General features: G+C 30.4%; 5 protein-coding genes across 5 annotated transcripts in view; 3 read left to right on the plus strand and 2 right to left on the minus strand.

Annotated features, from left to right (window-relative positions):
- Positions 1-15,447: 15,447 nt before the first annotated feature.
- On the minus strand, positions 15,448-16,819 carry LOC137820548 (F-box/LRR-repeat protein At1g67190-like). Its single transcript, XM_068624691.1, has one exon. It carries the CDS (start codon positions 16,817-16,819, stop codon positions 15,560-15,562), a length of 1,260 nt encoding a protein of 419 aa, XP_068480792.1. The 3' UTR covers positions 15,448-15,559.
- A 9,011-nt stretch (positions 16,820-25,830) lies between these two features.
- On the plus strand, positions 25,831-29,908 carry LOC137820556 (transmembrane 9 superfamily member 5-like). Its single transcript, XM_068624701.1, has 7 exons — positions 25,831-26,226; positions 26,302-26,342; positions 26,456-27,044; positions 27,141-27,269; positions 27,624-27,780; positions 27,884-28,368; positions 29,165-29,908. Exons 1-7 carry the CDS (start codon positions 26,072-26,074, stop codon positions 29,379-29,381), a joined length of 1,773 nt encoding a protein of 590 aa, XP_068480802.1. The 5' UTR covers positions 25,831-26,071; the 3' UTR covers positions 29,382-29,908.
- Positions 29,909-31,564: 1,656 nt separating this feature from the next.
- On the minus strand, positions 31,565-34,831 carry LOC137829074 (uncharacterized). The gene is made up of 6 exons (XM_068635868.1): positions 34,575-34,831; positions 34,440-34,490; positions 34,211-34,262; positions 33,536-33,594; positions 32,216-32,261; positions 31,565-31,866 (listed from the first exon to the last, which is right to left on the minus strand). The coding sequence occupies exons 1-6, from the start codon at positions 34,653-34,655 to the stop codon at positions 31,751-31,753; spliced, it is 405 nt and encodes a 134-aa protein (XP_068491969.1). The 5' UTR covers positions 34,656-34,831; the 3' UTR covers positions 31,565-31,750.
- Positions 34,832-57,456: 22,625 nt separating this feature from the next.
- LOC137826991 (myb-related protein 2-like) lies at positions 57,457-60,460 on the plus strand. The gene is made up of 7 exons (XM_068633164.1): positions 57,457-57,685; positions 57,771-57,986; positions 58,091-58,167; positions 58,844-58,901; positions 58,985-59,078; positions 59,163-59,232; positions 59,526-60,460. The coding sequence occupies exons 2-7, from the start codon at positions 57,776-57,778 to the stop codon at positions 60,198-60,200; spliced, it is 1,185 nt and encodes a 394-aa protein (XP_068489265.1). The 5' UTR covers positions 57,457-57,685; positions 57,771-57,775; the 3' UTR covers positions 60,201-60,460.
- A 10,303-nt stretch (positions 60,461-70,763) lies between these two features.
- Positions 70,764-72,089, plus strand: part of LOC137823022 (uncharacterized) — a 2,463-nt gene continuing 1,137 nt past the window's right edge. The window contains exon 1 of the mRNA XM_068628094.1: positions 70,764-70,901. The gene's annotated coding sequence lies outside the window, so the exon portion shown is untranslated. The remainder of the gene's footprint in view (positions 70,902-72,089) is intronic.

Below are 72,089 nucleotides of genomic sequence, written 5' to 3' on the forward strand. Positions count from 1 at the left end.
TTCTTAGGGGAAGAATCTAAAAAAGTTCTCTAATGTCACATATATGTATGTGTATATGGAATCATCATTCTAATTGGAATATATAGAAGTTATAAAACTCATAACAAATTGTTTCTCATTAAAATATAAAAAAGCCTAGTTATTGCTTATTGGAAAAGACAATATTTTAGATCCAACTAGGTTTTATTTTTATTGTCTAAACTTATTATTAAAAGTTCAATCCGTCTTTGACTTGTACTTAACTTCTCAGTCTTCTATTATGTGATAATGAACTCTCGTGAAAGGTAACTTTTCTTTCTTTTTCTTTTGTTGCAACATAATTGTTAAGATTAGAAAACATAAACTTAAATTATTTAATTATATGTTTTCATTTAAAGCAACGAGTATTTGGTTTGGTGTAAATTAAAATGTGCAAATTGCATAAAGGTAAAAGATTTGTGAGAATATGAGTCTGGGTCCTTTTTTGTGATATGTGGTGAGTGATGGGAACCCACCCCATTAAATACTTAGCAAATGGATATTTGAATCCATAACATTAAGCTAGAAGCTATGCTTATTCACAACCAATCAATGTTGCTTGCAAAATCAACCAATTACAAGACTAACTTTCACCTATTTGTGCATATATAGAAGTTATGAAACACATAACAAACTCTGACAACAAATAGAATAATAATAGTCAAACAAATTATAGTATATTTGAAGTCAAATCCTACTTTAGAGATCCATAGAACAATTTTTTTACCTATCATTCTTTGACACCAACTTGCAATGTATTAGATTTACGGGATATGTTCAAATTGAGAATAGTTTTTTATCTTGATCATTTGTTTCTTTGTTAGGAACACTTCCTTTATCGGATCCTAATATATAAAAAATACTCATAATTAGTAGCATTTCAATTATAATATATATTAATTTAATACAGATTTAAATATTACTGGTGATGCGTGAAACATAGCAAAATCACGAGACAATTCTCCTGGATAGTTTTGCACAAAAAAAAGTCATTATTACCTTCATTTAATTGACTTGACATGACTTGACATGTCAATGTAGAAACCTAGTTTAGAACACAAAATCAATGAAATTGAATAATATTAAAACTAAATGGTAGTTTGAGTAAATGATTTTTCAAAGCTAAATGAAGAGGAAAGAGCCAAAACTATGGTTCATATTGCTAATGGGAAACTGTTAACTACAAGTCTCAGTTTTAAATTAAAAGAAGTATGCTCAAAGCTAGAAGTTTATGAACCTCGAGGCACTGAAACCCCTAAATGCATTGTAGTTCATAGAACAAAAACGCACCACAATTTGGAACGCAAATGCACCACCCGAGAATAATTTATTCACAAAAACAAACAACACACTAAGAGTTAGCCACAAAAATGATATAGGTAGTGCGAAATGGGAATATTGAAAATCAATTTTGGAAAACCAATTAGGGCACAAGTAGAGAGAATATCACACTACAAGACAATCATGAAATAAAAACTAATTTTTAGAGACCAAAATAATTAGTTGCAATAGTAACTAAATTAAAGACCATTTTATAAACTAAAAAAAAATTGGTTTCTAAATTAGTTTATATTATTGTTAAATAGTTTCTAAATTGGTATCTAATTAGCAACCAAGATTTTAGAGACCAAATTTAGAAACTAAATAATTGGTAGTTAAAACCTTGGTTGCTAATTAGATACCAATTTAGAAACTATTTAACAATAATAGAAACTAATTTAGAAACCAAATTTTTGTTTAGTTTCTAAAATGGTCTCTAATTTAATTACTATTGCAACTAATTATTTTGGTGTCTAAAAATTGGTTTCTATTTCATGTTTTGTTTGTAGTGTCAATTCAAAGATTAAGAAATCAGGAGAGTTGGAGATGATATACGGTGGTAAGTTCATGCATGAGTTGAAACGCGATTTTCTCTAAAATGAAATTTGTGTTGTGTGAACGTTTTATTCTGAAATGAAGTTGCGCCCTTGTGAATGTTTTGTAAAAAAAAAAACTATGTAAGTGTGATACTGTGTAAAAAATAATTGAAGGTATTTATTAAGGAAATAATAATTATAAAATTATATGCAATTATTGTATGCAATATTGTACCCAATTATATGCAATTAATTTAATAATTATAGAATCTCAACAATAACGGTAAAATGGTCTCTAATTTAATTACTATTGCAACTAATTATTTTGGTGTCTAAAAATTGGTTTCTATTTCATGTTTTGTTTGTAGTGTCAATTCAAAGATTAAGAAATCAGGAGAGTTGGAGATGATATACGGTGGTAAGTTCAAGTTGCGCCCTTGTGAATGTTTTGTAAAAAAAAAACTATGTAAGTGTGATACCGTGTAAAAAATAATTAATTTACCACTAGACCAGACAAGTTCTTTGGTCATATTATCATTTTTATTATACTTATACATATTAATATAATTTATACATATTAATATAATTTATACATATTAATATAATTAATAATAATAATAATAAAATAAATTATATTTATATTATTAATATTATTAATATTATTCATATTATTAATATTTATTAATGTTATAATTAATATTATTATTAACATTATATTCATATTATTAATATTTATTAATATTATTATTAATATTATTCATATTATTAATATTCATTAATGTTATAATTAATATTATTATTAACATTATATTCATATTATTAATATTTATTAATATTATTATTAACATTATTATTAATATTATTATTAACATTATTATTAATATTATTAATATTATTATTAATATTATTAGTATTAATATTCAAATTATTATTAATATTTATTAATATTATTATTAATATTATTAGTATTAATATTCATATTATTAATATTCATATTATTAATATTATATTCATATTATCAATATTATATTCATATTATTAATATTAATTTTGATATAAATATACATTTAGATATTTATTGTGTGTGTATAGTAGTTTTATTTGACTTGAGTAATATTACTTTTATCCGGATATAGATAGATAGAGAGAAAAAGAGAGAAATTATATAATATTAATATAACTTTAATACTATAAATACATATATATTGATTAACATATTTCTTTATTTAATCATTAATTTTTTAAAACTCATGGTTAAATTTAAATTTACTTTCATATTATATATATATATATATATATATATTAATATAAAATTATTTGATATCTTATTTTCAAATATAGGTTATTATAGGTAGTTGTGAAGTTTTTGTTAGATGGCTATATAGGTGCTTGTATCTTACACTTCTTTTCTGATTTGAGATTCTTGTATAAGGATTGAAATATCCTTAAAATGTTTTGTTTAATTTTTTTTATTCTTTGTCGATAAAAAAAATCTTATTTTCAAATATTTACTTACATAGATTAAAATTGATATAATGTATAATTTTTAAAATATTTTAAATTATAAATTATTTAATCACTTTGTGATTATGATTTATATTATATATTAGTAGAAAGGGTTATTTAGTAACAACCTTTTACATAGATTTATGGAATAATTAATATAGTTTAAACTATAATGATATGCTAACTAGTAATTTGTATTAGAGATTTAATTAATAGTTAATGTAAAAGTCATCATTTTATGTTAAAAGATAATATTGTTTGTTGACAATATTCTTTACTATAACACACAAGTAAAACCAACTACTTATAATGAACTTAATTAAGTCAATATGATCGTAAAATAATAATTAATATGATAGTTGATTTTAATGTAATAGGTAATATGATGACTATGAGTATGACATATATTAAATTTGATTCATACTAATAGATAATATAATAAATTATGTTTAGATTCAAGTAGATTATAGATAAATTAAATGTGATTCATATGTTAATATTGTTAGTATCATTAATATTGTTAGTATTATTAATATTATTAATATTGTTAGTATTATTAATATTATTAATATTGTTAGTATTATTAATATTATTAGTATTATTAATAATAATAAGTATAATAAAAATCATAATAAAACTAAAGAATTTGCTTGGTGTAGTGGTTAAATTTTACATACGGATTTTGATCCGTATGTAATAATCTGTATGTAATTCGCGTTTTTCTTGTAGTGTATCGACCGATCCTGATTTATGGCATAAGCGCCTTGGACATCCTTCTCCAGCGTGTCTACAACTTGTATCTTCCCTACTACCTATCCCTAACACTAAAAAGACAAGGCTACCCTCCATTTAATCTATTGCATTGTGACATTTGGGGTCCTCATAAAAATCACAAATCTGAAACCCAACATCTCTTAGAGTCATTCATTACATTTGCACAAAATCAATTTCAGGCAAACATAGACATGTTTTAAACACAGCACGAGCCCTCCTATTTCAGTCCAATTTACCATTAGAATTTTGGGGAGAATGCGTTTTAACCGCCACATATATCATTAATCGCTTGCCATCACCTTTACTAAAAAATAAATCACCTTTTGAGCTACTATATAATCAACCACCTTCACTTTCTCACCTAAAAACTTTTGGTTGCCTTTGTTACGCAACTGTTGTTTCACCTAAGCAAAAATTTGATCCGCGTGCCCGACAATGCATCTTCATTGGTTATCCTCACAGTCAAAAAGCATACAAATTATTTGATATAGATGCAGGCACTTTTTTTACAAGTCGGGATGTCATCTTCCATGAAAGTGTTTTCCCATTCTGCCAACAGTCACAGACACAATACTCACCTCCATTACAAGGTATTTTTAAATCTGTAGGATTTCAACAGTCCAAGACAGATTACTCTCTATTCACAAGACAGAATAACTCATCATTTACTGCCCTTTTGATTTATGTGGATGATATTCTTCTGACAGGAAATGATTTGACAGAAATTCAGCGTGTTAAAGATTGTTTATTACAACAATTTCGCATTAAAGATCTTGGAGACCTAAAATATTTTCTAGGGATTGAATTTTCCCGTTCCAAAGCTGGTATTTACATGTCCCAAAGAAAATATGCGCTTGATATTTTGCAGGATACGGGACTCACAGGTGCTCGTCCAGACAAATTTCCAATGGAACAATACCTAAAACTCACACCAGACGATGGAAAGTTATTAAAGGATCCAGTCAAATACAGGCGACTCGTGGGACGACTGATATACCTCACGGTTACTCGGTCTGACATAGCATTTTCGGTTCGGACCCTAAGTCAATATATACAGGATCCACGGAAACCTCATTGGGATGCCGCAATTCGAGTCCTAAAGTACATCAAAGGATCACCAGGACAAGGATTGTTATTGCCATCCGAAAACAATCTGACATTAACAGCTTATTGCGACTCAGACTGGGGAGGTTGTCAGACAACTCGGAGATCAGTATCTGGATATTGCATTTTTCTTGGTTCATCTATTATCTCATGGAAGTCAAAAAAACAGACAAACGTATCAAGATCATCAGCGGAAGCAGAATACCGCGCAATGGCCAATACTTGTTTGGAGATAGTTTGGTTGCGATATCTGTTGCAGGATTTAAAGGTGCCATGTAACTTGCCAGCTCAACTTTTGTGTGACAATCAAGCGGCATTACATATAGCAGTAAACCCAGTATTTCATGAACGCACAAAACACATTAAGATAGACTGCCACATTGTGCGAGAAAAATTACAAGCTGGGATAATCAGTCCTTCATATGTACCGACACAGTATCAGCTCGCAGATATTTTTACGAAGGCATTGGGCAAGGAACGATTTTTGACGCTACGACACAAGTTGGGGGTTCTTGATCTTCACCTACCAACTTGAGGGGAGTATTAAGGAAATAATAATTATAAAATTATATGCAATTATTGTATGCAATATTTGACGATATTGTACCCAATTATATGCAATTAATTTAATAATTATAGAATCTCATGATTAGTATCCTGTTGATTTTGGCTTAATCCCAAGTCCCACATCGGTGGGTTCATTGTTTGGGAAGGAGGTTTGAGGGTTATAAATTAAACTCTTCTCCTTCACTGTTATATATCCCAATTTGTAATATCTTCTCTCATAGTAATAAAAGTGAGCTGTTTTTGCTATGCTCGGAGATTAGGCTAAACAGGCCGAACTCCGTTAACAATTTTCGGGTGTGTTCTTTCCTCTTTATCTCTTTTATTATTCCGCTTTATTTATTCAATATTATTTGTCGGGTAGCTCTGTTAGGATTTTGTTTTAGTGGGAAAATTACCCGTTTTTCCCAACAAGTGGTATCAAGAGCCGAAGGTTCGCCCTTGGGTTGTTTGAAATTATTTGTAATATTGAATATTATATTTTGAGTTTGTAATGGCAAATCAAGAAGAAGAAGCCAAGGATGTATCCAGAGTGTCGGGCTCCTCTTCATCATGGTCGAGGTTCCCGGTGTCCACCTTGAAATTGGCGGTGGAAATATTTGATGGCACTGGACATTTTGGCATGTGGCAAGGAGAGGTCTTGGACTCTCTTTTTCAGCAGGGTCTTGATATTGCTATTGAAGGAGAGAAACCAAAAGAGGTAGAGGAGAAAGATTGGAGCATCATCAACCGGTTGGCATGCGGAACTATTCGATCCTGCCTGTCCAGAGAGCAGAAGTACGCTGTAAAAAACGAGACTTCTGCACACAAACTGTGGAAGGCATTGGAGGACAAGTTTCTGAAGAAGAGTGGTCAGAACAAGCTCCTGATGAAGAAAAGGTTGTTCCGATTTGACTACCAACAAGGTACTACTATGAATGCACACATCACTATGTTTAATCAATTAGTAGCAGACCTGTTGAATTTAGATGTGAAGTTTGAGGATGAGGATTTGGCTTTGATGTTGTTATCATCTCTTCCTGATGAATTTGAACATTTGGAGACTACGCTCCTTCACGGGAAGGAGAATGTGTCGTTAGATGCTGTTTGTTCTGCTTTATATAGTCATGAATTAAGAAAGCAGGATAAGATGAGAACCAAATCAACGACATCAGAAGAAGCATTGGTGGCAAGAGGTCATCAGCAAAGCCAAACAAAGGAAAGAAGAGGGATGTCTAAGTCTAAAGGTCGAGTCGTTGCCAAAGATGAGTGTGCTTTCTGTCATGAGAAAGGACACTGGAAGAAAGACTGTCCAAAACTGCAGAAGAAAGGGAAGACTCCACAAGATGCAAATGTTGCAGAATGCAAAAGTGACGTGGAATCAGATATCTCTTTAATTGTCTCGCTTTCAGCATCATCGTATCCAGATGAGTGGATATTGGATTCAGGTTGTACTTATCATATGTGTCCCATTTGGGAATGGTTCTTTGATTTTCAAGAACTCGATGGCGGGGTTGTTTACATGGGTAATGATAATCCATGTAAGACAGCTGGGATAGGTTCAATCAAGCTGCGGAATCATGATGGATCCACCAGAATTTTGCGGGATGTACGGTACGTGCCAAAGTTGAAGAAGAATCTCATCTCATTGGGGGCTTTAGAATCTAAAGGCCTAGTTGTGACGATGCGAGATGGAATTCTTAAAGCAACTTCAGGAGCACTGGTGATGTTGAAAGGCGTGATGAAGAACAATTTGTATTACTATCAAGGTAGTACAGTGGTGGGGACAGTAGCGGCAGCAACTTCTAGCTCTAAGAAGGATGCTGAGGCAACGAAGTTGTGGCATATGAGGTTGGGACATGCTGGAGAGAAATCCTTGCAAATTCTTACCAAGCAAGGATTGTTGAAAGGTACGAAGGCTTGCAAACTTGAATTTTGTGAGCATTGTGTTCTGGGAAAACAACGAAGAGTGAAGTTTGGCACTGCAATTCACAATACCAAGGGTATTCTGGATTATGTGCATTCAGATGTGTGGGGACCTGCCAAGACTCCGTCAATCGGAGGTAGGCATTATTTTGTCACTTTTGTTGATGATTTTTCCAGAAGAGTTTGGGTGTTTACTATGAAGAACAAAAATGATGTGCTTGGAATTTTCCTTAAGTGGAAAGCTCAAGTTGAAAACCAGACAGGAAGGAAGATTAAGGTTCTCCGAACAGATAATGGAGGAGAATACAAGAGTGATCCGTTCCTGAAGGTATGCCAAGATTGTGGCATAGTTCGGCACTTCACTGTTAGAAAAACACCACAACAGAATGGGGTTTCGGAGCGTATGAACAAGACACTTGTGGAGAAAGTTCGTTGTATGTTGTCTAATGCTGAGTTAGGCAGAGAGTTTTGGGCTGAGGCTGTGACATACGTTCAACATCTCGTCAATCGTTTGCCATCATCTGCTATAGATGGCAAAACCCCGTTAGAGGTATGGTCTGGAAAACCTGCAACTGATTATGATTCTTTGCATGTTTTTGGTTCTATTGCATATTATCATGTGATTGAATCAAAGTTGGATCCACGGGCAAAGAAAGCTCTTTTCATGGGCTTTAGTCCTGGAGTGAAGGGATACCGTTTGTGGTGTCTAGAGGCAAAGAAGACGATTATCAGCAGGGATGTTACCTTTGATGAATCTGCCATGTTAAAGAAGGTAAATCCAGAAGGAGCTGATAGTACTCCGCAACAGGTGGAGTGTGCCCGGAAGCAGGTGGAGTTTGAGCCGATAGTGGTGATCCCAACACGAAATACCACAAGTGACTCTCCTATGGCAGAAGAAGAGTCAGATGAGGAAGAGGTTCCTACCCAAGAATCTCAACAGCAATCAGTGCCAATTGCAGTTAGAAGACAGAGACGAGATATTCAGAAGCCTGCTCGTTTCATGGATATGGTTGCCTATGCACTTCCAGTTGTTGATGACATTCCATCCACTTACCCAGAAGCCATTTTGAGTTCAGAGAGTGGTAATTGGGCAGGTGCGATGAAAGAGGAGATGCAATCTTTGAATAAGAACAAGACGTGGAAGCTGGCACAATTACCAAAAGGTAAAAAGGCAATTGGGTGCAAATGGGTATTTGCAAAGAAAGAAGAATTTTCTAATAAAGAAGATGTTTGCTACAAGGCAAGGTGGTTACAAGGGCCAAGTTTGAATATTGTTTAGACTTGGTTAATATTTTGCACATTTGAAGTTGGCGCCCGGAGGCGCAAATTTGAAGCACTATAAAGTTTGTTTTTTGTTATGTTGTGAGAAGATTTGTTTTAGGTGGGACTTGAAATTAAGCCAAGGTGGAGATTTGTTGATTTTGGCTTAATCCCAAGTCCCACATCGGTGGGTTCATTGTTTGGGAAGGAGGTTTGAGGGTTATAAATTAAACTCTTCTCCTTCACTGTTATATATCCCAATTTGTAATATCTTCTCTCATAGTAATAAAAGTGAGCTGTTTTTGCTATGCTCGGAGATTAGGCTAAACAGGCCGAACTCCGTTAACAATTTTCGGGTGTGTTCTTTCCTCTTTATCTCTTTTATTATTCCGCTTTATTTATTCAATATTATTTGTCGGGTAGCTCTGTTAGGATTTTGTTTTAGTGGGAAAATTACCCGTTTTTCCCAACATATCCTACCTAATTAAATTGTAATTTGGGAGAGAGAAACTCCCTATATATTTCCTATACATGACTGATGTAATATACACATAAGAGAATAAGAAACATCTTTTCTTCTTACCATTTTTTATCATTTTCTTATAGTATTCTCATGCTATCTTAAAATATAAAAAATGTTAAAATAATATAAGTTTTCCTACTTTTTACTTAAAAACCATCAATACTTAACGGAAGTTCGAAAAACTCCAAGTATGGGTGTGTTTCACTAGAGGTTATTGTACCCTCCGTTATACATACCCCTTAAAAAGTTAAGAATTTTTATAGTGGGTGTGGAATTTTAATTTTAAAATTTAAATTCAATTATGATATATTTTTCAATAAGTAGTGACGAGGGTGGGATGATATCAATGATTATAATTATAAGTAGATACCAAGCTAGAATAATGTAATGATAATGATTGTTGGACAAAAGAATTTACGAACTTTTATAAAGAAAATAAAAGAAATTAATTTTTCATAAATTAAAATTAATTTATGGGAGATTTAATAAGTATAAATTTTTTTATATAATTTTTAATTTATGTATAATTTAATTTTAATTTTTATAGAAAAATTAATGTCCGATTAAAACAACATGAAATATTGATGAATGGAAAAAATTTCATATATATACAAAATCAAGTATTTGGTTTATTTACCAAATCGGACCAATATTACCCCATTTTTATAAAAAAAAATGGTTGATTTTTAAAAAAAAAATACATATTAGAATTAATCGTGTCAATTTGATACGACTTTAACCTAAAGAAGTTTTGTAATAGTTGTACTATTTTTGTCATGTCAAAATGAAGTCATGTCAATATGACATGATTTTAGTGCTATGAACAAGGTGACTTTTTTTTAATGGATAAACTAATTATATATATATATATATTATTATACGTATGTAATATAACGTAAACAAAATTTACTTATAAAGAACTTGTGCCAATGTGATACGACTTCAGTTAAAATCTAATTACACAGAAATCGTACAAGGGTTACACGACTTCAATGTAATATGGTTTGAATTGTCGCATCACCTAGGACAACTTTACTTTAAAAAACTTATTAATCAAAGTCGTGCTAAATTGACACGAATTCATCCTCAACACTAAAGTCGTGTCATCTTGACACAACTTCACTTTCACATAACAAAAGTTGTGTAATTTCTTCATATTTGTGTTAGGTTGACACGACTAACCATAATTTGTAATTTTCTTAAAACCAATCTCAGTAAAGATAAGGTAAAATTGTCTTAGTTTAGTATAAAAAGCGAATTTGATATGCTTATAGGTTAAATACATTCTAGTCAACAACTGTAATTTAAATACAAAACCATAAACGAATTTTGGTAAGTATTATTGACTTTGCACGTGCAACAAATTGTCTTTAATATTTTCACGATATCTAAATTCCTTTATTAATAAATAAAAGTTTCATTTATAATAATAGATCACCATCCAATAAGAAGACATCAATATTTTAGTGACTATGGCGAAGTTGAAAAGAAGGTACACCCGTGAGGGATCTTTTTCTGACTACAATAATTAATATATATATATATAAAAGTAAAACAGTAAAATATATTTATTTAGGCAGAAAGACTTACATGCAAATAGTAACATGAAGCCATAATAATAAAATAAAATTGTTTCAATAGACAATGAATATATATTTTATTATACGATTGTCATTGAAGGTAATTAATGGTAAATAGTCTTTCCTAATAAATTTATATAGTTGTTAGATAAGTCGAGAAGGAGTCGTCTTTTTTTTATCAGTTGGGTTAGATTCTATCATTGACTTCGGTCTTCTATCTCGGTTTGAGGTGGATACCAATAAAAGACACTATGACGTTTAAGTCAAAATTTAGGATTCAGAGGTGTGAGTATTAATTACTGAAATAAATGTGTATATTTGTCTTGGGTGGAATGCATATTTATAATATCATAGTGGACATTCGATTCTGGACCTGAATTAGGTCGAATCGTTGGGTTAATCTTGACTTTTAGAGTAGCATTATGTACCATGGTTATGTTAATCATGTTGCTTGTGTTGCTTTCCAAACACAAAGTTCACAAAATACAAATTTTTTCACCTTCTACTTAAAAAATGTGGGAGGTTGTTGAGTTTTTTTTTTAATCACCATCTTTTTTATAACATAGAAAAAGTAAAAAGAACACTGACTCTAAGCTAAATATGTGATAAGTGTCATATTTCAGTAATATTTCATATTAAAATACAAACACTTATAGATATTTATTGATAAAATAATTATAATATGATCCATAATTTATGAATTTAAACTTTTTTACATATATTGTGATTATAATAAGAATAAGAACTATTAATTCCCAAATTTGTGTTAATTTCAGGATTTTAGGAAAAAATGAAGATGAAAGGATAAATGGAGAATATAAAAGATAAAAAGGGAAAGTTGAAACGCTCCAACACTCGCCCGAACTCGCCTAAGCCAGAAGCCTCCTAAAGGTTCTCGTCCAAACGAGCCCAATCTCGCCCAGGCGAGATCACTCCAAAGATGTTGGGCTTGTTTTCGTCCAACTCGTCAGACAAGAAATCACTTAGCCCAAGCCTAACTAGGTTAAATATGAGACGTGAGGCACAACCCTATACATCATTGGGAGAATAGAAGGTGATAAAAAAAACCCTAGAGGAGACAGTCGTCAAAGAGAAACATCATGGATCTTGTTTTCTTGTTTTCCATGCTTGTAATGACCAACATGAGTGACTAATTCTACCCTTTGAAATTGAGAGTAATATGTTCAAACTCTTATGTATTGAGGTGATATTTGAATATAATATTTTGTTCTTGATTGATGATTGGTATTGTCATTTTATTCATAAGGCTTGTGTTATCATGATTTTGATCCTTAGATTTGACTGAAAAATACTTCTAAGTTTATGACCTAAATGATAATGCTTAACATATTTGAATGCTAGGAATAAATTTGAAATGTTAATTGCTATCAACATATAATCATAAGGATAAAGAGTTCTTATAAATATGTGAGGAATCAGTATTTAGGAGACTCTCTTAATAATTTTATATGTGAGAAATCGATATAAATGAATTTTATATGGGCATCAGCATCAATCAAAGGATAAAATATTATGATGCTTTTCAAAATACAAAAGTGTGAGAAGGATGAACCTCAATCCCAATTTTTCCAATTGAACCAACAAACTCTTTACTTTGCTTTTTTTTTTTACAATTCTTGCAATCATACACAACAAACTTCCAAGAAACTTTATTATTTTGTTTTCTATTTAATGAATCTTATACTTGATGATTCAACTATTCCTTGTGGGTTCGATATTCATTCTTAGGAACAAATTATTATTGTTTACGCAGTACACTTGCTGTAAAATAGTCATCAACATGTGAATGTACAAAAAGGGCACTTAAGGAATTTAGCCTTGCCATGTCTTTTTGTTCACTTTGTTTGAAACACATAGTTGACGGATGCATGACATGTTTAACCCAGAGCAATCATAATATTTTAAATATGATTTAATACCACTTTTGATCCTAATATTTGTTGTAATCACTCAATGTGGCCCTCAATTTTTGTTGTCTCAATGTAGTTTCCAATTTTGTTAAAATGATTTAATTTGGCCTCTTTTGTTAATGTTGTTACTCCGACTAACAAAAAAAGTGAGACATATGTTGCATTTTAAGCTTAGGTGGATATGCTCGACTCCATGTTCTTCGACATTGTCTCTTTTGAACAACTAATATGTCACTACAATGAAATAACAACCATTTTGATGTTCTTAACTTTCAAGAGCATCTTCAAAGTTGTAGTTGTACTCTTGATAACTCCAAAACAAAGAACCTCTAATTAACCTCTTTATGCGATTATCCTTATCTTCCAACTCATTTACTTTCTACTACAAATAGGTTCAATCAATGGTAAAGGGCACCAATTTCAAGGAGTTCATGTTGTTTTTAGGGTTCAAACTAATATGAAGAGGGAGTTTGTGTTTGCAATGAAGGCTCAATCTTATATCTGTGATGCTTCTCTAAGCCGAACACAAGCTAGCAAGAATTGGCCCGAGACTCCTGTTTATACCATATTGACCTAAAAACAGTCTAAGAATACTGTGGAGTCGAAAACGTGAAAAGACGTCTTAAGCGAAGAAGAGACTATGAGTAACATGATGTCAATGTATAACTTTTTAAATCATTTTGTCATGTGTTCATGTGCTTCTTTCAAATCATCACCCTTTCAAAAATATTAATATCAATCTAATAAAAGAATCAAATTTAAGAAAAACAAAACTCAGATCCCAGACCAATTATAACAAATATTACAATAAAAAATTATATTAGACCTTTAAATATTTTAAATTATTTGAAGGTCAAATATTTTAAAAGAAGAAATAATTTTTTATGAGAAATTAATATTAATAAATTGAATTTTGTTGAAATACTAAACAAAACTTTACTAATTTTACCGTAAATAATTCTTTAAATGTTAGATAGTGTTTGGCCAAATATTATTTAGGTCATAGTTCTTAAAAAGAATTGACTTATTGTTAGGAAGAATCGTCCTATCTAATTCAATCGAGGCCTAAAATTGGTCATATATAAACCACCTAAATCAGTGACAAATTGGTTAAACTTGATCAAACCGGTTCAACAAAGAAAAATAATAAATCATAATTATAATTTTTTATTAAGAAATAAAAATAAATTAAAATCGTAATTATTTTATTTTTTATTCTACATATAATTAATAACAATAAATAGTGGTATATTATTAAAATTTCAATTTAAGTACCATATACAAATTCTATGTATTTTAAACTATAAGAACATTTAAAATTTATTTCAATTTTTAACACCATAAAATCATAACACTACATATTTTTAATATTCTTTTGTGTATTTTAATTATTAAAATTAATATTACTAATACGATTCAGTTTATTCAACTACTTAACCTCAAAGATGTACTTTGGGGTTTAATGACCAATCCCATTTTAAAAACATTGGTCAGTATAGTTACTAAGAATAACTTCAATTAATTATATTAATTGGTTATAATATATATGTATATATATATATTTCATTTTATACGTAACAAATTTATAAATATCTAAATATTTTTTTTACTAGAATTAATTATTTTAAAGTACAGAATGGATACGATTCTCGTTTAAGAAAAAAATTAGTAGGATTAAAAATTGAAAATAAATAAAATGTCCGGGTTGAAACGAAAACATTTTAAAATGTACGAAATTCATATTAATCACATTTTAAAGAAATTATTTTAGTTTCCAATATTAAATTAGAATACATTATTTTAACAGATAAAATATTTGTATGAACATCCTTATTAAGAAGAGACAGTAAAACATATTTAAAAGCCCACCATCTCCAGCTTCTTCACCACCTGCATCTATGGCAAAAGCCCACCATCTCATTCTCCTTCTTCTTCTTCTTCTCTCCGCCACTCTATAATTCTGTTCAGCTTCACCCTCCGATCACCTTTACAATGTTGAAGAACTCGTCCCATTGTTTGTCAACAAAGTGGGACCCTTCAACAATCCCAGGTTTCATTCTTTAATTGCTTTTTCATGTTTCTGTTCATTGAATTTCTGTTTACACAATTCTTCTGTGGCAGTGAGACCTATGAATACTATGATTTGCCATTCTGCGCCCCAGGTTAGTCACTCTTGGTCTTAGGTTTCACGTTTAATTTTTAATCTCGTGGTGTTGAAAAATGGGATCAAATAATTTATCCCACTTGGATTGTAAAAAGGTTGTGTTTTTCACGGTCCCAATTGTAAAAAAGAATGAGTCCATGGGGGGAGTTCTCAATGGTGACCGTTTGAGCAATGCTTTGTATGAGTTCAAGTTCCGAGAGGACAAGATTGATGAGATCTTGTGCCCAAAGAAGCTTACAATTGAAAAGATTCCAAACAAAAAGTTAAAAAGTTGTGCATAAACTTTTTTGAATTCAATGAGTTACCAGCAAATGTGGCAAAACAACCAAACGTAATAGCAAGCATGAGCTACAGGAAGGTATTCAACAAAAATCCTAATCATGCTTAAAATGTGTATCTACATGTATGTATCTCCTCATCATCTCAACCATGGATGTGGTGAAACTGGCTAACATCTGGCATTCTTCACGAGACTTTGTGTCAGAAACAATTCCATGAATGACCAACTTCTGGAGATTGGGACATCGCTTAAGCAGCCCCTCAACCCAATGGGAGAAAAGATCATTGATCACAGTCCAACCAAGCTCCAGGACAACAACATTCTCAAGATAGGAAGAGCCTTGTAAACCGTAGTGAAGAACTCCATCTCTCACATCATAGCTTAGAGATAAATGGTTCAGGTAAGGAAAGCAAGTTGCAATTGTTTCCAAATCCACAACCTCTTCCTCGTCATCAAACATCACATCCCAAAGCCGAAGCCTCTTTAAATTCGACGATCTTGAAATCATCTGGTAAAACTTTGGCCATATAATTGTGAAGTTGCTGATATCCACAGTCTCAAGATCCTCAACTGTCTCGCCAATATCAAGATGTATAACACTAACATCATCAATCTTAAAATGCTTCAAGTTCCCCTTGCCAATGAGTTCAAAAAACTCAAGTGCGCAATCTTTCAAGTGCAAGGTCTCAAGTCCATCAGCCTCCAATATAAACTTGTCCAAACTGATTGCTTCTACATACACACTCTTCAGCGTTGAACTACTCAATTCAACAGTCACCTGTGACTCAGACATTGCAATCTCAGGATTGACAAGCTCCAAAGCTTCAATCTTTGGACACGCATATACCAAAAGATTCAAATCCAATGCAGATATACTGACATGACTCAGGGAAAGAGACTTCAAGCAAGGGAATCGCTGATAATTAGGCTCAACCCCCACAATGGAATTATGAGCTAGATCTAGTATTTCCAGCTTGTGTCTGCCACATATTTCAAGAATGTTAACATTGGGCATAGTCTTGACATTATAATGCAATTGCCTCAAAGTTTCCCTGGTGTACATGAGCCATGCAGTAACCGTTGAAGCAGAGAATTCATCCACATCTTCCATCAAAATGGAGAGAGCCTGCAACCCTGAGGTCTGCAAAATGGTTTGTGTGATCAAAATCTCGAGGCGAGTAGTCGTCAAATCTCGATAAATGGGCCAATCTTTGGTGCTGAAAGAGAGGGTATGAAGGTGCTTGCAGCACGCTAGTCGCCATTTCTTGCATGTTGCAGAGGCTATCACCACATCTCGTGCAGCCCTCAAGTGAGACAGAATGGTTCCTATTACTTCAACAGGAAGCTGGTCCATGACGCTTCAATTCCCAACTTGCAAACCCTCCCAACGCTATATCTATCAAACAGCCTTTGTCTTGTGTATTGTGTTGACAACAACCAACCAGCATCAAGAAAAAGAAACCAAAACCAAAAGAAAACTTGTTCAAAAATCCTTCAATTCAATTCAATAGCAATTTTGGAAGAAACCTCAGAAATCACTCCAGAATCTTGAATGCATTTCATCAGATGCAAAATGCTCAACATCTCTCATCAATTTCTCTTCTTGCTAGATCAATTTGCAAAAAATCACGAAATTAGGGGAAGTAATAAAGATTTAGTCAATCAGGTAAAATGGGATTCGGGGAATTGAATTAAGGATCAGAATTTAAATTAAATAAAGCATAATCAGCAAGAACAATAATTGATTGGAAAAGAACAGAAAAGTGTAAGTATAGGATAGAGAAAATGGTTGTTTACCTTCAAAATAAGGAATTACGAAAGAGGATTATCGTTGATTGCTATTGGGTTAGCCATCGAACCACACAGAACGAGTTGTGAAATCTCAAAGTGGTTTCTTTGAGTTTGAATTAGGATTTCCCAAGATTTTACTACGCCTTTCAGTTACACGTAATACAATTCTGAAAATTTGTATTAATGTCTACAGTACTAATAAACTCCAAAATTTTATTTATATTTATTATTTAAAATATTTCTCATTATTACTATATATTTACTCATGTCTACAGTAATTACAACGTTGAAAAATTAAACACTGCTAATACAGCTTTTTAATGTTTTCTTCTACCTTTTTATTGTTTAATTATTTGTGTGTGATCTGACTCATGCTAAAAAATTATTTCTAATTATTTTATTATTTGTAATGGATGTTTTTCACTTTATCTTTAATTTTTATCAATAAATTAGTGTAGTATATATTTATTGTTTGAATTCAACGTACCTCCAATGCATAATGCCCCGTTAGTTTCATTCTCTCTTGAGTTCTTATTTATAATTTTTTTTAAAATATAAACCTACTTTAACTACTTCTACTTTATTTAATCAATTTTTTAGAAAAATAATTGTACTTAATGCCCTATCTTTTATTGCGTATTATTATTTTTATTTTACAAAAAGACATTTCAGAAATGATATTTAGAAATGATATTTAGGAATGGATAAAATCTATGCAGTGAAACAGAGGAGAGAAAAATAAAAGAGTAGAACTGCAATGAACCTTGCAACCAATAAAAAATGGAGGTTATGTCAAAAGTGTGGAATTACAATTTTAAAATTTAAATTCAGTTATGATATATTTCCAACAAGTAGTGATGAGGAAGGGATGATATTAATAATTATAATTAGAAGTAGATACGAAGTTGATGTAATGATAATACGATTGTTGGACAATTTTTTTTACGAACTTTAAAAAAAATTATTTTTTTCATAAATTAAAATTAATTTATGCGAGATTTAATTAGTATAAATCATTTTATATAATTTTTAATTTATGTATAATTTAATTTTAGATTTTAGAAAAATTAATGTCGGATTAGAGGATGAAAGATTGATGAATGGAAAAAAATATTATATATATATGAATTATTTGGTTTATTTATTAAATTGGGTCATTTTACCTTAGTTTTATTATAATGAGATTGATTTTTCAAAAGATACGGATTAAAATTAATTGTGTCAATTTGACACGATTTTATTCTAAAGAAGTTGTTTAACGGTGATATCAATTTTATATGTAATAAGGTTTAAATATTGAACTGGTGTCACGAAAATATAACTTTTTTTAAGTTATTTTTTTAATTTATATCGTATACGTTTAATAAAAATTATTAGTATATATAGGAAAACCATGATTGTGAATATACATAATAGTATTATAATGTTTCATAGGTATTACTAATTTTATATAGGAAAACTATGATTATGAAAAAAGAATTATTATTGTTCATTTGAAAAATAATAGAAGTAGTAGCTAATGTTTTAGAAATTCATTACATAAACTAATATTATATATATATTAATATTTTTTATTATAAGTACGTAATATAACCTAAAAAATTGACTTTCAAAGAAATCATGTCTACATTACACGATTTCAGCTCAAATCTAATTACACATAAGTCGTGTTAAGATTGCACGACTTTATTGTAACATGGATTGTATTATGGTAAGTGGTTGGTTATAATGACTTCACCTCTTCCATTATCATCAACACATAGTTCAAGCTACCATCATACTCAAATATCTTTAGTTGTCATTGATGCCTTTCAGACCTTCAAATAAAGGTTTGAGAGTCAAATATTTGTCATTGCTTTAAATAGACGAGTGAATTATCTATAGCGCCTCAAGTCTACTAATGGTTCCTTAAAAAAAACTCAAAGTGTATGTATTTTCTTCAACACACCAGATGTTCCTCCTAGTGTCTCCTTAGAATTCATATGTAACATATGGACTACGTCAAACAGAATGTCTCTACTCATAATCACCCATCTTTTCTATGGTAATTAGACTCTCAAATCTTTCACTCCATTCTCATAGACCACACACATTTCTTTCTTGAATTGAATTTAAGATTATCTTCATTAACATGATAATAAGAAAGACACCCAAACACCTTCAACATTGAGCAACCAATCAATTTCCCAAACCACATCTCAATTGGAATCTTGAAATGAATGGTAATAGACGAGGAGCAATTCACCAAGAAACATGTTATACTAACCACTTCACCTTAATGTCATCTATCAAAACCATAATGCAACAAGATACTCCTTACTCTTTCTAACAATATTATGCTTATTCTTTCGGTAACTAAATTTTGTTATGGATATGACAAACAATTAAATGTCTTATTTCCAATGTTTTTATCTATACAAAAGTTGTTAAACTTATAAGAATATAATTCCAACTTGTTGCTTATTCTTATATGCTTCACCATCTTCTTCATCTAGTTGTTGAGTGCTAGAACTTTTCAAAGGCTTATGATTTTTATTTCCTCACAAGCATTCGAGTAAATATTAAATAATCAATGATATCTAAAAGAAATACTTGGCACCTCTCAACAATAAAACTTTCAACAACACCAATAATCAACATGTTGTAGTCCAACATGACCTTTGTCTTGTGTAACTGATGGAGGACCATCCTTGCTAAAGTCACCATTCTTCTCAACTAAGAGCAGGTTCAACTTAGAAGAATTTAGAAATAATATATGTCTTAGTTTTTGTATAAAATGTAAATAGTAGAATAATATTTTCTAGCTTAGTATTTCTAAGCCAACTTTAGAATAGGAATATCTTTCTCTCCAAACAATACTACCTGGGAGCGCTTATTCTTAGGCATGTTGACTCTTCAAGTTCCTTAAAGAGTGAAGCTAGGCGCCTCCTTCCTTGTCTCTCCAAATCACTCAAAGACACATGACAAGCTATGAATGTAGAGCTTCTTGTAAATAGGATTGTCAAATGACAAGCTAGGAATGAAGATTTTTCTATACATAGGATTGCCACATGGCATGCTAGGAATGGAGAGTATTTTGAGAACTCATTAGTCATTTTTAGGAGTCTCTTTAGATTATAAATAAGAGACTCCCTTCTTTTAATTTCTAGACTTGATTGATATATGAAATTGTGTTTTTGAAATTCTCAGCACACTGATCCAAGTCTCTTTTCTATGATGCTTCTTGCATTCTTAGAAACTAACTCAAGGAAGTTGGCCTAACCTCTTCCTTGGTCCTTGCACCTTGTAAAACTCACACCCAAACCAAGAACTTCCATGACCATTTGGTGCTCCCTCCAAAAATCTATAAGTCTTTCATTACCTTCCATCAATCTCCATTGAACACTCAAGACAAATTGCATCAGGTGGACCAGAGCAAGGCCACAATCCTGATATGCCTTTATCTCAAAAACAAATTTGGTTGTTTCACTACGCCACACCATATCCTTGTTGTTTTCCATATGTTCTTCAATTTTTTGTAAGGTGTCACTGTTTATTTATAGCTTCCATCGATTGTTTTCATTTTCCACTGATTATTTTCTTTGGTTTTGATGTTTTTTGAACTTCCATGGGTTGTTCTTCATGTTCATGTGTTAGGTTCAGTTCATCTCTCTTTAAATGTCGTAGAGTTATCTGTTTTAATTTTTTTTCTTTGTTATGTGTGATGAATCCGCACCAATACCCCTAAAAAATTGTGTTCAAATTCATTTTGGTTCAAATTTGGGTATTTTTCTTGAGTAGTTTTGTGTTTTTGATTGAGTTTTCACTAGTGCAAAATGTATAAACAAGTGTGGTTTATTTAGTGCGGTTTTGCGCTCAAACGCTTTCATAAAAAACGCGGTGACATTTTTGTAATTAAGTTCATTTACAAGGGTGGCTATTTGTACAACCGCCTTTGTAAATCAAAACGCTTTGATATACGAGGGTGGTTATACAAATAGCCGCACTCGTAAATCAAAACGCTTGATTTACGAGTGCGGCTTTACAAATAGTCGCCTTCTTAAAACCTTTTTAACCCTAATTTAGAAATGCACCACTTATGTTTTGATACTCTCATTTCTCTCGCGCTTTGTTTCTCTTATGTGTTTCCTCCATTAATTGTGCTTCCTCTTTTCTTCCTCTCTTCTTTGCATTGTCTTTGTGCCATCGGTAAGCATTGTCTTCCTCTCTTCTTCTTCACCATTGATTTTTGTATGTTTTGTGTTTCTCTTATGTTTTGTCTTATGTCATTGCTAAGGTCATGCTTGGGAAGGTTTTTGTTTACGCTTTCTGTTGTGCCTTCCTTGTCATTGTTGTCGCCTTGCTCCGTCATATATTTGCGTTTCTTTGGAGAATTTTTATTTGCGTTTTTGGACTTCCATTGGGATGAAATACGAAGATGTATAATATGGATGCACCAAGAGATCAAAAGAAATGCTAAAATAATGACTATGTTCTTTGAAAAAGATCAAAGTTGAAAACATTGATTAGAAACCCAATCAACGGCGAAAAAGAAAAGAAACCCTGAACGTCTCTCGTAAATGTGATTTATAAATGCAGCTATGTAAATAGCCGCATTTATAATCAAATTTACGAATGAGACTATATATGTAGCCGCCTTCTTATCTCTTCCATTTAAAAATGTGTGCTCATCAAATGTGGTTATATAGCCGCCCTTATAAATGTAAAATAGTCGCACTCGTTTTTCTTTTATGCACCAGTGTTTTTCTTTTCAATTAGGTGAGAGCTATGTTTCTAATTTTGTTTTTCCATGAATCTTGGATAGTTTTTGTTTTAATTGTCACATAATTATAGTTTTCCACCTATTACATATGTGTTAAAAGACCTCTTAGACGTGCACACCAAGTATTTGTGTTTTTTTCATAAAATTTGTAGAAGCTTTTAAGTCTTTTTCTTTTGTAGTCTATGAGTTCTTGAGTGATATTTACTCATTAGTGCTTTCTATTACATAATTTTCCATTATGTCTTTTAGTTTGTTCTTATTTCAATTGGATTCCTAGGTTTTTCTTCCTGTTTAGATTTTTCAAGTTTCTCTTTTGGTTTTGAAAATTTATTCTGAGTTTGGTTTTTAGTAAACAAATCTGAGAAACAATTACAAAAGTTCATTGAGATGTTTTTTAAATCCATTTAAAAATACATGTCCAAAAAAAATGTAGCAAAAAAGATATAAATAGTAATGCCAAGAAAAACAAGTTTTTTTGTGTTGATCGTTCTCGGTTTGAAATTTATTAAGCCTTATTCTTTTAGTGTTTTGACTTGGAATTTTTATCAGACATTACTTATGATGTTTTTCATTTGTCATTAAAATTTGAGGCTCATATTTGTGGTATATTTTTTGCAATAAAATTTTGAGTCTTCCCTACCAGTGTTGAAAAAACAGTGTCAAGTTCTGAACCCTAGTGTTGCGGTATTTGATTTATTTCTCATAGAATATACATCCTTTTGACCCAAAATTTGTTGCATTTGATCAAATTTTGTGTTGAAGTTCTCATGTAAAATATTTATACAAAAATAGTTTATGAAAAAATTGGTATAAATTTTGGACTATTTAGTGTTTGTCCACACTAGATTTTTCTTTTGTGATCCACTCTAGAGCCATTCTTAGATTCATTTTTTTGTTTTGTGCTAGCCTTTATTCTTACCTTTAATTGTGGTTTGTATTTTCTTTGGTTTTCCATTAAAATTTGTCACATTAATCTCATTTTGGTTTAGCTTTCCAAATTGTGTTTTTCTTGCTTTATTTTCTTGGATTCCTTGGTTGGTGAAGACTTTGGAGCTTGCAAGTTGTTGGTGTTTAAGGAAAGAGGATTCTTGGGTTTCTTAGTTGAGGTTCTATTTTTGCAAAGATATTTCCAAAGGAGAGAAAATATGATACAAGAGAATTCAGTGCACAAAGTTGGATTCTTGCATTCTTAGAAACTCAAGGAAGTTGGTCTAACCTATTCCTTGGCCCTTGCACCTTGTAAAACTCACGCCTAAACCAAGAACTTTCATGACCATTTGGTGCTTCCTTAAAAAATCTACAAATCTTTCGTTGCCTTCCTTTAATCTCCGTTGAACACTCAAGACAAATTGCATCAATAACTATGTCAGAAAATTTTGCTTATGTTGTTTCCCAAAGACACAATGTTCACAAAACAGAAAAACTTTCACCTTGTGCTTACTCAATATCTCTTGTTTGAACAATATATTCAAACCATGTACACTTATTTGACCTAGATACATGTGTTACAAAAAATTACATGACTACATACGACCCTTACCCTTGAATGATATACAAATTTCTTTTTCAATTTATTTGTATCACCACAAAACTAAATAATCAATTATTTGGTTGTTTGAGAAGAATTGATTATGTCAACCACATAATTAAATATTATAGATAAATATGGCTTCCTAGGTTGGTTGAAACATGCCCATTCATCTAATTATAATATCTTAAACATTAAATAAACTCTTACAATGAAGTTTATAATAAAGAGTTGAAACGTGTAGGAATTATTTACCTCAAGTCTAGATGGTTTTAGTGAAAATGGGTGAAGAGATAAACCAATTGTGTTGTGGCTTATTGTTAATTCCTCTTAGTTACAACTTCAACCATACAAAAAAGTTAAAGAGAAATGGCTTCAATTTCTTACTTAAAAATTTGGCAGGTTGTTGAGTTTTTTTTAATCACCACCTCTTTATAGCATGAGCAAGTGACTCTAAACTAAACATGTGAATGTACAAAAAAGGAACTTAAGGAATATTAGTCATGCCATGTCTTTCTGTCCACTTTGTTTGAAACACATAGTTGATGGATGCATGACACATTTAACCCAAAGCAACTATAATATTTTTAATATGATTTAAAATCACTTTTGGTCCCAATATTTGTTGTAATTACTCAATGTGATCCTTCAATTTTCTTGGACTCAATGTAGTTTTCAATTTTGTTAAAATGATTCAATTTGGTCCCTTTTGTTAATATCGTTACTCTGACTAACAACAGAGTGAGACATGAGACATATGTTGCATTTTAAACTTAGGTGGATATTGTGTGGCCTTTGTGACACATATGTGGCATTTTAAATTTAGATGGATAGGCTCAACTATGTGTGTCCTTTGACACAGTCTCTTTTGAAGAGCTCATTGGTCACTACAACAAACTGTATAAGAACAACCACTTTGATATGCTTCAATTTCAAGAGTGTTTCTAGAGTTGTAGTTACACTCTTGTTACTTCCAAAACAAAGAACCTCTAATATAACCTCTTTATGCGGTTATCTTTATCTTATAACTCATTTACTTTCTACTACAAATAGGTTCAATCAATGACGAAGATCGATTTCGACGAGTTAGTATTGCGTTTTTAGGGTTCGAACTAGTATGAATAGGGAGTTTGCATTTGCAATGAAGAACCCAATCTTAGATCTACAACACTTCTCTAGACCGAACACATGCTAGCAAGAATTGGCCTGAGGCTCCTGTTAATACCATATCGACTTAGTCCAAGAAGTCTTGGAGTTGAAAACATTAAAGGACGTCTTAACCGAAAAAGAGACTATAAATTATATGATGTCAATGTACAACATTTTAAATCAACTCTAAAGTGTTTATGTGCATTTGTCAAATCATCACCCTCTTAACAACATCAACATTCATATAATGAAAATGACCAAAATGAGTCATTTTAATAAAATTGAAGACCACCTTAAAAAAAAAAAAAAACTAAGGAGTCACATCAAACATTGTGACAAATATTGGAAGCAAAAGTGATATTAAAAACTTTACATATTTGAAAGTCAAATATTTTAATAAAAAACATAATCTGTCTTTTTATGAGAAATTAATATTAATAATTGAATTTTTTCGATTCTTGAAATAATAAACAAAACTTAACTAATTTTACCGTAAATAATTATTTAAATATTAGATAGTGTTAGGCCAAATATTCTTTAGTCATAGTTCTTAAAAAGAATTGACTTTTTGTTAGGAAGAATCGTCCCTATCTAATTCAATTAAGGAGTAAAATTGGTCATATATAAAACCACTTAAATCAGTGTTAAATTGGTCAAACTTGATCAAACCGGTTCAGCAAAGAAAAATAAGAAATCATAATTATAATTTTTTTCTTAAGAAATAAAAATAAATTAAAATCGTAATCATTTTATTTTTTATTCTTCATATAATTAATAACAATAAATAGTGATATATTGTTAAATTTTCAATTTAAGTATCATATAAAAATTCTATGTATTTTAAATTATAAGAACATTTAAAATTTATTTTAATTTTTAACATCACAAAATTATAACACTATATATTTTTAATATTCTTTTATGCATTTTAATTATTAATACGATTCAATTTATTCAACTACTTAACCTTAAAGATGTACTTTGACGAGTTGAATGACCAATCCCATTTTAAAAACATTGGTCAGTATAGTTACTAAGAATTACTTAAATTAATTATATTAATTGGTTATAATATATATATATATATATATATAAAATATCTAAAATATATTTTTTACTAGACTTAATTTATTTTAAAGTACATAATGGATACTGAATTGGTCTACCGAGAGATCGAGGTTGAAAGAACGAAAGTGAATCAGCAAAAAATTTAAATTAAGTTTGTAGTTCTTAGAACCATTTTCATTTTTTTTTCATTAATTTTGATTTGGTCTTACAATAGATGCTTGTTTGTGTTCAGAACTTGTGTGTCATGTGTCTGTATAATGTAAGCATTTGACTCTGCATCTAGCTCAGTTTCTTCACCACCTGCATCTATGGCAAAAGCCCACCATCTCATTCTCCTTCTTCTTCTTCTTCTTCTCTCCGCTACTCTACAATTCTCTTCATCTTCACCCTCCGATCACCTCTACAATGTTGGAGAACTCGTCCCAATGTTTGTCAACAAAGTGGGACCCTTCAACAACCCCAGGTTTCATTCTTTCTCTCATTGCTTTTTCATGTTTCTGTTCATTGAATTTCTGTTTACACAATTCTTCTGTGGCAGTGAGACCTATGAATACTATGATTTGCCATTCTGCGCCCCAGGTTAGTCACTCTTGGTCTTAGGTTTAAGGTTTACTTTTTAATCTCGTGGTGTTGAAAAATGGGATCAAATAATTTGCCCCACTTGGATTGTAAAAAGGTTGTGTTTTTCACAGTCCCAATTGTAAAAAAGAAAGAGTCCCTGGGGGAAGTTCTCAATGGTGACCGTTTGAGCAATGCTTTGTATGAGTTCAAGTTCCGAGAGGACAAGACTGATGAGATCTTGTGCCCAAAGAAGCTTACAATTGATCAAATTGCGTTCTTTAAGCGAGCTATAAACCGTGAATTTTACTTCCAATTTTACCTGGATGATCTTCCATTCTGGGGGTTCATTGGGAAACTTGAAGAAGATAGGTGGACTCCTGGTGGAGGAGGACCAAACTATTACATTTTTCCACATGTACAATTTCATGTTCTTTACAATGGGAATCAAGTCATACAAGTAAATGCATTTGGCGATCCAAATCGTGCTGTAGATATTACTAAAGATCAAAGTATTGATGTTAAGTTCACTTATTCTGTTACCTGGAATGCCACTAAAATACGTTTTGAGAACAGAATGGATAGATACTCAAGGGCTTCGTTGATGTCTGCGCATCAGCAAGTTCATTGGTTCTCGTTCATCAACTCAATTGTCATCATTTTGCTTTTGACTGGTTTGCTTGCCCTGCTTTATATGCGACATCTGAGGATTGATTTGAAAAAGTAACTTTCTTCTTTAGTCATAATTCTACAACAGCATAATATGAGAAGGCTGTCTTTTTCTTAGCCTAACCTAATAGTTTTTCATTTACAATTTAGGTACTCTAATGCAAATGAAGAAGATAAAGAGGTTGGTTGGAAGTCCATCCACGGCGATGTATTCAGACCTCCTCCTAACTCATCCTTACTTTTTGCTGTTGTTGGAACTGGTACCCATTTGCTAATCTTGTAAGCTACTCTTGTTGTCAAAAATACATATTCCTTGATCCTCTCCCCAAAAGCCATGCATTCAGCCTCTAGTCTTTACATGGCAATGTTATGACTATAATATATTAAGGTGTGTGATGTATAGTTTCATTTATGCATCAACCATCCAAGGATTTTTTTCAAATCCTTTTGCAATCTGATCTGAATATAGAATATCAAGTGATAGCAAAGACCAAAAACATTCTCCTTATATTTAATGTCGTTATGAATCGTTATTTTTGTCCATGTGTTTAATGGTGGAAAATAGTAATTACCACCAGTTCTCTTTTAACTTTGTTCCTCTTTTTATATAAATAACGCCCCCTTTTCCTTCAGGATTTGTGTCTTGCTGTTTCTAGCACTTATTGGCACCCTCTATCCCTACAATCGTGGTGGACTGTTAAATTGGCTTGTCTTGCTGTATGCTCTTTTTTCTGTATTTGCTGGCTACACTGCAGCATCCTTCCATGGCCAGTTTGCTGAGAATGGATGGGTAATTGTATATGCAATTTCACAAGAAAGGAAAACAATAAATGTTTCTCTTTTGATGTTACTTTTGTCTCACTAAAACAATTATGATTTGGCTGTAATTCCAGGAAAGGACTGTTGGTCTTGCAGGGGTTCTTTACACTGGACCAGTGTTTGTTGCAGCCTCTATCCTCAACATAGTTGCAATCTCTTACAGGGCTACAGTTGGACTCCCATTTGGTTCCATTATTGTGATTCTTGTTTTATTCACATTTCTCGCCATCCCATTGCTTGCATTTGGTGGAGTGATTGGATACCGTTTTAGATCTAAATTTCAAAGCCCCTCTGCTACAAAGAGACACCCAAGAGAAATTCAACAGCTTGCTTGGTACAGGAGAACACCATTTCTAATGTTTATTGGGGGTCTTGTGCCTTTTAGTGCAATTGTCCTGCAACTACATCAGGTGTATGCTAGTATGTGGGGCTACAAAATATACACTCTTCCTAGCATTTTGTTTGTCACATTCATTCCAACCATTGTGATCATTGCACTTGTCAGTATTGGCTTGACATACATTCAACTATCTGTGGAAGACCATGAATGGTGGTGGAGGTATGTTGTGTTGCTGATATCAATGCTTGCAGCTTGCTTCCATTTAATTTTTTTCTCCTTACACTCCCTCTCTTGTGTGCCTCTGGAGAAATATTTTATCCTTGATAACCATGAAATCCTAAGAGAAATCAATGTGGTGATGATTGACTAGGGATGTAACTAATTTTAAAAACCTGTAATTAAGTACCTATCAATAAATAATAAATAACGCATACAAAATAGATCCTGATTGTCTAAGATTAACCCTGATATCACAACTATTATCCCTTTCTCAAAACATGAAAGATAGAGATATGTAGCAAAAATTATTTTTAATATCAAAGATTGTACATGAGGGATGATATGATTAGCTGAAATGGTCTATTACACAGCCATTTCTACTAGGAAAAAGACTATCAGGAAATGTTTATGTTATAAATTCAATTCAAATGCATTAATTGTTTCAAAGGCTTTAAAAGAAAAAGGAATAAAGCTGGCTGCCTTTTTGCATTCCTAGTTTCCTTATGTACTGCTGTGTTGATATGGTTTTTCCTTTCAATTCAAATCTTAACAGTACCCTGTCCTCACCCCTACTGTACTTTCTTATCTCCTTTTCAAGAACACTTATTTTGAAAAAAAAAATGAAATGTTTCATTCATATTTAGATTTTATCAATGGAGGTTGAAAAAGTTAAAATGTTTGCATTCTAGTTCTAGATGATGTTTTCATAAGAAATTTGGGAGGGCAAAAAATATGTGGGCATTGGGCACCATTTAGTGGAGCCTTTATCACTAATGTTGTTTTTCTGTGGGTGCAGGTCAGTGCTGTGTGGTGGCTCAACATCCATTTTCATGTTTGTGTATTGTATCTACTTCTATGTGAGATCAAATATGAGTGGATTCTTGCAGCTATCCTTCTTTATTGGTTATAATGCATGCCTATGCTATGCTTTCTTCCTAATATTTGGTGCCATCAGTTTCAGAGTTTCATTTCTCTTTGTTCGCTTTATATACCACAATGTTAAAAGAGAGTAAGTCACCACATCAGAAGGACAAAACCAAATTGGTTGCAATTTAAGGTATCCCTTCCTTGAATTGATGAATTACCCTTCAGAAAGTTAAGTCTACACAGTATGATGTAAGGGTATCCCTTGAATTCTTTTACAAGAACATTTCTGCAGACAATGTATCCTTTATTTAACTTTTCTCAACTCCATGAGCCTGCACATTTTGAAAGAGACTTCCTGGTGGCACATTCTACCCTGGGAAAAGATGAGTGAAATAACATTTCTAAGGAGGATCAAGTGTCTACTTTTGTTTTGAAGTTTATTATAGAATTGAGTTTGAATCCTTTAATATAATTAAGATGTGCAAAATTAATTCCAGCTATCAACTCTTCTTAAAAGTGTGTGTACAATGAGAAGAAAAAGATTTCTAATGTAACAGGTCACAAGTCCATGTTGTTTTTTAGTAACTTTCTTTTTTTGGGTGGTACTTTTGTACTGAACTCTGTCAACAAGGAATTGACATTAATATTAAGAAGAGTCCTTACTCTTTCCTCATTTTGTTATTATTGCTAAAGGAGTGCTTCATATTAGCTTTAAATAGTATACTGTGTAAATTCATTAAACAAGTCAAATACCTTATTATAAACTAATGAGTGAAATTGGATCCTTTCATGCTCCTGCAGCAACCAACAAAATAAAGGAAAGAGAAGAGAAAATAAGGAGAGCCACTGACCCCTGATGAGTCTCACATTGATAAGATCAATAAATTTGGCAGACAAAGCAATAAGCTTTGTGTGGATTGATAGACTAATGACCCTAGAAATGGTTAAAACTACCAAAATTAATTGTATTTTACAAATGTTAAAACTAATTATAATGATTTAGTTACGAAAATAAAATAATTCACTTTTTTTGCTTATGTTTTCTTTTTTAAGTATTAATCCATATACGATAAACTTATAAATCAGTCTTTTAAGCTCATAAAAGTTAAGTTTAGGTCCCTATCAACAAAATCAGAATAAACTTTTCCATAATATAAAATACCGTTGCAGAATATCTATAGTTGTATAAAAGTCTTTTAAAAATTGGTGGGGGTACAAGAAGAAAGAAACACCCCTAAACTTTTTAAAGTAAAGCATTAGATAAGGTAACCCATATACCTTTAATGGGAGGCAATTACTTCCTGCACCCGACAAACTTTTTAAAATCCCATTATGCCCTTATCTTCTTTATTTTGAAAAATAGTGTAGGGTGCAGAGAAAAACACTCTAAATATAAACATCCGTAAGCAATTTGCAATTGAAACCCTAGATGCCCTATGTTCGTAATAGAGAAATGTGTTATGGATATCATTATCTGGAATTGGGTTTTGTATTCTGAATGTACATATCCAGAATTGGGTTTTGAATTCCAGATGTACATATTCAGAATAGTTAACTGTGTTTCGGATGTGGGCATGCGGAAGTATATTTTTTGACTTATGAATCTCTATATCCAAAAGCTAAGATGATATTTTTTTTTTAACATTCTAAATGGATACAACTGCCTCAAAGGAAAAATGTGAACGAAAGAATGACAAGACGAAGTTGCTCGCTGCATTCAGTGCGAAAACGAAGGTGGTGGTGGCAGTGACGACTGCTGCATGAGCACAAAGGTGGAAGTGGCAGTTGTTGCGCGAAAACGAAGGGAAACTGTGATTGGGTGTAAATCTCTCCCTTAACCTAATTTCAATTTTCTTAAGGACATTTTCATATTTTTACAAATTTCATTAAGGGTATTTTGATATTTTTGCAAACATGATTGGGTGCCAATTCAAATTGATTGGGTGCAAAGCCTTCATGGGATACCTAAATTATTTTCACCTCTAGATGTTTTGTATAGGATATACAAGTATGGATTAAACGATGGAAAGTTAGGTGTAAAAAAAAGTAAGAAAAGGATAAAATTAAATGAAAAGTAAAATTATTTAAATAAGAACATAAAATAAACATACATACTTATAGTAGTAAGTTTTAATAAAATATTAATATATGTTTGAAAAAATTGAATATCAGGTACCTATACTATTATTACATGCAAGTACTTTCCACTTTTTAGTGGTAACTTTTGTTTAATCAAATGATAAAAAACCATGAGAAGATTGCACAGGGAACCTAACTAGTAAAACGAACGCCATTGATTAACAAAATTAAGACATAATAAACCAAACGATAAAACAAAAATCACGGTTAATGTATATCTGTAAGAACCAGTTTATGAGAGCGGAATTTACATAGTGAACTATAAATCTGAAAAAGCATCATTTACAGGATAAAAAAACAAAACTCTAAGCACACATGTAGCACGAATGCTGATTGTAGTGGAAGAAAACCATTATATCATGTATGAGTGTAAATTTTAAAGGGTAGAGGAAGTTCTTGACTTCTGAATCTTGTCATCTTCTGAAGGAGGAGATGATACTGCTGCATGGTAAGATGAGGAAACAAGTTGTGCAAGAGCAGGAACAGCCCCACCTACAGTTATTACAATCACATTGTTATCAACTCAGATACACACTAAATATTCATCACAAGGATAAAACCAATGGAAAGGTTGGCACTTTTCAAGCATAGAAAACATCATTAGGACAAGAACACTTCTTGACCATGAAAATTTAACTTTTGAACATACCAGATTCTTGTAAACGAGAAATTTTAGAAAAAACTCAACATTGTAAAACACTTGTACATGTATGGAACTTATTACCCTACTAAATAAGTCAGTTAAGCATTGCTAAAGCTGAAATTAAAGACCATATACAATATTACAGCCATACATGTAGTATATAAGACAGGCAAAGTAATAACACAATCAGAAATTCACCTGCCAGTCCTGCACAGGCTGAAGAGAATACTATCACCGGCGGTGTCTGAAAATCAGAGAACAGCTTCAGTCAGTATGCTGTTAACAAAACTAACAAGTTTTCACTTAAATAAGAAGGCAGAAAGTTTAGCCCTAAGTGTTTCTGTTGGCATAATATGAGAGGATGCTCTATAATGCTTGAATGGCTATGAACTCAATTTTAGATACTCCAACATGAACGTGTTCATATAAAATAATCTAGAAAATAAATGCATAAAAGAAACTGCATTTCAAAGTCCAATCTATAGTACAAAATATAAAAGGACTGCAACGACATGTCTGTATTACACAAGTAAACCAAGTTGAGCGGAAATAGAAGAATAGATATAAGAAGGGAGAGCACAGCAATGATTTATGCATCAAAACAGGACTGATCCAAGAGGAAACAAACATGGTGGTTGAAGGTGGAGACAGCATCTTTAGTGTTTCAAAAAATGCACTAAAGTTTTTTCAAGGAAATTTTTTCACAGACATTGACAAATGCAGATGATAGACTAACAGCTTCAGGAATGTGACAACAGCCAACGCCGTTTCCCAGTCCAAAAAATAAAGGGATGATACATCGTCTTTTGTCAAGTGACAATCAAAATATCTAGGACTATACGTGATTACCATCATAGAAGAAGTTTTTCTATGATAGCAATCAAGGTGGAAATAAATTGATATGAACAAGAAGTTTTTCTATTTGAAGTTCTATTATAGCATCATGATTCTCTTAACAGATTATAGAAGGATACATTAGTCAGGTTACTTCAATTCATAGGTTAAAGAAACTAACTGACTTTATACATAAATGGAAGCAAAGATGTCAGGTTATGGGGGCTGTTCTCTTGAATTCACAGGAATGATTTTAGTGTCCCTTTAACAGTGAAAAGGATGTCACAGACAAGCAAAAATAAATTCACCACAGGACACACTCAAAGAGTTGCATTTAATTTGCAAATAAAATTATGGGATCAATTTTTTCTATTGATTTAATGAACAACAAGAAAGAAGTTCTGAGTCTTAAGTGAAAAATAGCTCCAGAATTTTTTTCAAAGAAGTAAATATCCTGGATCACAAACAGTTAAATGTTACAACAGAATACTACAAGTTGTTTAGGATGCTTAATGTAACAATTTAAAACTAGTAAAAAAATGCATCCTCCAAAAAAATAAACATGAAGAAAAGTATAAATGAGCAAGAAGTCAATAGTAAACATAATAATTAAGCAGGAAACTGCACACACAATAAAACTGAATGAAAAGAAAAAAAATGGTTCAAAAGGCACAAGAAACTTACACCAATGAGGAAATGTAACCACATGGGTCCTTTGACGCTTCTCCTAACAACCGGCATAACTGCATTACAAATGGAAAAGAGAAAACTCTTTGAATAATAGAGATTGCTAATGTTAAACATTAAAGCTTCAATCTTTTGGGTTGGAAGGTGAACTATGTTTGCAATTACAATTTACAAACAGATAAACTTGTATCATCTCATTCATCTTATTACTACATTCCCTAAATCTCCCAACTCGAGTTTGAAGGAATTGAACCATATTTGTTCTAATGTGACAGTATTTTAAGTTCTTTTTAGCAAACAAAAGCAATGAGCAATGTCAAATCCTACTATCTAAGATTAGTTGATTCGTGGGAATGGAGCATTAAAAAAGCTGATCACAAAAACTTATGTTCATGATACATGCCCATTTTTTCATTTTCCAAAATGAAATCTTAGATTTTGAGTTCGAACCTAACTCACACCAAAAACTAGCTTGGATAGACAAGTTTGTAGAACTAGACATCTATTGTTACACTTTCACATTCTTTGATTCTCACTTGCATTGTACGAGAGGAACTTCTTTTCCCAACATGAATTACCCATTAGAACAGAATAGTAACTACCACATTGAGCTAAAAACCATATAACATTATTCAAATATAAATACATCAACAAGATTCAAAAAGTACATACCATGGTTGAATCCATAAAATGCACTTGCAGTGCCACCAACAGCAGAACCAATCTGCATAAAATCAAAATCCCTCAATTAACGATCAAGAGGTCAGAAACCCTTATAAAAAAATCCAACAAATTTCGCTGCCCATCACAATACAAGATCCAAAACTCAACAATACATATCAAAGTGCGCAAAAAGTTTGAATTTTGGGAACAAAAAGGAAGTGGGGTGAGAAGAACTGACCATAGAAAAACTGTCCCGCACAAGGGGGGAAACAGTCCAGTTTCTGGTTTCCTGCACAAAATCAGAAAAACATAAATAAATTCAAAAAAAAAATTGAATTGAGGGAAAGAGTTGAAATTAGGAATTGGAAAAAACCATGTTCTTAGAAAGGGGTCCTGCGCAGTGATGGCATTGAATATTTTGATTGGAACCGTGGCTTAGGTTTGTGCCTGTCATGTTCCTCTACTCTTGTCACCTCAATGGTTCGGTTTGGTAGATTCTGTAGAAACTAGAAACTAGAAGAAACAATGGCTCTCCCAAATTGGAATCGCCTTAGCAAATTATTGATTATGCTTTGCTAATTCTTATCACTTCCTTTATATTCAACTATATTAAATTTTAAGGATAAAATCAATCTTTTAAGAAAAATCACTGCTGTTTTAAATATAAGTTAGTTAAATATTGCTACAGATTATTACATTATTTCAAGAGTTTAATCTTATATGCTTTTGCTATGAAAATATATATTATTTACTAAAAATTACATTATTTAATAAATTGAACCGTATATGAAATGTAAAATCTGTTAGATAACATGATTATATATTATTGTCAGCAAGATTTCTGTAGATTATATTAGTTTTTTCCACTTAATGAAAGTTTGAAAATATCATTAAGAGAAAAGTATATAAAAAATCTACTTTATCATTGTGGAATATAATTTTTAAAATATATGAAAACAGTTGTTAATATTATTTAAATCTATCATTCTCATCTCCATTTTAAATTAAAGTAAAAAATCATCAATACTCAAAGATAATCTTGTATCCTTATTTAAATCATCTATCATTAATCTAAAAATATAATTTATATGTTAGAAAATATTAATTTATTTGAAAAAAAAGGTTCCTTATTGAAGGGTTAGGAAAACTATGATGGTTAGTTTCCAAAATTTAATCAAAATAACATTAGGCTTAATATTTATTAAAATTATAAGTTTAATGGTAAACAATTGAGGTTTGATTAAGTTCTTTCCACTAAAATTAATTTCATTTTTGTTATAAGATACTTTTTTTCGTACTGGAAATCATAACTCCTCAAAAGTGTTATTCTTATAAATGACTAAATTATGTTTAGTTAATGTATTATTTTTATTAAAACAAATTAATTTGTTGTTATATTAAATGTTTTAATAAAAAAGTATTGCAGTTTTTATCAAACTTTTTATTTTAACTAGAGGAAGTTTGTTTCTAACATTTCTTTTATATAAATATTTTTGTGTAAAATTTGATAAAAAAAATATTTAGGGAAAATATTTTCCCAATAAATATTATATCTTAAAATGTAAACCATAAATACAGAAAAATAGCTTTCCAATATCAGATTATTATGAAGAAATTAAAATTTCCATGTCTATCTTTCTAGATATACTTTAAAAAATTATTAAATAAAATTGAATTTTAAAAATAAAAAATTATTGTTATTATACTAATTAAATTAAATATTATTTTATAAATTAAAAAATTATTAATATTTAAAATAACTTTAATTATAATAGAAATTTATATATTAATATATAAAATTAATTATCATTATTTAAAATATTAACTATTTTATATTTTAAATTAGTTAGATTAATTTAAAATATAAAATAATTAATATCCAATGATAATTTTTATTCTATATTAATTTATAAATTTTTATTAATAATAAATATTTATTTTAAATACTAATTTTAGTTTATAAAATAATATTTATTATTCGATATAATAATTAATTATTTTCTATTTTTAAAATTCATTTTTATTTAATAATTTTTTTAATGATATTACATTATTCGTTAACCCTTTTAGATATCATAATTTTTTATTTTGTTATTCTAAATAACGAAACACCATATTAAGTTATATTTTATTTAAATTGAAAAAATATTACACTTTATCTTGGTAAAAAGAAATATAGTTATATTTTACTTAAGGGTATTTTTTTTTCAAAAAATGAGCGAAATGTAATATAAGGTTTAAAAAGTGATACATAGTCCATTCTACTTTATTTACCTGACGGATATTACTTTAATAAATATGTTAAAATTCCTTTAAAAAGTTAAAATAGAACCAAATATGATTCCTTGATTATAGTCATTTCTTTTGCTAATAATTACAAGCAGATTTAAAAAATACACATCAATTTAATATATATATATATATATATATATATTACCTGTTTACAAAATATATTTTGTTTTCTTTAAGTAACTTTCTAATTTAGTATTTGTGATCTACAATAAAGTACCGTAGTCATGATGAAACATTGAAACTATTTTTATTGTATAACAATATAAAAAAATAGATTATTTTTACAATTATATTTTACGTGTATATCATATTATAATTTTTCTTTTTATGATTTGGCAATTGTTTTTTATTAGAGTAACTGTTATATTATTTTTAATTATATTTACTATTTTTATCTATACCTATATATAAAAGAGATTTTTCATTAATTATAATCGTTTTTTTTACATAGATATTTTCTTATTTTACCCTTATTTAATATATATAATTTTATTAATATAATGAAGTATTTTTTCATTTCATATGAATTACTTAAAAAATAAAATTATTGTATAATTTTTAAAATTAATATTAATGTACAGTTTTTATATGCAAACTAATTTTGTCACTCTTTCCTTAATTTCTTATTTTAAGGTAACAGGAAGAAAGAGATAACATATTCTCACTTCTCACCTATCAAATAAAATAACCTTCATTTTGAGTCACTATCTTCACTCTATTTCAAGCAACTATATTTTTAGAAAAATTCACTCTTTCCTTAATTCCATTTTTTAAGGTAACATCAGGAAGAAAAAGATAACATACTCTCACTCATTCTCACACAAAATCTCACATATCAAATAAAATAACCTTAATTTTCAATCACTATCTCTATTTCAACCAACTATATTCTCAGGGAAAATCATTATTCTTTTGTATCTACCATCAAGTCAAACATAACCTTAACGTATCATTACACTCTCTGATCCTAAAACTACAAATGAAAAAAGAGAAAAAACTTGAAGAAAAATTCAAACCAGAAAAAAAAAATTGTTTAATCAATTTATCAATTTTATTTTACATATTAATTTTTACTTTTCAATTTTAACTTATCTAAAACTATTTTTATATTTATATTAAATTTCTATAATTATAAAAATTAAGATAAAAAAAATGCAGATATAGAGAAGCAATTGCGCCTCTCTTTCGCTAGTTATAATAAAAAATATGAACATACAGTGACGAGAGTGCAGTGCACGGCTTTCATTAGTTAAAATAAAAGTGTTACTTTATACTAATTGTACACTAAAATGTTTAATTTCCTGATAAAGGTAATATAATGTGCTGAGATAACTAAATAGTTTTGGCTTTTATGCGTTTGTGATTTTATTCATTTTTTAGATTTATTTTTTACTTTTTTAGATTTATATTCATCTAAAATCAATACATCACTGTACTAATCTTTAGTTGACGTTGATTAAAAAAAATTATTTATATAAATGAATTATTTATAATTATTTTGTTATCTTGTGAATATTTTTTATTTCTCGTTTAGGTCAAAGTTTTCTTCATTAATGTTGAGGAATTGTTGTTTTGGCGGATATCCCTTTATTTTTATAATTAATATCTATTGTGCTTATTATTTCGTCCATGTTTGTATTAATATTTTTTTTATCATCAACATTACTATGATTTTTTTTAATATTGTTAGGACTTTTTAAATATTAACTGAGAAAGATTTTAATTGACATTAATTTGGAATTTTTTTGGTTGATATCAATAAAAAAATTAGAGAAAAAAACTTGGTAAGTTTTTTTAAATGGTGATATAATTTAAGAAATATTTAATTGTGTTATTTTTAATAAAATTACTAAAGGTAGTAAAATCTTAAATTTGATACACTAAAAATAAATGAAAATCTTAAACGAAAATCTTAATCAAAATTTAAAAAAAACATTAAATAGTAAATCCTAAAATCAGATAAACCTAAATTATTGTAGTAATCCTGTCTTCCATCTTATTGGAGAAAATTTTTAGTCTAAATTTATTACTATTGAAGGGGGGAGGTGGAAGATAGGAAAAGTGGAAAAAAGTTGAGTAATTTGATTATAGTAAAACATGTCATTCTATGCATACAGGCACATCATCATCGTTCACTTGAATTAAAAGAATTAAACATTTAAGCACACAATTCAGTGATTTCTACATATACGCACATAATACCTACATTCAAATAGATCAAAATCACTTAAATAAGGACATTAGACGATATTTTCATGAGCAAGAATAGTTTTATTGAGCGAGGATATTAGACACAACACTTACCAGAATGACTTAGACGATATCTCCGCTTAAATGTATATGCTTTCATTAAGTGAGAATACTAGATAAAGCATTCATTGGAGTGACTCAAACAATACTCTCAATTAGTGTATCAAATGAAACATTCACTTTTGTTTGCTTTTGTTGAACGAGGGTATCAGATGAAACACTCACTGGAGTGACTCAGATGATGCTCTCACTTGGCGACTCAGAAGAAACCTTCCCTTGAGCATGCCTACTTTTCTGCTAAGCGAGAGTATTAAATTAAACACTCATTGAAGTGACTCAAACGATAGTCTCTCTTAGCCTCTTATACAAAAGTCTTCATTTGAACAAGTATGCTTTCGTTAAATGAGGTTATATGATGAAACACTCACTAAAGTGACTTAAATGATGCTTTCGTTTGGTGACTCAGACAAAACCTTTGTTTGAGTGCATATGCTTTTATTGAGCGAGGTATTAGATAAAGCACTCAATGGAGTGACTTGGATGATACTCTCACTTACTGAATTAGATGAACATTCTTGGACCAACACACAAACCCTTCTAAAAACAATATTATCCCCCTTAAACTTCAAAACACATTCCTATCTTAAATCATGAAATTATTCTTTCCAGATACAATAATGAATCTACTTTACTTTCAAGACTTAAAGAAGATAAAGACTTTGTATAGGTTGATAGAGAAAACACTAATTCATCATGTTAAACAATAATTTGTGACCCAACATAACTGAAGTACACTAGACTTACATGAAGTAAATGAACTCCATACTCACGTGTAGCAAATGAACATCAAACTCCATAAGCATCTAAGGAACATCAAACTTATATGCAACTAAAGTAATGCAAATTTTATGTGCACTGGAAAATGTTAAGTACTTTAGATTTACATACATCAAACAGACTTCAGATGCATCCTCAACCAAAGAATTCCTAAAAATCGTTAACACTAAAGATTTTTAGGCTCAATCATGCAATTCAACATTATTCTACTAAAACCTTCACAACAAAATGAACTCTATATCAAATTTATCAACTAGATAATCTAATAAGATTATAAAAATGGTGAGTATCCAAGAAACAATATAAACTCAATAACAAAAGAAATATGCCATGCTATATGGGGAGACAGAGAAATTGAGTGGACATATAATATTCAAATAAATGGAGTTGGAAGTATTCTCAACATCTAACAAAAATATTTTTTCAAATGTGAAAGTTCACAATGTGGGAAGAGGTTTGTCTGGTTGAAAGGAGTATGGATAGAAACAAAAAATACCAATTACTCTTGTTAGTATTTATTCTCCAACCATACATTCAAAAAAGAAAATTATTTGGGAGGAGTTCATAAGGATGAAAGGAAATTATAATAATACAATTTGGTGTGTGATAGGAGATTTCAATATAGTAAGAAAACCAAGAAAAGAAACGACTAAGGGCAACATGGAGTGAATTTAAAGAAAATAGATGAGTTTAATAGATTCTTAGACAAGATTAAAATGTTGGTTATACCAATGATTGGGAGAATATATGCATGGTACAAAGATAATGATTGGATAAATTTCTAAGTAGATGGTGCTAAACATATTTATTTATGATCATTGTAGTATGATATTACAAACTAACCAAGTTGATTGAGGTCTCAAACCTTTTAGAGTCCTAATTGCATGACAATAAGTGCGTGATTTTAAAGATATTATAAAATGATTTTGGGACCAAAATCAAACAGTGGAAACTGATATCTTTGTATTTAAGGATAAACTAAAAATGTTAAAATAAGACTTGAAGAATTGGAACAAGAATTGCTTTAGGGACACTAATAGAAAGATACCCTCAAATCAAAATTAGTAACTACAACTAATGACTTCCATAAATTTTGGCCACTAACCTAGAGGCTACAATATTGTCTTCTTTACCATAATTCCAAAAGTATAATTCCCACAAGATTTAAATGAATATAGTTCAATCTCCCTATTAGGTATCATCTGCAAAATTATCTCTAAACTACTAGTAAATAGAATGAAGAAAAATCCTACCAAAAGTCATAAATGAAACACAATCAACATTCATTGCTGGAAAGAAATATACTTGATAATGTACTAGTGGCAAATAAGGTGATAGAAAACATAAAAATCAAGAAAAAAGTGTTTAATTATAAATGTGGATTTTTGAAAAGCCTACGATTTCATAAGTTGGGACTTCTTATATTATATCTTAGAAAGACTAGGCTTTTGCAAGAGATGTATCTCCTAGATTAGAAACTGCTTAAGTTCAATATCCATTTCAATATTGGTTAAGGGAAGTACAACAAAAGAGTTCAACCCCTCAAAAGGAATTAGACAAAGTGACCCAATGACACTTTTTATTTTCATAATTGCAGTTGAAGGGTTAGCTAGCATCATAAGACTAACTAAAATGTTTGGATACTTAGAAGGAGTGAAAATAGGGAAAAGGAACTTAAATAAATAATGTTACGGTACACTCATGACACTTTTTTTCATATGTGAGAATAATATGCAAAAATAACTCTGAAAGTTATCTTAAGATATTTTGAAGTAATAACAGGCCTAAAAGTGGACTTTTATAAGATCAATTTGGATAACTGAATATGAATTGGAGAGACATGTGGTTGTTTTTGAACTACACTAATATGAGGCTACCTTTCATATATCTAGGAATACCAATTAGAGGAATAGGATGTGGGACAACATGTTTCAAAAGATAAGAAAGAGATTAACATTGGAAAGATAGATATCTAACATTTGTTGGAAGAGTATGTTTGATCAGAGTTGTAATACAACTCCACCCCCCCTCCCTTGAAAATTCAGAGACAATTTTTATGGAGATGTGGATCAGAAAAAAAGACAAGATCTTGGTAAATAGTCAACCATTTGTAAATCTAAGGAAGTAGAAGGATTAGGTATAAAAGATATAAAAAAAAAAATTAATGTGGCACTACCAGCAAAATGGAAATGGAGGTTTGCAACTAAAATGAGGGATTATGAAGGGACATACTACAATCTAAATACGGTAACTGGAGGAAATTAAATCAACCTAAACAACACAAACACGAATCAAAGTGGTCGAAAGATTTAAAGACAATGTATGGGGTAGGTTATGAACAAAATTGGTTTGATAATAGTATCCTATGGGTTATAGGGAGGGGAGCAAATATCAGCTTTTGGAATGATAAATGTGACATAGTTCTAACTCATGCTGGAAATATCCTAGGATATATAATAATTAAAAATATGGCAACAATATAAAAAATGAGGGTTTTAAACAATGAAGTATGAGAATGGAGATTTGACGAAAGGAGGAATTATTTGATGTTCAAACTTAATAATAGAAATAATAAAGATTTCACAAAGAATAGATGAGAAAGACTCTTGGAAATGGAAATGTGAAAAAAATCAAGCATATACTGTAAAAAAAAATGCATATAAATTTTGCACAATAAAGAGGACAGTGAAAAGGAAGAATACTTCCAGACAATATGGAGATCAAACACAACACCTAATGTTAAGAACTTCATCTGGAGAATAGGCTTAAACAATATTGCAACTAAGGATAATCTTAAACATATAGGGGAGTTGTGGTGGATTGTAAATTGTGTGCAGTATGTAAACAAAAGGATGAAAATATCCAACATCTCTTTCTAAATTGTAAGATAGTTAGGTTGGTATGAGACTTATGTAACAAGTGGATTGACATAATGTCAAAACACATTTCTATCAATTTAACATGTGATATTTGAATAACAAAGGAAATAAAATTTTAAAGACTATGTGGATGACAATAATGAGAGGTACATGGAAACATATAAATGTGATTTTTAGGAATGGTGTAATAGATGGGGAGGAAATCTTTAGAATTGCTCAACTAAAAGCTCAAGTACTAATATAAACTCAATTGAAAAAGCAATATTCTCCTATTCAGGTTTATGCATTTTCGTAAAAGGAATATATTGGTAGCATACAAAAATGACCTCACACTATTTAATTAATCTAAGGTATTGAATCCTCAAAACTGTTATGTGGTGTTTTGACTCTTAATTGTCCAAACTTTAAGCATAAAAAATAATATCTTAGAAAAGTGTGAGTTGGAACGGGTAAGTAGTACTCCTAGTTAGGGAAGAGTGAGAGATAGACATCAATTGTGAGAGTAAAATAACTTTTATTTCAACATTAATGACTGAAGATGGTGTTCATGTGACATTATTTAAGGAAAAAGTCAAGAGTTGGGGATTCTCTTGGCCTATAAAAAATATTTAGGTTGAGGTACAATGAGCATATCTAATGGGAGGATAAAGTTAGTGAATTATGGTATAATCATCAATTACTTTTCTCTATTATCATAGTTTGTTTACCTCAACCCTTCTAAAATAAAATTAATGAACATATCTCTATCCCTTATGCATATTGTTTTTATTCTTATTATGAAGATCTATAATGAAAGCTAACAGAGTTTTTTTTACATGTTTCACATATATCTCCTTCCATATCATAACAAGGATGTTGACACAACCAAAAATATAAGATGGAAGAACAAGAGAAGTCTAGAAATTCTATACACTAATATTGAGGACAAATTACTCTAGAAAATAGAAAATAAGAAAGAATGAAAAAAAAAAACATCTTTTCTATAATAGATCTCAAATGTAACAATGTTCATCCTGAAGTTCCACTACATCCCCGAAAGATTTTTGAGATGTTAATTAACTTCGATTGACATGTAAGATTGGATGATGAAATTTTATAGAAGAGATTTCAATGTTTTGCAATTTACTTTTAAACTTTTTATAAAATGGTTACACTACTTCAAGTATTCCATTATTTTAATTTTTTTTCCAATAAAAAAATATTATTATTATTATATAATATTTATGTAAATCATGTGTTACTATTAATATATATAAAACACTTTTAATAAAAAAAATATATTTATTCAATAGAAAAATAAAGAGGAATATATATAAACATGGAAAAGGTAATGGACTTATCCAAATGAACTTGTGAAACCTAATGTCAACCATGTACTTGGAGGAAGAATTATAGGAGAAAAGGATGAAGGGAGGCTCTCTCTATATATATATAATTAATACATAAACAAGAACAACCAAACTTGGCAATTTCATGATAATGATAGCAATGCTATTAAGGAGATGATAGTGATGATGAATGGTAAAAGGCATCTTATTAGATTATCTAAAAGGGTGTGTTGGTGGGGAATGAGAATCCATTTTTGGTGGCTTTCCGACCAAATTCTTTGCTTGAGAATATGATTTTATGGGCATTAGTACGAGTTAATATTCCCATTTCAAAGAATCTTTCAAACTTTTCTTTTTCCCACTTTTTTTTTTCCTTTTTCTTTTCCCCGTGAGGAATAGCATTCCGTGGTCATTTCTCACTTTGCATTTCAACCAACACCATCATCTTTCTTCAACCAAATCACAATAACTAACCAATTACCATCATAATTAACAAATGCATTCTTTCAAGAACAAATGTTTTGCTCATAACAACAACATTGACCACTTGTCTATTGTGGTTTATTCTCTCTCATGTGTTGCTTCTCGTTTAAAAGCTTCTTACTACACTCAAAAGTGGATCCATAATTCTATGTATCTTAACATAACATTTGTAAAAAAAAAAAAAAAAAATAGTAAAAGGAAATATAAGTACAATGAGGAATAAAAATGTATGTCCCCATGTCTCAATTGGAATATTAATTTGGGTTGCATGCTAGTTGTTTACGTACAAAATCCTCAATCCTTAACATTTGTCTCATTTTATTATAGATACATATATAATTTTAAAAACTAAAAAATAAATGAAAATTATTATTGTTTCAATATACAAACTTCATATTAACCATAAATTTTCCTATCAAGAATTAAATTTGTATAAAAAATTGTAATTCTACATTCCATTTGGTAACATAGCGAATTTAACTTAGTATGGATGAAACTATTCATTATAAGAAAATCATTAAATAAAAATTAATTTTAGAGACCAATTAGAGACAATTTTATAAATTAAAAAAGTTATTGATATCTAAAATAGTTTTTATTATTAATAAAAATTTATAAAATAATTTTTAAATTGGTAATCTAATCATTATCTACCAAGGTTTAACTACTAACTACTTTATATTCTAAATTAGTCTCTATTAGTCTTTTAGAAACTAATTTAGAATCTAAAATATTAGTATCTAAAATATTGGTAGTTAATTTAGATACCAATTTAAAAATCATTTTATAAATTTTTATTAATAATAGAAACCACTTTGAATATAATAATGTTTTAGTCTCCAAAATAGTATATAATTTAGTTAATATAATGACTAATTATTTTTTGTCTTTAAATTTAGTTGCTATTTAATATTTTTCTTATAATAATATAATTAAAATAATACAAAATAAATATTATTTTTTGAGATATATATTATTTTAGAAGAACTATATTGAAATAGAGTACAAGATCGAGGTACTCTAAGTCCTAACCTTTTAGAAAGTTAAAGCATCAAAGCTTTGAGGCTTAAACAAAACATGCAAAAGAATGAATCAATACACCAATCCGAAACCAAAAACATTGCTTCCTATTATTTTAACTTTTTAAACCATTGTCAAAATCTGTATTTTTAATCAAGTCTTAAATAGGTGTTAAATCACACTTCTAAAGAATGATGGGATATAAAATTCCAAGGCACATTCAAATATCAAGTTTTTATCCAATAAAATATATAAATAAAAAAATCATCCCAAGATTGATTTATCATGATAAAGTATTAATTAATTATAGGATATGTAACATGATGATTAAAGAAACCAAAATTTATTAATGAATAAATAAAAGTTCATAAAATTTATTAGAAAGTCACTCAACTCTTAAAAGGGAGATTTAAAAATAGCAACGAAAACATAGAAAAGAATGGAAAATTCATAGATTTGAGAAGAATTTTGACCCTTTTGTTTTACATGTAGAAGTTCTAAGAAAACGAGAGGAGGTTCTATGGAGACAACTTAAAAATAATGAAAGGTTTTTTATCACGACTTTTAAATACAAGGAAAATACAGCTCATTTACCTATAAATAAATATAATGTCACAATCACAAAAAATATTATGCTATTTAGTTGCTTTTAATATATTTTAAAAAACTTTAAATAAAAGCATAATAAAATAACAAAATAATGAAAATTTTGAATAATTTTTTTTATATATATAAAGTTTTTATGTTAGGCATCACTATGCTACTTGACATCTAAGACATCTCAAGTAACAACCATTTGCCATCACATGAAAAAAAAATATTATTAAAAAAATAAAAAGAAAGAAAATACAAAAATATGGGAAGACTAGACCAAAACTCATATGTTAATAAAAACGATACATATGTATATTATACCTATTAATAAAGAATGCTAAGAACAAACTAGATGAAAGTCTATTATACTAATGAAAAGATTCTCTATGAAAATTTTGAATAATTCACAAATCACCATGTTCTATAAATTAACATTTAATTAAACCAACTATAAAAAAATTAATAAAATAATCCAACTCATTCTTTAATTAATTAGACAGTAGGTTATTTACACAACAAAGAAATTATTAAATAATAATTAATCTTAAAAATAAATATAATTTAGTATTATATTGATTAATATAGATACTATTTTATAAATTAAAGAAACTATTACTATCTAAAATAGTTTTATTATTAATAAAAATTTATAAACTGTTTCTAAATTAATATTTAACTTTAACTATGAAGATTTTAACTTATACCTATTTTAGATTTAAAATTAATCTTTTGTAATAACTATTTATATTAAGTAAAAATTTATAATAAGCAAGTTCACTTGTCTCAAATATTAAAAAAAAGGGAGAATGTATATAAAACTATCACTTTCACAACATTGAAGACAATAAAAGATGCGTCTGATTTTGGTTGGATTGTGACAACCATTTTATATTAAAATCTTAAGTTAAAAGCATGCATATATATTAGGTACATTAACCTTAATTAAGTTTATGAGTGGCTAATAATCACTAATGAGTGCTGGTATTTTTACACAGACAAATTTGATACGCATATCTCACTCAAATATTTTCATTTCATTGGTTCCTTATTCCTTTTTATCACTTCTCATTTTTCTCAAATCAATCAATGGCCATGCTTTAAACTTTTTCATGTCTATGAACAAAAAAATATTGTCACTATAAATCATATTCAAACATATAAACTTACACAACCATTTTTAAGATTTTACTATTTTCATCCCTCCCTCTCTTTTATATATAAAAATTATTTTAGAATTAATCTTTTGCGATATTTAAAGTCCTTCCACAATTTTAAGGTGGAACTCCAAATTTAATTGGAGAATAATACCAACTACAATGATTAAATTTAGAAAATAACACCAACTGATCATCAACTATACTTCTATTCCAAATTTATATATTCACTTTGATAACTAAGTTTAGATTGATATAATAACTAGTCAAATATCTATTTTAGAATAGAATATAACTAAAGATTAAAAAAAATTTAATTTTAAATAATTTTTAAATCAATCTTTACAATAAATAATATTAAAAAATCATTAAATAAAAACTAATTATAGAGATAAAAAAATAATTAGTTGTTATATTCACTAAATTAGATACTATTTTAAACTTAAAAAATTATTAGTATCTAAATTAGTTTTTATAATTGATAAATATTTCTTAAATTGATATATAAAATATTTTTTTCTAAATAAATTTCTATTTAATAAATTTTTGTAGTCACCTATAATCTAGTATATAAGTTTTGTCCTTAATTATATCAATCTATCAATAAATGACAAAAAAAATCATTTTCATTCATTTAAAGATGAAAAATTAATAATTAATAACAAAATTAGAAAAAGTTCTAAATTCAGCTATACTATTTACAATAATTAGAAAGCATCTTACTCTTAAATATATTACTACCATACAAAGATTCTCACTTGGCTATGTTCAGCCGTCAGCACGACATCATCAAATTCAAAACGCTTATATATTTTTACCACTATTTTTGGCCATATGTTGCCAAAACTCACTACAATTTTCTTTTAATAGCAAAATTTAAAACAAGTTTTTATATTATTATTCAGATCTCCAATTAAGCGATAAACTTATCAAAAATATATTACAGAATGCTAAAGAAAATTCACATAATCTTTTAATTTATATATATATATCAAAATAATTAAATAGAGATTAATTTTAAAAATAAAAAACAATGAATTACTATATTAACTAAATCAGATATTATTTTAAAAATTAGTTAAAAATTATTGATATTTAAAATAGTTTATATAATTAATAAAATTTATAAACTAGTTTATAAATTGGTAGCTACCAACTTTAGAATTTAGACTAACTATAGTTAAAAATCTTGATAGTTAATTAGATATAATCTAAAAAATTAGTTTATAAATTTTATTAATAATAAAAGTTATGTTAGAAACCAATAATTTTTTTAGTTTTTAAAATTAATTTTTATTTAATAATTTTTTATAATATATATGTGAATTGGATCTAAGGTGTTTCTCTCTTTTGAGAAGGAGCAAGTGAGAGGAAATGAATTGTTTGAGGTGTTAATTGTAATGATAAGTATGTGACATATATGATGATTTGGAGAATTTGCCAAGTGGTAATATTAAGTCCATCTAAGGGAGCAGATTCGGTATCAGTCCTCATGCCAATATTATTCTGATCCACGTGCTTCAAACCACTTAGGAACTCAGCTTTAACTTTCCACAAAGTGCCTCATAGATTCTCCTGCCCTTATTAAATATTCTCAAAAATCAGAATCAAGAACAAGAACAAGGGAAGTGATGTGAAGATACTGTTCAAGGAATCTTATTTGGTCTATTTATTTTTATGGTTTCTGTAACTTGTCTATGAAATATGTTTGTCTAATTTTGCATGATCAATGGGTATCAGCATATATCAGATACGGTTTATAAAATAATCTCTCCTATTTCTGTCTCATCACAAGTGGTTTTAGTGACTTCGGTCTTCGATGAGGCATAAAACATATTCCATATTAGCTTTAATCTATGAAATGTTTATCTTTCTAATTTAATCACTATTTTATTCTTCTCCTGCAATTACATATTTTCTGTATTCCGATTAATATTAATGCAGATTTGCATGCAGTTGACACATGCATTGCCTGTGGAATGGCCGGTTTTAAACAAAACTGCATCAGATTCTAACACATTCTTTAATTTTTTTTCCTAGTGGATTAGCCTGGTATATGCCAATGCCAATGCCAATGCAGTTAGAGTTCCTGTTTGGCAAAATCTACCATGCATTCTATACAAATGAGAGAGATATAATAGAATAGCTTCAGTGGAAAATGACACAAAACATTGCATATATCATGCATGCATGGATGAAATAATTTACATGTGTAAGACAAAGTGAGTGCTATACATTTCCCAAATATTATATTTAGCCTATGTTTGACAGGCATGCAAAGGTCTTAATGGGGAGTTCGAGGCAAACGAACCAGAAACGAAGATGAAGTTTAGTGCTTCCATGTAAATTTTTTTCACTCTTAAAGTTTTTTTTAATAAAGTGGAATAATTTTAAAGTTTTTTTTATTAAAATGAGGCATATTTTTTAAAATTACTATGATGGGCAAGTTGTACAAACTTGATAAAACTTTGTTAAGAAGAAGTTGTGTCATGGTGACACAACTTTTTTCATAGAAAAAAAATGTCAATGTGAGACGACTTTAGAAATACGACCTAAGTCTTTGGGAGGCATGAACGAGGACTAAAACTACATTTTCAATCATCTAGTACCTTGTTTCGGCATCTTGCAGGAATCGACTCACAAAGTAAACTGATTTTTGATCGGTAATGCCTTGAATGATGGTTACACTCACGGTTTCTAGGAATACGGCTAAATATACTAGTATGGGTAGTCCTTGGATGGGTATGCTCAGTACTATAGGCTTCGACACCGCTTGACCAAGAATGCCTCTTCACATGTGTTACCCCACAAGAACTTTTCAGCTTTCTTCACAAGCTTCAAAATGGGTTTAATCTTATCAGTCAGTCTCGGTATGAACTTAGAGAGCGATGTTAACCTCCCTACCAGTCTTTGGACCTCTTTGAGGTTATGAAGACTCTTCATTGTCTCTAGAATCTAATATTTGTCAAGGTTTGCCTTAATTCCTCGACTCGTCAACATGAAGCCCAAAAATTTTTCTTCCCTTCACGCGAACACACATTTTTCTGGGTTGAGTCGCATGTCGTACTGTCGGAGTCTGCCAATTCGGTCGCATGTTGTTCGGTACTGTCAGACTTCACAATCATGTCGTCAACATACACTTCTATTGCCCTCCCTATCTGCTCCCCAAATATTCATTCCATCAACCTCTGATATGTTGCCCATGCGTTCTTTAAACCAAAAGGCATCACCTTATAACAATAGTTAGCCCTTTCGGTTAGGATTGTCGTCTTCTCCTTATCGAACCCGTTCATGGGTTTATGGTTATACCTAGAGTATACAATGAGAAAACTCATATCTTTATGGTTAGTTGCCCTCATCTACTAGTCGATCTATGCTCGGTTGTGGGTCAACCTCTATTGAGATTCATGTAGTCGGTGCACATCTGCCACTTTCCATTACTTTTCTTAACAAGTACTATGATTGTCAACAACGTTGTGTACTGAACTTCTTAGATAAAACAGACGTCCAACAGTTTTCGTACTTCTTGCTCTATAGCTATCCTATTCTCTTCTCCCATTCTTCTCTCTTATAGGTCACAAGTTTAGCCTCTTTTCAAATCATTAGTTTATGGGATATAACCCTAGGGTCTATTCCTGGCATGTCGACTATCGTCCAAGCAAACAAGTCCAGAGGCGGTTATGACCTTCTTCTCCTCCTCCTTTAGGCCTACGCCTAGACAAGTGTTTAATCCTTGTTGGTTCATCCGTCACGGGGTGGTCTCTTCCTTTGGTTTCATTCGGGGCTCGTCGTTTGGCCTAGGGACAAGGTCATTCATAATGATTACTTGAAGAACCTCTTGTCTCTCGATTGGTGTTGAGGGGAATCCTCAAACTTTTTGCGTAGCATTCCCGAGCAGTCTTTTGGTCCACGTGAAGAGTTACAATGTCCTTGTCGCGACGCTTACTCTCTGGTGGGAACTTCATAGCAAGATGAGAAGTTGAGACTATTGCTCCCAACTTATTAAGGGATGCTCTCCCTAACAAAATGTTGTATGTCTTGGCATCCACCAGCAGGTACCTGGCCTAGATTGTCTTGTAGCATTTGTCTCCTTCCCCAAACTTGGTGTATAGATCAATATATCCTCGGATGTCTACTCTTTCTCTCGAGAATCTGACTAACTGCTCATTATAAAACACCACGACATCCCTAGATAATCTCATCTTTTTAAATGTCTTCCAATAAAGTATGTCGACTAAGGTTCCCTGGTTCACCAACGTTTTTATGAACCACAAAGTTGGCCACCTCTATGGTTATCACCATTGGATCATCATAATCTAGGTCTATAGTATAAAAATCCTTGTTCATAATTGTAATAGGTGACAAGCTCTTTCTTCCCTACATGTGGACTAAGTACACTGAACTGATGGCTCGTAGGTAGTGTTGTCAAGATCACGAGTAAACTCGCACGAGTCAGCGAGTCTGGAAGGCCAACCGAGATGATTCGGTCGAAGGATTGGGATCAGAGCGAATCGTATCGCGGCACCGCGTGACTTAGTGCATCGGAAGCGATCATCGATCTTGGATCGTGACCTAGCACGACCATTTTTAGCCAAAAATATTGAACTTGTGCACGACCATTTTTAGCCAAAAATATTGAACTTGTGCACGACCATTTAAGGCCAATGGTATGATTTATAGCACAAAAGGCCTAAGAGCATATATGTGTGAACTGTGAAAGAAAGTGAAGAGTGAAAAATCTTGAAAAAGAGAAAATAAGCCCAGAGTGAAAAGCCCATCGTCGGTAAACTCTTCGCCACCGTTGGCGTTGCAGTCATTTTATCCACTATCGTTGTTGCGCCCCCTCTCGCATTCTCCACTGTCGTTGTCGCGTTCGCCACCGCTCGTTGCGCTCGACCTCACCCTTGCGCACTCAACCATCATCATCGTCGTCGCGCTCGACCTTGCTATCATGGTGATTGCTGATTGTCCTTGTAGTGGTCTCCTCTTTTTATATTCCATCACAGTGACAAAGTTGTTCTCTATTTTTATTCGTCATCATAGTCACAATTCTCTATTTTTATTCTCCAACACAATGACAACTCAGGGTGGTGTTCTTTGTTTATATCACAACAATGTGTTTATCTTGTGCCTTTTATAATGGCTTCAAGAGGTGACAATGCAAAAAAAGGAAGTATTATAACAACCCTGCATGGAATCATTGTGTTTCATGGAATCAAGGTGAAATATTTGAAGTAAGAGGTTGAAAAGACCAGTCTAATATTGGAAGAACATAAATTATTTTTAAAAATAAAGGGTTTCTCAATAATGACAAATGAATGGATTGATAGGAGAAGAAGAACCATACTTAATTTTCTTGTAAATAGTCTAAAGAAGACTACATTTTTTGAAGTCGATTGATGTTTCTGATATATCCAAGACAATGGACAAAATTTTCAAGATGATGGATGATGTTGTTGAGGAGGTTGGGGAAGATAATGTCATCCAGATTGTAATTGATAATGCAACAAATTACAAAAGTAGCTGGAGATCTCTTAATGCAAAAGAGAGAGAAAAAATTGTATTGAACACCATGTGCAAAACATTGCATTGATTTAATGTTGGAAGATTTTGAGAAGAAAATATCACTTCATTAGGAAACCATATTCAATGGTAAGAAAATCACAACCTACGTATATTCAAGAACTAGTCTTATTTGTTTGTTGCTCAAACATACTGAAGGGATAGATTTGATAAGACCAATTGATACTCATTTTGCCACTTCTTATTTAACTTTGGGATGTTTAATTGAGAATAAGAGATCACTTACTAGGATGTTTACATCTAAGGAGTGGCAATCTAGTCAGTTTGTAAAGACTAGAGATGGAAGGCTTGTTAAAAATTTGGTATTGGATAAGAGATTCTGTACAAATATTTTGAATTGTATGACGGGTGTTATTCCCCTAATTAAGGTGTTGCGCATGGTGGATTCAAATGAAAAACCAACCATGTGATTTATTTATGAAGAGATGAACCTTGCTAAAGAGAAGATATACAGTCTCTTAATTGGAGTTAGTAAAAGGTAAATAACTAATTACCTTTCACTTTTATTTCATTTCTAATTTTTTTAGAAATATAAACTTTGTTTTCTAGATTAATTTATTTACTTTTATCTTACATAGTTACACCTCCCTTTGGGAAGTCATTGATCAAAGATGGGACAATCAATTGCAAGGCCATTGCATGTTGCAGGCTATTATCCTAATCCCATGTTGCATTATCATCCAAAATTTAAAGTTGATTATTGGTGAAACAGGGAATGTATGATTGTTTAGAAAGGATGGGAAGAGACATTGATGAGATATGTAAGATTGATGCCCAAATCGAGAGTTTCAAGAGAAAATATGAATTTTTTTTATTAGTTAAATAGCTCGACATGCACTCGAAATGAAAACTCCAGCACAATGGTGAGAATCATATGGCGATGAACATCCAAAACTACAAAGATTTGCAATTAGAATATTGAGTTTGAGTTGTAGTTCATCCGGTTGTGAGCACAATTGGAGTGCGTTTGAAAGGGTAAGCATTTAAATTTATAAGTTCATTTTATAATTATAGAGGCTAATATGATGTTATAATTAATTTTATAATTATTTAGGTCCACACCAAAAAAAGAAATCGTTTACACCAGAAGACCATGAATGATGTAGTCTTTGCAATGGCTAATTCAAGATTGATGAAGATGAAGGATGTTAGGAAAGGATGATGAATGGATTGTGGAAGATAATGAAGCAAATTATATTAAACCTATGGATGATTTGGTTGAAGTTGTAGAAGTTGAACCTATGGATGATTTGGAGGTTCCTCCAATTGTTGAGGATGATGAAAGTCATGGCATAGATAACATTAATGAAAATGAAGATCTTGTAGAAGAAGATGATAATTATCCTGCAATTAATATGAAGGATTTCTTTGGATATTTTAATTGTATTAAATATTTGTGAACTTAATTGTTTTCTATATGAAAAATTTATGATTTATGAACCTACTTTCCAGTTGTGTTATGTATTGAATATTATTTTTCATGTTAGTAACTCTTACAAGTCAAGTTACGATCCTCAAGTTATGATCTTTTATCTCTTTTACGATCCTCTTACGAGTTACGAGTTTTGACAACATTGCCCATAGGTGTCTCTTTCGGAACAAATATGTTGTTCCTCCTCAGGTGAAACCTCCCGCGATGGTGTTTATGACACCTCATAGGGGGGCCAACAATCTTTTAGGGCATAGTTGTGATGATAGCGACAATGTTTCATCTGATCCACATTGGTGGGCGTGTGCGTCTTCCTTGGCGTGAACATGAGGTTGGTATTGAGGGCTTCTCCCATGATGCTTGGTCTATCGGTAGCAACGGGGTGTAACACGTCAAACATTGGGGACGAGGGAACTCCTTCGGCCTCCTCGATTGTTGGTGTTGGTTCTTATCGATGAACTTCTTTTTTGCCTCCTTAGGTGCTCAGGTCTTGGTATGAAACTCTCTCAACTCTTCTAATTGCATGAACTTCACAATTCTTTGCTACAACTGATCTCTATTGTTAGTTTCTTGCAGAAGTTGTCCAAGAAGGGACTAGGTTTAAGGGTGGTTACCATGTGATGTATGGCCACTTTGGGGCTCAGACTGCAGATGGTTAACACAACTTTTCTGAACCTCTCCATGAAGGCGACGAGGATTCCATCTTCTCTTATCGAATATTCATCAGGGCTATGGATGTAAGGTAGTGGGGACGACTTGTAGCAAACTATGCTCCAAACTTCGTGATTAGGGTGTCAAAGTAGTTGATGAAGTGGACAAGTAGCCATGTAAACTAGTTCAGAGCGACTCCCTTGAGCGAAGTAAGGAATACCTGGCATAACAACGCGTCGTCAGGTGTATAAGCTAATCTCGGCGACGTAAGCATCCACGTGCGCATTCAAATTCGTGGTACCGTCATACTTATCTAGCGTTGGGTTCTTTCAAGTACTAGACAGGGGCACTTCCAAGATGGCCTCATTAAATGTGTTTCGACGGGATGTTGTTCCCAAGGTACTTATCGACAACTGCCGGGTGTTTTGGTGGTGGGGGTTCCCCTCTTACAACATTTGAATTGCTGGAGTTTCATTAAGCTTTTGCTTCCTTTGGGCATTCTCCTCCTTTAAGGCTCCTATCTCTTCCTCATTTTTCCTCTCTAAGTCTTGTATCTCTTTTGCACTTTTCTTCCTAAGTACCTCCACCTACCTCCTCATCTATATTATCATTATCATAGAATCTTGTTGGTTGTTCTCTGTCTCTCCCGGTGCATGTCTATCATTGCTCGTCATATTCCTCGTTGTTACCATGTGAATACTCCGTAAGGTTTCTCTCCAACCCCACGGTGGGCACCAAGAGTGAGACTCTTCTTCTCATTAGGCTTCTTAGCTTCTAGGTGCTCCAGTCCTTCTGTTTCTACCAATGATGGAGGATACCTGCAAAGATACTTTGATGCTCAAGTTAGTCCAAGTTCGATCTATAGGTGTTAGGATTGATTAAAAATTACTTGTGCATCTTGGGTGTCTCTCCTATTTATACCTTCTGCTTGGATCTTTGGTGTTATGGATCCGCACATAGGGTTCAAAAGAGGTCCAATTATACTTTAATCATACTTTACAAATAATCTAGTGTGTTACTAACTAATAATATTTTAATCTCTTATGATTTATGTTAGATATGTCGAGAGTTCGAGAGCATTAACACTATTGACTTCTCAACAATCTGGTAGTACACATGTATTATCTATCTGATACAAAGTGATTAAGCTAAGTTATAATCCCAAGTTGAGACTTTAGATATATCTATGATAAATATATCTACATTGAAAACATACATTTAACATGAACATGAACTGCATGTGATTATTCTAACACCTCCTAATCCCTTCACTAGCAGCTAACAATCAATCATTTTCTGGCACAGCATTTTGATAATACATCAGTTAAATCTAAATACATGATTCTTGACGAGCATGATCATAATGAATAAGTGAAAGTTGTACGTACACGGATAAGAATTATAACCATACAGAAAAATAGAAAGCTGGCACAAGAATCTGCTTCATTAACCAATGTACAAGTCAAGGGTAAGGTAAGTGGTCCTATATATGTGCATATAATATGCTGCATTTAACCAAATGTAAGTATAGAAGCAAGTACACTTCTTGCTTTCACTTTTAATTAGGTCCCGCTTTTATGATTCTAGAGGATGGGACTTCATTGAATTTTTGTGCCAAAGAAAGAATGAAAAAATTTGGGTCCACCTTCCTCCTATTTCAATTTTTCTGACTTGTGGAGACTGAATAAGTTCCAAACTTATGGATGCAGACAAAACAGAACGTATTCTTATTCTATTCGTTACCTCCAAACAGTTGCATGCAAGCATCTGAACTGTTTTTTATACACCTTTTCTTGTATTTCAAGGTGCTCTAGTCAATGGAATTAATCCTTTTTACTTGTAAGTTCTTCATGCATGTAGAACTAGTTAAGAAGTTCCTTGGCTTTTATATATATATGTATGCGTACTTTAACATACATGCCATTCAACAAAATCATCCATCATGTGAAAATATATATTGTTGCACGTTGAGGACTGCTATAATGATCAATATAGCATGATTTAGGACTTTAACTTGCTAGAATCTTCCACTAGAGCAAAATATATATGTAATGGATGAGCTTTGGCAGTTCCAAGTAGAGAGGAATATAAGATTCCCCAGAACCAAAAGTCAGGAAAAATAAAACAAAAATGAAATCCTATTTCAAATTTGGGAATATGATTCCCACTTTTGCCAGGCAAGCGAATATGAATGCACATTTGGTTAAAATTTGAAGGATCAATTCCAGAATCTAATGCAGTTAGGAACTAGATATTTGCATATTAATTTTTATACAGATATTGGATATATATATATATATAACATGAAATCATATTTAACCACTGATAGATTAACAACCATGTATCATATTATAACTGAAAAGACAAAAGAGAATTAATATTTTGCTGAAATTGAGAATTTTGAAATTGTATTATCTAAATCACAATTTTAAAATAATATCTTTCAATATTAGTTATCAAAGTAATTTTTTGCATCTAATAAAACTGGGGTAAAAAAGCAAACCTTGCAGTGATACAATCAGACATTTAATAGTATTTTATAAAGTGTGCGTGTGCAGTAATTAAGAGGGACTCAAATGGATACAAGAACAAAAATAAAACAAGGAACAATGTTTTGCACTGCCTTAGAATAGAAAGTGGAACTAAGGGGTCCACAAGCATAACACAAGTGAAGAGAAAAGTGGGAATAGGAAGGAGTCTATTTGTCAGGTAACCATGCATAAAGGATTGAGTTCTGTTTTCCATTGGTTCTACCAAAGATTCCATGTGTTACTACTTCACCACCAGCTCTCATATATAACTACCTATCTAAGGAGGCTTTGTTCTGAAGAGATATGTGCAGTGAAGAAACAAGCTAGAAAAGCTCCACAAGTTGACAGAGAGATCAAGAGAGAGAGGTTCACTTATATTTTACTTGCAAGTAGAGCATTATCCAGTTTCACCTTTCAGAGGTAGCAAAGTGATCCAGAATAGAAGCCTGATAGGTAAAGACACAATCTCAGGTGATTATATACGTTGTTTGTTGATAAATGTCATGAACTCATGGTGCTTATAAAGTGGCTTTTGCAGGTTGAATGTACACTCATCTCCAACATCAAGGAAAGAACATCCATTCTTCTTCCAGAATGCCAATCCCTTCTGAGAGACATATGTTCCTTCACACGGGAAATGGATCTGGTGATTCTGGACTTGTTCTCTCAACTGATGCTAAGCCTAGATTGAAATGGACACCTGATCTTCATGCCAGGTTTATAGAAGCTGTGCAGCAGTTAGGGGGAGCTGACAGTGAGTACTTAATAATCATTTGTTGATCATCAAATCTTGAAGAGGATAAACTTTTTTAGTTCTTTTTTAGTTGAATAATTCCAAGTGCAAATTTTGTTATGCAGAGGCAACTCCCAAAACGGTAATGAAACTCATGGGGATTTCAGGTCTAACTTTGTATCATCTGAAGAGCCATCTTCAGGTAAAAATCATTAGTTTTCTGCATTATGTTTATATGAATTTCAATGTTTCTGGTACATGAGTTATTCACCAGTCCTTGCATGCCAAATGAAGTTCAGTGTCATTCTCCCTCTCAAGTTTTTGAGTGCTACTCTCAACTAAAGAAGTCTTGTTTTTGTTGCTCAAAATATATAACAATGAGATTTACCAAAAATAAAAGGATTTGACTCCTCCAAACATGGTAAAGGAAGGGTGCATCCACCCTTGATTTTAAATGAATTTTACTTCCAACAAATTAAAGACAACCTACCAATAATATATGAATTTTTGTCTCAATAATATTGGAAATACTTCAATCTAAAGACTCGTATACTATATGAATCTCCAAGTACTTCACTTCATGCAAAAGAAAGTTACATGCAAAACATGATCTTGTTCTCTTTCACCTTAATCTATAACCTTCCCAAAATTACTTCAGTGCAATCACTAAACAAATAGCCTCGAGGTTTGCAGGCTTCATACATAACATACTTCTGCTAAATTATATTCCATATGACTGATAAATTTTCGTTTCTTATATAGAGCTGCTAAATTTTTAGGCAAAGATATTATGATGCATACACAACTAAGAACCCAGCATAACTTTTTTACCTTGACTTCTATGGTGCAATTACTGATCCTTTCCTTTTCCCAACCAGAAGTACAGATTGAGTAAGAGTCTGCATGGACAAAGTAATAACGCGACACACAAAATCTGTAAGACAAGATCTTCTCTATCATATATGTCAATCTATAATGAACCGCAAAGCTTTGTTCTGAACAACAAACTGGTTTCTCAGGCATAAACCCAGGTGCAGCAACAGACGAAAGACTCAGAGAAAACAATGGAACGCATGTGAACAATTTAAACCTTGCCCCTCAGTCTAATAACAAGTAAGAAACTTTCACTTTTCAGTTTGCACACATGATTTCTTGTAGTATGAACATTTAAACTAACACTCAGTGTCCTTGTGTCAGAGATTTACACATAAGCGAGGCACTGCAGATGCAAATAGAGGTTCAAAGAAGACTAAATGAGCAACTTGAGGTGTGTTAAACCAACTTCCCATTACTATACATGTATTTCAACCTGTAAAATTGATAAATTATTATTAAAAGGTGCAAGAACATTATAGTTTCTATAAATTTTCGCATAATATCTAATTAAGTGTTATTAATTATTTCTTATAAGTAAAATAAATAAATTATGTGTTACATAGATTGATCAGAATATAAACATGTGATATACTCTAAAGCAATCATCAATGCAAACAATTCACTTAACACAAGGCTTTCATCTTGACACCTCAAATACTAACAAACCCTTCTGACCCCATCTAGGTGCAAAGACTTCTGCAGCTCCGGATAGAGGCTCAAGGAAAGTACCTTCAAGCTGTGCTAGAGAAGGCTCAGGAAACACTTGGTAGACAAAATTTGGGAGTAGTAGGACTTGAAGCTGCCAAACTTCAACTTTCAGATCTAGTGTCCAAAGTGTCCTCTCAGTGTCTGAATTCAGCATTTTTAGAGATGAAGGAGTTGCAAGGATTTAGCCCTCACCAAACACAAACCAACCAGCCAAATGACTGTTCTATGGACAGTTGCCTCACATCTTGTGAGGTGTCACAAAAAGAGCAAGAGATACAAAATGGGGGGATGAGCTTAAGACCCTTCAATGTCCACACATTCATGGAACGAAAGGAGGTCATAGAGGGTCCCAATCTTAACAACCTACCAAACACTGACCTCAAATGGTGTGATCCAGTGAAGAACACCTTCCTCACCCCATTGAGCAGAAGAAGTCCAAGCAACTTGTCTATGAGCATTGGACTAGAAGGAGAAACTGAGAATGGAAGCACCATTAGGAAAGAATCAGTGAAACCAGTGGCTGAGAAAGTTTCTCAAGATTATGGACTGCCTTCATTCTTTGCTGCACCAAAACTGGACCTAACCACTGAAGATAAGAACACTAGAAAGAGTTGTAAAGAACTGGACTTGAATGGATTCAGTTGGAACTAAGAGAATGGAAAATGGAAGTACTGAAAGCAAGGATATACTCCAATTTCTGGCAGGAACAATGTATAACTGATCCTGTAAACAATTTAATCTATGAGAGCTGTTTCTTTCAGTTTGAAGGGGTCACCAGCCAGATATGAATTAATTTTAGTAGAATGCAAAGTTGCATCTAACAAAAATCAGCCATAAATTTGTAAGCAGTAACTATAATGGACATATAAAGTATGGTTTTATTCTATATAAGCTTATTTTTGTAAGTTTAAGATATTCAAGACCCATATATATTTGACATATATGTGATATTGCATTGTAGTGAGAAAAAATTTCAGTCTTTTTTCTCCAATTTTTTTTTATCAAATCACTTGTTCTATATATATATTAGTTTTACTATTCGATTTAATTTTGGAGTGAAAAAAATAAATAAGTACGAAAAGTAGTGAATGTGATAAATAATATAATAAAAAGAAGAAAAAAGATTAAAAAAATAGTTATATTTAGGGTGCATGAAAATAATAAGTATAAGATTATTTTCAAATAATAATAATTATCCAATTTACTCATGCTTGATTTTATAATGATCATAATTAGTATAAAAAAATTAAGAAATAAGTATTACTTGTAAACTAAAAATTAAGAATTGAAATAAGATAATATTTTTTAGATAAAATTGAGAATAAATTTTTAAGATGGAGATTCGCACTCAAGATTTACTATTAACTTACTATTTTCCATTTTTATATTCTTTTGATTTTCTTAGAAGAGGTGAAATAACATAAAATACATTTTCAAAATACAGATAATAATATCTAATTAAATTGATTTCTACTCTCATTATGTTGAATTAACTTTATTAAGTTTTTATTTTAATTCATTAATTTTTTTTTTAAAAGATTGAACTGATCTAAAACGGACACTACAAGCAAATCATTAAATAAAAATTAATTTTAAAGATCCAAATAATTAGTTACTATTTGATTAAATTAGATATTATTTTATAAATTAAAAAAGTTATTAATATTTAAAATAGTTTCTATTATTAATAAAAAAATTATAAAATAGTTTTTAAAATTTGTATCTAATTATTAGCTACCAAAGTTTTATCTACTTACTACTTTATTTTCTAAATTGGTCTCTATTAGTTTTTTAAAGACTAATTTAGAACCTAAAATATTAGTAACTAAAACTTGATAGCTAATTTAAATATCAATTTGAAAATTATTTTATAATTTTTTATTAATAGTAGAAATCACTTTAGATAGCAATAATTTTTTAGTCTCTAAAATAGTATTTAATTTAGTCAATATAGTAAATAACCATTTTTATCTCTAAATTTAATTACTATTTAATGATTTTCTTGTAGTGAGAATTTTCTAAATTTTTCCTAAGTCATTGTGAAGATATAAAATAATTAAAATTTGCATAAATGAAATCAATAATAGACAAATCAAAATAAATAATTTAAAAGAACAAAAGAAAAAGGTTAATTAAAGTCCATTGTCATTAAAGATTAAGACCCAATCTTATAATAAAGAAAATTCATAATTTGAAAAACATGTAAAGATTTTTATTTTTATTTTTATCGGTAATAAAAAATAAATAAATAGGAACCACTTCAGGAGTGGTTCAACCCTTATACACGGTACTCAAGCACCAAACTAAACCTAAGCACCTCCAAAACTAACTAAAAAAACCATTCTCTTACTACACCTAGCAAATACTTCAAGAAACTAACCTCATACACTCCATAGGTTCCAAACACCAATCAGAAAAGGAAAACAAAGCTAACCGGGCTTTTGTAGATACCCAAGACCACACCTTAACTTGAACCAAAGCAAAAACTTCATCCGTGTCAGCCGCTCCTTTTTTGAAAACTATATGATTCCTGTGATTCCAAATTTCACTAACCACCCCGACCCAGATTGTGTTCCAAACAAAATTAACTGACACAAAAGGAAGACTCATCCTAAATTGAACAAAGTTAGCATTCGGCTCGATGTGTGACACAAACAAAACCCCAAGCCATCTATAACATAAACACCAAACTCGCCAAGCAAAACTACACCCGAAGAACAAGTGACTACAAGATTCTTCCTCCTTCCCACACAAACAACACAACAAGCTTTCTACCAACACCCCTCTTCTGCTTAAATTTACCCTGGTAGCAAGTTTATTTTCCAACAACCTCCAAGCCATAAGCCTAGCAGAGGGTACTGCCTTGCACTCCCAAAGCATACAAAAAACCGGCGAAGAAACCACCTCTTTGTCCTTCCTAAACATGTATAGATATGTCCGTGTTTTTACATTAAATATCCCTACCGAAAAATCATTAACTAAAGAAATTAATTTTAGATAACAAAATAATTAGTTATTATTATCTAACTAAAATAGAGATTATTTTATAAACTAAAAAAATTATTGATATCTAAAGTAGTTTCTATTATTAATAAAAATTTATAAAATAGTTTCTAAATTGGTATCTAGCCAGTAGCTACTAATGGTTTAGCTACTTACTACTTAAATATTCTAAATTAGTCTCTATTAGTCTTTTATACACTAATTTAGAAACTAAAATATCACTAACTAAAACCTTGGTAGCTAATTTAGATATCAATTTAGAGACCATTTTATAAATTTTTATTAATAATAGAAATCACTTTAGATACCAATAACTTTTTAGTCTCTAAAATAGTATCTAATTTAGTCAATATAGTGACTAAGTATTTTTACTATTTAAATTTGATTGTTATTTAATGATTTTCTTGTAGTAAATATCCCCACATTCATAGAACAGAACGAGTTCATAAAATATTTAGGTTTTAGAATATAGGGTTATATGAATTATTTGAAAAATATCTCCGTGTAAAACACCAAAAACATAACAAACTTGAAAAAAAATTAAAGTAAATAAAAATATATAAAATAAAAATTTAAATAACTCATTATACTACTAACTAATCTAAATAAAACAATATTAAATAATAAACTAAAATAATGTATATCAATTTATAATAACTCCAGATGAAAATTAACGGTATCTTATACTTCTTCCATTTTAACTCCTTAATTATTTTTAAATTGTAGATATATTTGTAAAACAAAAATTATTGCAAGAACAAATCTCTAAAAATCAACATGTTATTCTTTACCATTTACCTTTTAAGAATTTCATTTGTTTTATTTTTTATTTATAAATTTACTTCAACAATTATATAATATAATATTATATATATATATATTAAAGTGTGTATAGAATACAAAAACTGAAATATTTTTTTAAGAAATATAAGTGGAAGAAGAGGAAAGAAACATATAAAAAAATAGAAATATATCAAATAAAACTATGGGAGATAAAAAAAAAGAGAAATGATTAATCGTTGAGTTGTTTGCATGTATAGGAATATGTGTTTGCATATAAAATTTGATAATAAAAAAAAATGAATCTTTTCTAATTTAAGGTTATAAGTGATATCTTTAGTTTGAGAATCATAATTTTTTCTAAGCACGTTTGAGTTTCTTATGTTGAAAGTAGAACTTGTTGGATTTTAACTTAGTTGAATTTATCAATAGAAATCATTGATAATCTTTCTCAGAATAAATTTAGGACAGAATTTGTTTCATTTGTAAGGGAGTTTAGTAGAATAGTTATATTTAACTTTTGAGATTTTGACTTTGAAGTAAATTTGGAATGCTTAATTGTTGTATGTTGAATTGAAGTTCTCTCTTTTAGTTAGCTTTAAAGTAGAGTAGATTCATTTACTGTAGTTTGTAAGAAATAATATTATGTAGTGGAGTAAAAATGTTAATTTGAGTTAGAGTGATAAAATTATGAGTTTTTAAGTTCAAGATAGTTAAATTAGAGTAGTTTGAATTTATTAATATTGTTGGTATAATGGAAACTTATGCAAATTAATATATTGTTGGTGTGACTTTCAATCACCTTCTTAGAATTCAAGAGGTCGTCTATTTTTATCATGATAACTTTTTTGTTTGCTCTGAGTTGCTCTCAATTTTTCCTTAATAATTTTAATTTTCTTTATAGTTTGTTGATTCATGCTAAGACCTAAGATTATATTTCTCGCCAGACTCAAACCAACACAAAAGTGTTATACACTTTCTCCTATAAGGTGGCTTATAGGGTACCATACCTATACTAGAATGGAATCTATTATTATAAAAGAACTCAATCAATGGTAAATATTGGTCCCAACAACCCGAATTTCCTATCACACATGTTCTCAATAGGTCTTTTAAGAATTGTACGGTCCTTTTATATTATTCGTTTGTTTGGGGATGCTAAGAAAAACTTAAATGAAGTTTTGGCCCTAAGGTTTGGTGTAAACTTCTCCAAATTTTTGAAGTCCATATGATCCCTATCAAATACAATATTGCATGGGGAACTCCATGCAACCTTACGATTTCTCTTATGTACAATTCTTTCATTTCCTCAAATGAATACACAATGATAATTGGTAAGAAGTGAGCCAATTTTGTTAACCTGTCAATGATAACCCATATGGAATCAAATTTTTGGATCGTCTGAGGTAAGCCAACCACAAAATCCATCATTATGCTATCACATTTCCACTTAGGTATAGGATTGTAGCATTCTTCCTAGTTTTTGGTACTCTATTTTGGCTAACAAGTTAAACACACATACTAAACTACCTCTTTTCTCATCTTAGGCCACTAAAACATTTTCATAAGATCCTAATACATTTTTGTTGAACCTGGATGAATACTTAGTTTGCTCATATATGTCCCTTCTAAAACCATCTTCTTAACCTTTATACCATTAGGCACATATGACCTTATGTTAAATCTTAGATTTTTTTTCCCTATCTAAGCTAAATCTCTCTCCTTCCTTTTGACATCTAATTGTGACAAATGTATACAAATTAATTTTATAAGGAATTTCCTATTTTCAATGAACAAAGGACAATCTAAACCCACTTTATTGATAATTACATATTTGTTCATGAGAATTAGAAAATAATATAGACTTTTTTACACAATTCTGAAGGACTTGATTGGAAGATAATCAATATATACGTAAGATTACATCTAATTGTGATAGATGTAGACAAATTAAACTGGTGTATAGAAAAGAGATTGGTAATTCAAGGTGTTGAACATAATCATTAAAAATAAACGAATGAGTTGTGCTTGAATCATACAATACATTTAAAGTTTTTACTTTAATGAAACATGTACCTTGGATCATATCTTGGTTTTGAGCGGCTTCAACTCCAATCATGGTGTAGACTCTACTTGTTGTTGTAGGTTATGCCTTTGGTGCAAAATAATTGGAATGTGGTTATTGTTGTCTACATTCAGAGAACACATGCCCATATTTTCAGCACTTGAAATGGGTAGTTCATTTAAGTCTCTAGCATTATGTTCTTGTTCACACTTAAAACACTTGACTTGTTTATTCATAGGTTTGTTGGAATTTCTTGTAGAAACTTGGGTCGGTTAAGGTTTCCATTAGGGACGATTATATGGTCTTCCTTCACCATGTCTCCTTTTATTTATCCGAGGCCTAAAATATTTTGGTTTGTTATCCTGTCTATCTTCAAAACCTTCTAGAAATCTAAACTTGTGAACAAGCATAGAAAAATAAAAATTTCTAATATTCCTACTACCTTTTTCAATTTAGCCATAAATCCATCCTCAAACTTTATATACTTTATCCTTTCGTCTGGGTGATAAAAGAATGTAAAGTATTTTCCTAACTCTTCAAACTTATAAACATATTCTTTAGTTATTGTCCCACCAAATATTCGGCCTCTCTTATAAACATAGATACAACTTAATTTACCTTTTGGTTATGAGGACAATTCATAACTTGAAATATCTTCTCTATTTTCTTAATCCTTAATTCAATTTTTTTGGACTATAACCTCCTGAGAATTGTGGAGGTTTGTTTTTCCTAAATTAATTGTCACTCATTAATTCATTAAGGTCTTTGGTTCCTAATAGTCAATTGGTAGGGTTTTTTACCATGATGGAGTTATTTTTGTTAGTTTTTACCAAAATGGGGTCCGTTTAAAAAAAATTACAAATTTAGGCAAGTCGAGCCAACTTGGCACGACTTCTGCCCTGTCATACTAAAGTTGTGTCAACTTGGCACGACTTTTGTCACGTCAACTTTTTTTTAATTTTATTGTTTATATACTGGGTAATAAGTTATGTAATGTTAAAAATTATTAATTTGATACATAATTTTCTAAGAGTATTAGTTTTAAGGAACAAAAAATTGGATAATCGTGTATGGATCATGTTTGACGGTAATGTAATACAATAACTTAATTATTTGATTAATTAAAAAATGAAGAAAATTGTTATTGAATTTGAAAATAAATAGATAAATGAAAATTTATTGTATTTGGAAAATAAATAGAGAATTATTGTTGTGAATTAACAAAATAAGTAGTTTGAGAAGTAATGATTATTAACTCACTTGACCCATGTCGCCACTTATAATCATTACTTTTCAAACTATTTACTTTGCTAATTCACAACAAATTTATTTATTTATTTTCCAAATACAATAAATTTTTATTTATCTATTTATTTCCAAATTCAATAACAATTTTCTTCATTTTTTAAATAATCAAATAATCAAGTTATTGTATTACATTACCGTCAAACATGATCGATACACGATTATCCAATTTTTTGTTCCTTAAAACTAACACTCTTAGAAAATTATGTATCAAATTAATTTTTAACATTACATAACTTACTATCCAATATAAACAATAAAATTAAAAAAAAAAAATTATGACGTGGCAGAAGTCATGCCAAGTTGGCACGACTTCAGTATGACAGGGCAAAAGTCGTGTCAAGTTGGCATGATTTCAGTATGACATGGCAGAGTCATGTTTAATTGGGACGATTTGTGCATATGAAGTCGTGCCAAATTGGCACGACTTGCCTAAATTTGTAATTTTTTTTAAACGGACCCCATTTTGGTAAAAAGCAAAAAAAATAACCCCATGATGGTCAAATATCCGCATTGGTAATGTCTTTGATAACTTGCACTGCTTCAGTCAACTAATTGTTCCTACTAACATTTGCAATTTGAATTTTTTTATACAGTCAACAAATAACGATTAACCTAAACACACATACACATATCTAACATATTATAAAAGGAAAATGGTACATGTGAAAGACATAGGAAGTGAGAACAATTATTAAATAATAGATTATATAACACAGATGATACAAATATACAAGGAAAAATCGATCCAATCAGTTTGACTCACTAACATATAATACCATTAATCATACTAAGATGATACAATTAGTCAAACTCATTGATAGATGATTGGCCATACTCCCTATTTGCTTCACGTGCATTAATTAAAATTATTTTTGTAACGACTTGTCAGGGTAAATAGTCTCACTCATTTCAATGCCCAAGGTCTAACCTTCATCAACATATAATTTAATTTTCACTTCTTAAAATAAAGTTAACCACGAAGTAAAACATATAATCCAACCTACTATTTGATTCATTTTTTGCTGACAAAAAAAACTATTTGATTCACGTGCAACAATTTAAATCCTCGATGTAGTGACTAGTTAGTATAAATGAGCTTATCAAATCTCACTCATATAAAATCCTCAAGATCTATCCTTCAGTTACATTTAATTTAAATTTGTAGTGACTCAAGATACTATGGCATCAAATGTAAGATAAACTAAAAATACCATTTTTAAACCAAAGGAATATCAATAAAAAATGATATTAGAAACACCTCACTTGATATCAGACACAATGATGAAAAGTTACTTATTCATATCAATTATATACCCATCAAATAGAATAATGAAGACAAGGACAAACAAAATGATAAGGTTAGGGACATCTCACTTGACAAAAAGAATACATAGTTACATATAATAATTATCTATTTCCCCTTACTTGATTGTTTTTTAATATTGATGTATTGCTCCGATGTTATTCTTCCCTCTCCTGATCTCATTGTTTCTCTTGTAAAAGTTTGTATACTCATCTTATAATAATGCTTTTATTTAAAATGTAACTTATAATGTTTACACTTGTCTCAATTTGAATTCTAGATTTTGTATCATGGTCCCAATTGAATTGAGACTTTTAATATTTAGTTTGTAAAAGATAAATCTTTGAGGTAATTAGTAAAAGATAATTTAGTAAATTATACCTGAATGATTTTTAATGGAGTAGAAGAAATTAAGTTTATCCTTACACTAACTTTTGTTCTTATCCTAAATCTCATAAGAATATTCTAAATTATATTCCATCTAATTATTTTTTTATTCATATGAAGATATTGAACTCTTTGATAATCTTACATACTTATATAAAATAATTTACATAGTTGACTTCTTTTATGTGTTTTTTATATTAATTTTCTTTTGGCGCTATCTACAGTATTCATCATATAAGAGTTATTTCTTGAATCTAATTAGTCTTATATTGTAGTTTATTCATAATATACCATATCAATCCTTAATCTACTAAATCATAATCAATACTTCATAAAAATATCTATTAACTTATTTTCAAAATATTAAATCCTACCACTCATAAAATATTAAATACTTTATTGTAAAAGTATAATTTTACAAATTTTGAATGTTACACACTTTTGAAAATATTGTTGAACATATTTTTTGTTAATATTCTCTCAAATATTATTATTATTAGTAATTATTATCATTATTAATATAATTATAATAATAATTATTATAATATTATTATTATAATTCTCTCAATTGTGCTTAAAGTATTATTCTCCTCAACCATACATCTAGCAAGTGCATTTGGTATTTCTAAATTTTATTCTTTAAAAAAAAATTGGTTTACAGATACGTGTGTCTAACCATTTTGAACTTTGAAAAACATATCCTTTAATATTTAAGGGAATAACACCTTGAATATGCTCAAGTTCACCCAATAACTTTTAACCATGATGGATTGAATTTATGTAAAATATTCATTTTTACGTTTTTTAAGATTAACTTCCATAATTGTTTATCACAATTTTGATATTTTATTCTCATTATAATTATTTGGCTATAGCTTTTTACGGTTCTTTTATCATTGTGGGCTTTTTTTTTTTTTTTTACCAAAATAGGGTTTGTTTAAAAAAAATTACAAAAATAAGGTAAGTCGTGCCAACTTGGCATGACTTCATATGCAGAAGTCGTGCCAAATTGGCACGACTTTAACACGTCAACCTGAAGTCATGTCAATTTGGCAAAACTTTGTTCACATCATATTTTTTTAATTTTCTTTTAAATAAATATATATTATAATTATAATTATAAGTTATGTAATATTTGAAATTAAATTGATAAATAAATTTTTTATGAAGGAATAAATACATAGGTAAAGAAAATTAGGAAATTAATAATCAAACTTGGAATTGAATTTTATTATTAAACCTAACTGTGTGGACAATTGCTTTTATTATGACATTCAGTTCTATAATGTGAACATCTTTTTAGCTTATTTGGAATTGAATCATCCACAAAAATAATTCTCTATTTATTTTTCAAATACAATAACACTTCTCAAATAAATATATTACATTACCGTCAATCATGATCCATACACGATTATCTAATTTTTTGATTACTTGAAACTAACACCCTTAAAAAATTATGTATCAAATTAATTTTAAATATTACATAATTCACTACTCGATATAAAAAAAATGACGTGGACAAAGTCGTGCCAAATTGGCATGACTTCAGGTTGACGTGGCAGATTCAGGTTGACGTATCAAAGTCGTGCCAATTTGACACGACTTCTGTATATGAAGTCATGCCAAGTTGACATGACTTGTAATTTTTTTGAAAAAGAAAAAAAAAGCCCCACTGTAGTAAAAGAAACTTTACACCTTTTATTAAATTATTCACATGGTAATTTGATATATGAATAAAGACTACTCATATTACTATTATTAAATTATGTAGTATTAAGAAAAACAATAACTCTTAATACTAAGTGTCTTAATTGTGTTGTTTTAGTTTTATTTACATATTCTAGTGATTAAAATAAGATATAGTTATCAATGAAATATTTTTTTCCCTGTATTTCATGAAAAAATATACATTTATATCGTATTTTTATAACCAACCTAGTTTGAATATACTTATATCATATCCAATAAACTCATATTTTTACAGAAGAATATCAGCACCCTGTAAAAGAGAATATAATAATTAAAATAGTTCATCATTAGTATAAATTATGAAAAACTCAAATTAATTAAAAACCAAAAATTATAATCTCCAATAAAATATTTTTATCTTAAAATGAATTAAAATTGACATAAAAATATCACGCAAATATATTAATTAACTTCTATAATTTTATATCTATTAATTAATTCTGACATATCATTGTATTAAATAATTTTAAGTCAACGATACACTCTTACCTCATTGCAGTTTAATGCATATAATTGCAGATAAAAAATATTTCAAATTTCTTAGTATTTGTCATAATAATTTTTAATTAACCCTATCATAATATAAAAATGAATTAAAAAGAAGAGTAGTGTGTGTAAAACTGTGGGCGAGGGCAAAAGGGGAACTGAATCACTAGAAACGTTCATTCATAAACCCCAAAGAACCCTTCACTTTTCTCTCTCTGCCAACCACTTCGTTTTCTCCGCTTTCAACATTCACCAGCTTCTCCTCTCTGTAAGTCCTTTTCCTGTTCATGTAACTATCCATTTCTTTTCTTATTCTAATTCATTAGTTTTCCACAATAAGGATTGTTTTTCTTTTAAAAGATGCAATTTTTTTGAGTCACTTATTCCCTTTTATCAATCTTTCGTAAGTTTTTCTTTTCGTAAGTTTTTCAATGAACACACGTATAAATTTTGTGTTTACACCATATTTGATTATTTGTCTGATTCTTTGGAACATGGGTCGTGCTTGTTTTCGGAAGAAAGCAAGAAAAAAAGGATCTTTCTTCTTAAAGACCTTAGTTGGAGTTTAGGTTCCGTGTGACTAAATATTTGGTTGAATAATTGTGCATGTTTTGTTTTGCCCTCTTTTTCTTTGTGTCTTGCATTGTTGATTAGTTAGGGATTGGGATGGTAATCTAACTAGGAATTTTTTTATGCAAAGAAACAAACTTTTCTTTTGTGGGTTAACTTTGTTTCTTTGATGTTTAGTAATGCAGTCGAGTTTTGTTTCTGGAGTTTCAGGGTTTGTCTCTTGGCTGTTTGTGGAAAACTTTTGTGCTGTGTGCGATGGGTGTTTAAGAATATTGGCTTTGAGAGAGAATGAGGCCATTTAGTAGCTTGCTTTTGTTGTAAATTGGAGCATCGAGTGAAGAGCAGAGTTATCATCCTGCTTCTTCTCATACTGCTCCATAAATCAAGAGCCTTTTGTATAGAAATGAATAGAATCGGTTCTATTCTTTGTAAACTTTTATGGCATAAATTCATTACGAAGTCAAGTTGTTGAATTACTTTCATTTACCTGTCTGCCTTTGACTTGTTGTTATAGTTTTGTAGTTACCTTCTCTGATTTTGTGATGTGAAATAATTTAACATGCTGGCCTAGCAGAGGATGTTGAATGTTCACTAGTAAGGGGTGGTCTTAGCATTAAGACACAAAGATGTTACTCTTTATTCAATCATTTTCTGCATGTTAAATGTGCACGCTACTACATTGTAATTAAATGGCATGAAATAATATGAATAAATTGTCTGATGTTTCTAGAAAATGTTGTGTTGTGCTTTGTCTTTCAATGTTCGTTGGTGAGTATTGAGTGGGATCTGAAGAGACTGGGGGTTTCTCTCCTATAAACTTAAGACATAAGATTGGTTTTATAGCTCTTAAGACATATTAAGACAACTATGTAATGGTGCAAAATAT

Source organism: Phaseolus vulgaris, chromosome 11 (genome assembly GCF_000499845.2).
Source record: "Phaseolus vulgaris cultivar G19833 chromosome 11, P. vulgaris v2.0, whole genome shotgun sequence".
Taxonomy (NCBI): domain Eukaryota; kingdom Viridiplantae; phylum Streptophyta; class Magnoliopsida; order Fabales; family Fabaceae; genus Phaseolus; species Phaseolus vulgaris.

Coding starts and splice junctions, on each gene's coding strand:
- LOC137820548 (XM_068624691.1), bottom strand. CDS start 16,819: ATGGACCAGCTTCCTGTTGAAGTAATAGGAACCATTCTGTCTCACTTG.
- LOC137820556 (XM_068624701.1), top strand. CDS start 26,072: ATGGCAAAAGCCCACCATCTCATTCTCCTTCTTCTTCTTCTTCTTCTC. Junction 26,343..26,455: donor TTTGCCATTCTGCGCCCCAG/GTTAGTCACTCT, acceptor TGTTTTTCACAG/TCCCAATTGTAAAAAAGAAA. Junction 27,270..27,623: donor GGTACCCATTTGCTAATCTT/GTAAGCTACTCT, acceptor CTTTTCCTTCAG/GATTTGTGTCTTGCTGTTTC.
- LOC137829074 (XM_068635868.1), bottom strand. CDS start 34,655: ATGACAGGCACAAACCTAAGCCACGGTTCCAATCAAAATATTCAATGC. Junction 34,491..34,574: donor GACCCCTTTCTAAGAACATG/GTTTTTTCCAAT, acceptor GATTTTGTGCAG/GAAACCAGAAACTGGACTGT. Junction 34,263..34,439: donor TGCGGGACAGTTTTTCTATG/GTCAGTTCTTCT, acceptor GATTTTATGCAG/ATTGGTTCTGCTGTTGGTGG.
- LOC137826991 (XM_068633164.1), top strand. CDS start 57,776: ATGTACACTCATCTCCAACATCAAGGAAAGAACATCCATTCTTCTTCC. Junction 58,168..58,843: donor ATCTGAAGAGCCATCTTCAG/GTAAAAATCATT, acceptor TTTCCCAACCAG/AAGTACAGATTGAGTAAGAG. Junction 59,079..59,162: donor GCCCCTCAGTCTAATAACAA/GTAAGAAACTTT, acceptor TCCTTGTGTCAG/AGATTTACACATAAGCGAGG.